We start from the raw sequence: 72,089 nt of genomic DNA on the forward strand, positions 1-72,089 counted from the left end.
TCTTATCCGATTGGAATGAAATTTTGCACGACGTGTTTTGTTATGATATCCAACATTTGTGCCAAGTATGGTTCAAATCGGTTCATAATCTGATATAGCTGCCATATAAACCGATCTTGGGTCTTGACTTCTTGAGCCTCTAGAGTGCGCAATTCTTATCCGATTGGAATGAAATTTTGCACGACGTGTTTTGTTATGATATCCAACAACTGTGCCAAGTATGGTTCAAATCGGTCCATAACCTGATATAGCTGTCATATAAACCGATCTTGGGTCTTGACTTCTTGAGCCTCTAGAGTGCGCAATTCTTATCCGATTGGAATGAAATTTTGCACGACGTGTTTCGTTATTATATCCAACAACTGTGCCAAGTATGGTTCAAATCGGTTCATAACCTGATATAGCTGTCATATAAACCGATCTTGGGTCTTGACTTCTTGAGCCTCTAGAGTGCGCAATTCTTATCCGATTTGAATGAAATTTTGCACGACGTGTTTTGTTCTGATATCCAACATTTGTGCCAAGTATGGTTCAAATCGGTTCATAATCTGATATAGCTGCCATATAAACCGATCTGGGGTCTTGACTTCCTGAGCCTCTAGAGTGCGCAATTCTTATCCGATTGGAATGAAATTTTGCACTACGTGTTTTGTTATGATATCCAATAACTGTGCCAAGTGTGGTTCAAATCGGTCTATAACCTGATATAGCTGTCATATAAACCGATATTGGGTCTTGACTTCTTGGGCCTCTAGAGAGCGAAATTCTGATGATTTGCCTGAAATTTTCTACGACGGATCCTCTCATGGCCATCAACATGCGTGTTTATTATGGTCTGAATCGGTCTATAGCCCGATACAGCTCCCATATAAATCGATCTCTCTATTTTACTTTTTGAGCCCCCAAAGGGCGCAATTCTTATTCGAATTGGCTGACATTTTACACAGGTCTCCAACATATAATTTAATTGTGGTCTAAACCGGATCATATCTTGATATCGCTCTAATAGCAGGTTTTTTCTTTCTTTCTTTTCTTATATAATTTTTTGCCTAAGAAGAGATGCCGGGAAAGGAACTGACAAATGCGCTCCATGGTGGAGGGTATATAAGATTCGGCCCGGCCGAACTTAGCACGCTTTTACTTGTTTTTTTTCGAGACGAGCTCAATAACCGGAGATGGAAATGGAAAACACACACCAACCGCTATGGGACGCGTTTCGTCTTTTGTTAGAAGACTTTTCAACCATATAAGGTGTGATGGCTTCAAGGGCCGTGCGCTGTTATGTTGTATTTGAATCGTATTAATAGCGGTATTGTAAATGGGCCATATCGGTCCATGTTTTGATATAGCTGCCATAAAAACCGACGTAGGGTCTCGACTTCTTGAGCCTCTAGAGTGCGCAATTCCTATCCAATTGGAATGAAATTTCGCACGACGTGTTTTTTTATGATATCCAACAACTGTGCCAAGTATGCTTCAAATCGGTTCATAACCTGATATGGCTGCCATGTAAACCGATCTTGGGTCTTGACTTCTTGAGCCTCTAGAGTGCACAATTCTTATCCGATTGGAATGCAATTTTGTGCGACGTGTTTTTTTATGATATCCAACAACTGTGCAAAGTATGGTTCAAATCGGTTCATAACCTGATATAGCTGCCATATAAACCGATCTTGGGTCTTGACTTCTTGAGCCTTTAGAGGGCGCAATTCTTATCCGATTTGAATGAATTTTGGCACGACGTGTTTTGTTATGATATCCAACAACTGTGCCTAGTATGGTTCAAATCGGTTCATAACCTGATAAAGCTGTCACATAAACCGATCTGGGATCTTGACTTCTTGAGCCTGTAGAGGTCGCAATTATTATCCGATTTGCCTGAAATTTTGTACGACGGATTCTCTCATGACTATCATCATACGTGTTTATTATGGTCTGAATCGGTCTATAGCCCGATACAGTTCCCATATAAATCGATCTTTCTATTGTTCTTCTTGAGCCCCCAAAGGGCGCAATTCTTATTCGAATTGGCTGACATTTTACACAGGTCTCCAACATATAATTTAATTGTGGTCCAAACCGGACCATATCTTGATATCGCTCTAATAGCAGAGCAAATCTTTTCTTATATCCTTTTTTTGCCTAAGAATAGATGACGGGAAAAGAACTCGACAAATGCGATCCATGGTGGAGGGTATATAAGATTCGGCCCGGCCGAACTTAGCACGCTTTTACTTGTTAAAGTTGCTTTAAAGATTTTGGAGCGCGAAACCAGCCGATTACTGGCTTAGGTGTAAGTCCATAGTGGCAATTGGCGGATTAATATCTCCCAGCACCCTCTCTTTTTAACCTAACCTAAATCTATATGTATATGGGGGCAACATCAAGATATAGTCCCATATTGCCCGTCTTCGAACTTAACCTGCCTTTGGACAAAAAAAGAATCTCTGCAAAGTTTCAGTTCATTATCTTTAATTTTAAGGCTGCAACGTGATATCAACGGATAGAGAGACGGGCAGACAAGAATATATGGATATTTCGATGTGTTGCAAACGGAATGACAAAACGAATATCGTTTGATGGTGGTTATAAAAATCCAAAAAAGAATAACAACATAATTCTCACAATTATTCTCAGCCAAGAAATCATGTCGAAGAGATAAGCATTTGCAAAGCATTTACACGCTTCGAGTAGGTGGCATGAAATACAAAATTTTCATTTGTATACATAACCCAGCGAAGATTTCCTCAAAAGAAAGCATGTAAATCAGCAGAGAAACCTCTAAAAATGCAGAAACACTATGAAGACAAAAGGATATTTGAAAGCTGATTCCATCTTTTAAAACTCCAGCAGCCACGAGTTACAAGTTGACCTACTGAATCGGAAAATTAAACAACTTGGCAAATTTAAACACCTTATCTTCAGTTGTCTTCTAGATAATGTTTTTCTTCTCTCTTTCTTTGGCTTCAAATTGCATCTCCACAAAGTCCAATAAAAAGTCCAAACATTTGGCTGGGAAATCATCACACGCTTGTGTCTCGGTGCTGAGAATTGTTAAACATCTTAAATGTATTGCATGAAATATGATGCTAAACCAAACCCCTGCGAAAAAATACTCAAAACACACTCTAAAGACTCATGATTGTGCACTACACAAACGTATACACACACACACACACTACTGATACTGAAGTCATACATAACAGAACATAGTGGGTTGTGGATATACCAAAACAATCCCACAAGGACTACTAATACAACTACCAATGGCACCCCATCATCGTTGTCAGTGTAGGTGGCACTACACTATAAATGCCACCACTAGTCGAAACAAATGCGGACAATTGAACTTCTTCTAATGGGTTTCTTGTCTACAGACCATGAAGGAACAATAACAACGACTAACCAAAAGGGAGAAAGAGATAGTCGACTTTCAGGCGGAAAGCCAACAACAAGGACACCGAATTTTCGAAGCAAAAGCGCTTTTCGCCAATGTTTGCAAATAAAAATGATTTATGTTGAAAGAAAACCGCACACACACCAGCACCCATTGACTCCCACACCTACACCCAACACAACGCTCTGTATAAAAGGCAGCAGCATAAGTACTCGACTCATCTTTCCCTCAGCTGAAGGTTAAGACTGATGAAAATATCCAAACCATGGCAATTGCCATAAAATACGGCGCTGAATGGCAAAAAGAAGAAAAATATGGAGAAAAAAAAAAACAGAAAATGGAAAATTATGAAAATTTCATAAAGCATAATTTTCACTTTCTTCTCTGTGATTTGGTTTTCTTGATGGCTTTAAGCGAAGCCATAACACCGAGAAGCTGTTGTAGGGGTAAGTACGATATAAAGGTGCTAAAATATCAATTCCACCGAAATAAAAAAGACGGGCTTTTACACTTGCAAAGCCGAAAAAAGCCTTGCCAGAAGTCTAGTGAATTTTTTATTGCCAGATTACGAAGCCTGTGATGGGCGTTACAAAAACAAATAAATTGCAAAGAATTTCAGATAGCTTTGAAAGTTTCTCACCTGCCTGTTTCCAAATGAAGGGCAAATTTAAGGTTGTATGTGGAATTTAAAAAATTATGAAATGAATGCGCCTATTATGGGCCCAAGACCTTAAGTCATGCGATGAGTATATATGGCAGCTATATCCAAATTGTGACCGATATAAGCCAAATTAAAAAAAGATGCCGAGGGGCCCAACACAACTCGCTACAAATTTCTGCGAAATTGGACTATAACTTGACGATAAAGAAAGGTCGATCTATATCACAGCTATATATACATCTGGGCCGACCTAGGTCAAACTTAACAAGGATGTGGAGGGACCTTACACAACTCACTGTCCCATATTTCATCGAAATCGGACAATAAATGCACCTTTTATTTTAACAAGACTATAATTGGGAGACGAGTTATATGGCAGCTGTATCTAAATCTGAACCGATCTAGACCGAATTGAACAATGATGTAGAGGCCTAATAGAACTCTGTGTTTCAAATTTCAGCGAAATCGGATAATAAATGTGGCTTTAATGGGCCTCAGTCTTTTAATTGGCAGATTGGTCTATATGAAGATATAATGCGATATAGCCCATCGTCGAACTTAACTTGTCTACGAACTAGAAAAGAATGTGCCAACAGACAGACGGACGGACGGACATGGCTAGATCGTCTAAGATTTTTATGACGATCATTATTATATAAACATTGTAGGGTCGCAAACGGATGTTTTGACACGTACTGTGTTGTTGAATATACCCCCATCCTTCAGTGGTGGGTATTAAACCGTAACTGAAAGTAAAATACCGGACTTTTTTGCTCAGTACAATCCCAAAAATCAGAAACACAAAGCAACCATTAAGATTTTTTCCTTGCATGCTAATCGCCTTACCCTAAGATTAGGTTAGGTTAGGTCAAATGGGTTGCCCACCAAAGGTGAGTTCACTCGGAGGGCAGTTTGGCCCATTGTGGTACCCTACAGAAAGAAAGGGAAATGAAAGAAAATGTGAGACCTCGTACTAGAGGTTATACACTATTAAAAGAAAAAGACAGGAGGAGTGGAGAACCCGTGCGAGGGGTGAAGAAACTGCCCGTCCCTACGCCAGCACGGATCTACCTACGCCGGAGCTTCTGGCACCCTCCGTCGGAACCATCCTGTTCCCTCAAAAAAAATCAGAGATATACCAGAGGTACGTTTCAAAGTTCACCCATATCACAGAAGAAACGGCTCTCCAGAAAGGAGAGTTTCTGCAGACCCGGACAAGAACACAGCAAGTGCTCAATGATCTCCTCCTCATCCTCATCGAGGCAACTCCTGCAAAAGTCATTGTGCGGTATACCAATGTGCGCCGCCATGCGGCCTATGGCACAATATCCGGTTATGACCTCTATTAAAGTACAAATCGACCTCTTATCGAACGCCAGCAACTCATTCATCCTCTTCCGGTCGATGAGCGGCCATAGCGTCTTCGCAGTACGGCAATCATCTACCGAGTCACATCTCTCCACCGACGCCGTCCTGGCCATCCCATCTACTGTGTTCAGTAGCTCGACAAATGGCACGTTGGCACGACCGATGGCTGGTCCGCCCGGCACAGGAGAACCCCTCCTGGCGCACTCGTCCGCTCTCTCATATCCTGCAATCCCCTCATGCCCAGGAACCCATGTCAGCGTCGCATAGTGGGCCCGGAGCCTATCCAGGGATTACCAGCAATCTGCCATGCAACTCGACCTCACCATCCTCGACTCCAAGGCCTTGGGCGCCGCCATACTATGCACATAAATTCTGAGTTTCGAGGGTGGTGAGCTCCTTACCAGAATTTCTCTTGCGGCCACTGCAATGGCACAGACCTTTGCCTGAAAGACCGTACACTCGTCAGCGTAGATCCGTAATACAGTCCCTAACTCCATCTTGGAGCCATTTGTGTAGATCGAGGTCTCATCCTCCATAAGTAAACCATCCGCCCTCCATTCGTCCTTCTTAGTAAAACGGATCGCGAATGCCCTCACTCCAGTTGGCACTGGTGCCAGGTAGTCGGAGATCCTCCTCAGTCTACCCCCCGTATCCATAACACCCAGAATCGAACTGTGGAACTCTCTCAGCCCAAGCGCGAACCTGCGGGGCAGTTCCAAATATAGGCCCCAATGGGCTCTATATCCGGCATCGCCTTCAGGCCTGACTGCGGCGCTGATCTCAATGCCCCTGTGATCCCGACGCAGGCTAGTCTCTAGGCCTTCTAGAACTCCCTCACACGCGTCCTCTTCCCTACGCCATTTCACCATGCCAGTGCTCCATAGACCAGTACTGGTCTCACGATTGCTGTATACATCCAATATATCATCCTGGGAGTCACCCCCCACTTCCTACCGAACATCACCCTGCAGGAGTTAAAAGCGCACAGTGCCTTACGAATTATTTTCTCGGTATTCCTCTTCCAGGACAGTTTCGAATCGAGGACTATGCCTAGGTACTTTGCTTCCTTTGACAGCAGAAGGGTGGCCCCGTCTTAGGACGCCTTACCCTTAATGAGAAAATGTCAATGAAATAAATCAACTGAAAATAAGAAAAAGCGTGCTAAGTTCGGCCGGGCCGAATCTTATATACCCTCCACCATAGATCGCATTTGTCGAGTTCTTTTCCCGATATCTCTTTTTAGGCAAACAAAGGATAAAAGAAACGAATTGCTATAATGTTGGAGCTATATCAAGTTATGGTCCGATTCAGACCATAACTGAATTGAATGCTGGAGACCAATAGGGAAGTCATTGTGTAAAATTTCTGACAATATGAGTAAAAATTGCGCCCTTTAGGGGCTCAAAAAGTGAAATAGGGAGATCGATTTATATGGGAGCTGTATCAGGCTATAGACCGATTCGGACCGTAATTGACACGTTTGTTGAAGCTCAAGGGAGAAGCCGTCGTACAAAATTTCAGCCAAATAGGACAATAGTTACGCCCTCTGTGAAAAAGTCAAAATCCCAGATCGGTTTAAATGGCAGCTATAGCAGGTTATCGATCGATTTGAACCATATTTGGCACAGCTACTAGAAGTCATAACCAAACACGTCATGCGAAATTTCAGCCAAATCGGATAAGAATTATACCCTCTTGTGGCTCAAGAAGTCAAGATTCAAGATCGGTTTATATGACAGCTATATCTAAACATGGACCGATGTAGCCCATTTACAATTCCAACTGTCCGTCCGTCCGTCCGTCTGTCGAAAGCACGCTAACTTTCGAAGGAGTAAAGCTAGCCGCTTGAAATTTTGCACAATTACTTCTTATTAGTGTAGATCGGTTTGTATTGTAAATGGGTCAAATCGGTCCATGTTTTGATATAGCTACCATGTAAATCGATCTGGGGTCTTGACTTCTTTTTGGAAAAATCGGATAATAAATGCACATTTTATGGGCCCAAAATCTTTAATCAAGAGTCTGTCCATATGGCAGCTATATCCAAATCTGAACCGATCTGGGACAAATTGACGAAAGATGTCGAAGGGCCTAACTTAACTCGCTGTCCCAAATTTTGGCAAAATCGGTTAATAAATGTGGCTTTTATGGGACTAGGACCCAAAATCGGCGGATCCGTCTATATGGCAGCTATATCTAAATCTGAACCGATCTGGGCCAAATTGACGAAGGATGTCGAAGGGCCTAACATAACTCACTGAGCCAAATTTCAGCAAAATCGAATAATAAATGTGACTTTTTTGGGCCTAAGACCCTAAATCGGCCGATCGGTCTATATGGCTGCTATATCTAAATCTGGACCGATCTGGGCCAAATTGACGAAGGATGTCGAAGGGCCTAACACAACTCACTGAGCCAAATTTCAGCAAAATCGAATAATAAATGTGACTTTTTTGGGCCTAAGACCCTAAATCGGCCGATCGGTCTATATGGCTGCTATATCCAAATCTGGACCGATCTGGGCCAAATTTAACAAAGATGTCGAAGCGCCTAACACAACTCACTAGCCCAAATTTCAGCAAAATCGGATAATAAATGTGACTTTTTTGGGCCTTTGACCCTAAATCGGCCGATCGGTCTAAATGGGGGCTATATGAAGATATAGTCCGAAATAATCCATCTTCTAACTTAATTTGCTTATGGACAAAAAAAGAATCTATGCAAAGTTCCAGCTCAATATATCTATTTTTAAAGACTGTAGCGTGATTTCACAGACAGACGGCCGGACATGGCTAGATCGTCTTACTTTATAGGGTCGGAAATGGATATTTCGATGTCTTGCATACGGAATGGCAACATGAATATACCCCCATCCTTCGGTGGTGGGTATGAAAATAGTACAATTATACCCAAAATATTTACACATGCAATGTTTTTATTATAAATGTTACAGAAAATAAAATTATTTGATTGCCAGTACCACAGCAACTTTGTATGATATGCGAAAACTGCCATCCTCCTCGTCGCGGCAGCCTAAAGAAGCGGCTGCTTCAACTAAATCATGACCAAATTGTTCTTGCAATTCCAAAGGAACATTGGTAATGAATGGACTTATGGCCACCATATTGTCTGTAAAAGCAATTCAGAAATAATTCATTATTAAAATTCTTCCCTAAGTTTATTCCTCACCTCTAAATATCTCCTCACTGTCATAATGGACAATTCTATCTTTTATTTCAATGTCGTATTTGGAAAAGCCTAAATCATTTAAAATGTCCATTAAATCTTGTCTAGGATCTTTTGAGTAATGTAGAGGAGCTGTCAGCCGTTCCAAGTTGTTTATGTATTGAGACCATTTAACGGAATTTCTAAGAATGTCATAAAAACCATAGACTTTACTCCAATTGATTAAGAAAAGGAGTAGACAATCACCATTCTCGTTGCGCAGTAATTCGTAGATATTCCGAAAAGCTTTCCTGAGCATGTGAAAACATTAACTTTTAATTGATTTTTTTCACCGTTTTACCTACCTTAGATCTTTTGTCCAGTGTAGTGCATAAAACGATGTGACATGATCAAATCGTCCCTTAAACTGCTCACCCACTCCCTCTTGGCATTCAATATTCAAAGTCCTAAACTCGGTTTTGGCATATGTGCCATAGATTTCTTTGGCATATTTCACCATTTTGGGATTCACATCCGTGCAAACAACGCGAGTAAAATTTTTAGGCATTATTGGATAGATAAAATCGAAGAGAATATCACCAGAGCTGGAGCCCACATCGATTAATGTGTCGTGACCATCGAAACGCCATTTGAGTTTTGGCAAACATTCCTCAATCAATTGTGAAGCATCTTCACGCTGTGCCTGATGGGCTTTGCGATATTCTAGCGGAGAATGCATTGCTGTAATGAACGTTTATTGTAGACTGAGGCATTATGTGTTAGCGCCGGTGACAAGACACTACACTTGCATTTTATTCTTATCTCTGTCACATTAGCAATTATTTTCATTCGAGCTGAGTCATATTTGGCACGTGTTTGCTATTTTTACACTTTATATGACATTTTATATGTTTTGGGTTCACTGATCGCTGCTGCATCTGTTATCAGTAAAACGATTTATGTTTCATACAACCTCCCCCCCTCCCTCATTGAGGGAGGCTCAACATTGAGGCATTTGTCTTATTTCCAATCAAAATGAATATTGAAACCTGTTTTAGTGGGCCAATCACTTAAATTGGATTGATAACCTTATGTTGGATAGATTGCATTTTACTAGCGTTTTTGGTGAACGTTTGCTCTGAGGAGTGAAAATCGGTTCGGCGCTCTAGCTATCCACCACTATCCCCCTACATAAGCTCTTGATTCATTACCTACACAGTTTTGATGAAATTTGGTACGGTGTTGTTGTTGTTGAACTCGTCGAACTAACTCGACCGTGCCGAGTATAGTCAAAATCGTTCCATATTTGAGTGTAGCTGCAATACAAAACCATCTCCCGTTTGAGGGTCTAGGCCCCAGCAAAATAAACATTTCTTACTCGATTTTGCTGAAATTAGGTACTGTAAAAGTTAAAGGTCACCGTAGAGCAGAGGTAAGAATGTCGGGCCGAACTTTGGATACCCACCACCTCGGATATATATTGAAACCATCGTTCGCCATGAACCGGTGAAAAATACATAATTTATGCCCCCATATCAGCTTTATCGAAATATGGTCCGATTTGGACCAAATTCGACACGGATATTGAGTGGTCTAGTAAGTACATTGTACTTACTAGAACAAAATATTGCACTTTTTGGTAGCTATATCCAAATATACACCGATTTGAACCATATATCACATGGAAGTCAAAAAGCCTAACATAAGTCACTGTGTCAAATTTCTGCCAAGACATTAAATCGACAGATCGGTCTATGTGGCAAAATGCAAATTTTGCTCATGAACATTCCACTAAGAAACAGGGGCAAACTTCTCACATATCTATGAGTGCAGTCCGATTCAAATTTGAGCTCAATGATAAGGGGCCTCCTCTTTATTGCCGAGTCCGAAAGGAGTTTTGCAGTGCGACACCTCTTTGGAGAGAAGTTTTACATGACATAGTACCTCACAAATGTTGCCAGCATTAGGAGGGGAAAATCACCGCTGAAATTTTTTCTGATGGTATCGCCAGGATTCAAACCCAATCGTTCAGCGTTATAGGCGGACGTGCTAACCTCTGCCATACGGTGGCCTCATATGTCTATGTGGCAGCTATATCTAAATCTAAACCGATCTGTGACATATTGCAGAAAGATTCTAAGAGCCGAACGCAACTCACTGTCCCAAATTTCGGTGAAATCGGAAAATAAATGCGCCTTTTATGGGCCCAAAACTTAAAATCGAGATATCGGTCTATATGGCAGCTATATCCAAATCAGGACCGACTTGTGCGATATTTCAGAAGTATGTCAAGGGGCTTAACTTAGCTCACTGTCCCAAATTTCGACGACATCGTACAATAAATGCGCCTTTTATGGGCCTAAGACCCTAAATCGAGAGATCGGTCTATATAGCAGCTGTATCCAAATCTGAACCGATCTGGGCCAAATTGAAGAAGGATGTCGAGCGGCCTAACACAACTCACTATCTCAAATTTCAGCGACATCGGACAATAAATTAATTATTGCCCCAAAACCTAAAACCGAGATATCGGTTTATATGGCAGCTATATCCAAATCTGGACCGATCTGTGCGATATAGCAGAAGTATGTCAAAGGGCTAAACTTAACTCACTGTAACAAATTTCGGCGAAATCGGACAATAAATGCGACTTTTATGGACCCAAAACCATATATCGAGACACCGGTCTATATGGCAGCTATATCCAAATCTGAACCGATCTGGGCCAAATTAAAGAAGGATGTCGAGTGGCCTAACACAACTCACTATCTCAAATTTCAGCAAAATCGGATAATAAATGTGGCTTTTATGGCCCTAAGACCCTAAATCGGAGGATCGGTCTATATGGCAGCTATATCCAAATCTGGACCGATGTGGGCCAAATTAACGAAGGACGTTGGAGGGTCTAACATAACTCACTGTCCCAAATTTCAGCAAAATCGGGTAACAAATGTGGCTTTTATGGGCCTAAGACCCTAAATCGGAGGATCGGTCTATATGGCAGCTATATCCAAATCTGGACCGATGTGGGCCAAATAAACGAAGAAAGTGGAAAGGCCTAACACAACTCACTGTCCCAAATTTCTGCAAAATCGGATAATAAATGTGGCTTTTATGGGCCTAAGACCCTAAATCGGAGGATCGGTCTATATGGCAGCTATATCCAAATCTGGACCGATTTGGGTCAAATTGACGAATGATGTCGTAGGGCCAAACACAACTCGCTGTCCCAAATTTTATCAAAATCGGATAATAAATGTCTCTTTTAGGGCCTAAGACCCTTAATCGGAGGATCGGTCTATATGGCAGCTATATCCTAATCTGGACCGATCTGAACCAAATTAACGAAGAAAGTCGAAGGGCCTAACATTACTCACTGTCCCAAATCTCAGCAAAATCGGATAATAAATGTGGCCTTTATATGCCTAAGACCCTAAATCGGAGGATCGGTCTATATGTCAGCTATATCCAAATCTGAACCGACCTGAGCCGAATTGACGAAAGATGTCGAAAGGCCTAACACAACTCACTGTCCCAAATTTCTGCAAAATCGGTTAATAAATGTGGCTTTTATGGGCCTAAGACCCTAAATCGATGGATCGGTCTACATGGGGGCCATATCAAGATATAGTCCGATACAGCCCATCTTCGAATTTACGCTGCTTATGCACAAAAAAGAATCGGTGCAAAGTTTCAGCTCAATATTCCCTATTTTTAAAGACTGTAGCGTGATTTCAACAGACAGACGGACGGACATGTCTAGATCGTCTTAGATTTTTACGCTGATCGAGAATATATATTCTTTATGGGATCGGAAATGGATATTTCGATGTGTTGCAAACGGAATGACAAAATGAATATACCCCCATCCTTCGATGGTGGCTATAATAAACATATGTACTTTATGGGCTAGCAGATCAATATTAGGAGCTGTTACAAACATAATGACCAGATTCGTACCCCTTCATCGTATTGGGGGTGCTGGTTAAAACCAAAAATTTTATAAAAAGCAACGATTGTTGAAAAAAAATTTCCAGAATCCTTTGATGCTGTTACTATCAACAAACTCCCCATTTCATATATTGAAATAACCTACTAAGAGAAAACTTTCTCTTCAAGATTTCTAATTAAATTGTCTTAGATCTGCGCAACTTTCACTGCAATAATTCCTTAACATACATCCTTTACATTCTCTCCACACCAACAGCAAGTAATGACCTTGGTTTCACAATAATGGAATCATGAAACTTTTCTAATTATACCCAACATAAAATTTGTTCTCTTTCTCACACTTCAAGCATTTTATCCGGTTACTACCAAGAATTGTCAATACTTCTAAAAAATAATTGTCAATTTTACTAGTATGTGTTTATGGACACAGGACCCAAAAACATTTGTCCCCACAAACTAAGAATTAAAAAGTTTTGCTTTTTGTTTGCCATGCCATCAGTGGGAGGATTAAAAGAAGGGCTTTATTGCTTGAATCTTAGTCATTGCTTTGAGTCGTTGAGTATAAGTTGTGTTGATTTGGCATAAACTAATTTGCAAATAAATAACCAAAGTTTTCTCGTTTTTTTTTTATTTTGTCTTTTTCTCTCTACACACAAATCAGTCTGATTGTCTATGTTCAAATGTTGGACATAAGTCGAAAAGCAAAATATTTTAATGCAGCAAAGTTTTCTTTTGTTGAATATGTTGGCGTCCTGTTAACATGGAAGTCTTTATTATTATGTGTATGAACTGAATTTTTGTGAATTTGGAAAAATCATCTACCAGCAGATATGGAATGGTTTGTGAAAGCAATGTCATTATCATTACAAATTGTGTTTACAGGTAAACCTCATGAAATGGGGTAATGCATTGAGTCCAATGCCAGTTTTCTGTCAAACTTTCTTAAACAACTTTTGCCTATGGGATACGATAGGAGAGAAAGTTCTAAGGCTTTGATGGGAATTGAACCCACAATCTCTGCACTGCGAATCCAGGCTTGCCACAAGCCCTGCTGGCGGGGTAATTACTTTTCGATATTGATTTCAATGACATTCGAAGCTAGCGCCCCTAAAAGCATGCTGCATAAAGTTCATAAAGGTATAGTGTTTAATGAATATTAGACCACAAACATCCCAATAGGAAATTACCGTAATAATTTTCTCATAGCAAAGTGTGCATAAGGTTTGCCAAAAATCCTTAATAATGATTGGCTCCGGCCATCTTCTTTTAACTTAAATGCGTTATTTGAGTTTTACCATTACTCCAATGCAGTCTTGGTAGTGTTTTGCAACAACATAAGCATTATACACTATCAAGGGCCTTGCCTTGCATTTTCTGTGCTGCAATCTTGTGTTTTCCTTTTCATAAGCGTTATACACTATCAAGGGCCTTGCCTTGCATTTTCTGTGCTGCAATCTTGTGTTTTCCTTTTCGACAGAAATTTTTACAAATTCAACTTTAATGTAAATTTAATGAGTATTTGACTTCTTCAAAATCCATTTACAAAATACAAACAAATGCTAGTAATGGCATCTATGTGTATATGATTATGTATTGAATGTGGTCATCAATATTCCATTATTGTCAATGATAGTCAACAAAATTTGAAAATATATTTCTTATTTGCTTGTGATTGGAAAGAGAAAATTTATGAACAAAATCATTTGTAAAATCATATTAATTTGATTTAACTTTGTATTTAGGAAAAAATTCAAAGGGTTTTTCAAGAGGGACTTGACAACTTTGAATTTATCATCGAACTGTCTGGTGAAAATCCACAAGTGCTCCACGAATCAATACATCATCCACAAAAAATAACTCTTAGGTTCGGTTTGCATGCCGGCGACGTCATTGGGTCATACTTTTTTGTCGACGATGCCAATCGTCACATTACCTTGAATGGACAACGCTACCGCACCATGCTCACTGATTATTTTTGGCCTGAAGCGGAAGATATGGACCTGGATGACATATGGTTTCAACAGGATGGTGACACAAGCCACACAACACAGGTTACAATCGATTTATTAAAGAGTAAGTTTGATGAGCTTGTTGTACCAAGAAATGGCCCAGTCGATTGGCTGCCTCGTTTGTGCGATTTGAGAATTCTAGACTATTTACCTTGGGGCTACGTCAAGTCATTGGTCTATACCAACCAGTCGACTTCGATGGAAGAGCTCAAAGCCAACATTTAACGGCAAATAGCGACCATTTCGGCTGTAATATGCGGCCGAGTCATCGGAAATTGGGTAAAAACGCTGGACTAAATATACCCGAGGTGGCCATATGAACGAAGTCAAGTTTCATTGACAAGTGTTTGGATTTAACAAAGTTTTTGAAATATCTCAAGTGGTTTGTGTTACATTTAAAAACAATTAAAAAGGAATTGAGTTCGGCCGGGTCGAAATTTGGATACCCACCACCTAGGGTGTATATGTAAACGCCCTTTCGCCACAATCTGCTGAAAATTGGATAACCTATGCCAAATGCGGCACGGACATTGAGTGGTCTAATAAATGTAAGTTATTGTTGAATTTTGTATTGAAAATTTAAGCAAAATCGGATAAAAAATAAAGCTTTTATGGGCTTTAGACCCCTCATCGGCAGACCGCTCTGTATGGAAGCTATATCTAAATATTGTCCGATACAAACCATATTTGGGACGGACGTCGGGAGATCTAAAACTACCCACTGTTTAAAAATTTAACGAAATTGGGTAATAAATAAAGCTTTTATGGGCTCCAGACTCTTTATTGGGAGATCGGTCTATATGGCAGCTATATATAAATATAGTCCAATCTGATCCATATTTAGGTCAGTTGTCGGGAAGCCTTAAAATACTCACCGTTTCAAATTTCAGCAAAATCGGATGAAAAATACAGCTTTTATGGGCATTAGACCCTTTATCGGAAAATCGGTCTATATGGTAGCTATATCTAACTATAGTCTGATCTGTACCACATTTGAGTCTTATGTTAAGAGGGTTAAAACTGCGCATAATTCCAAATTCCAGCGAAATCGGGTAATAAATAAAGCTTTTATGGCCTTCAGACTCTTTATAGGGAGATCGGTCAATATGGTAGCTATATCCGAATATAGTCCGATCTGTACCATATTTAGGTCAGTTGTCGGGAAACCTTAAACTACTCACTGCTTCAAATTTCATCAAAATCGGATGAAAAGTAAAGCTTTTATGGGCATTAGACCCTTTATCGGAAAATCGGTCTATATAGCAGCTATATCCAAATATGGTCCGATTTTGCCCGTTCAAAAACTTAAACCAGCGTGCATCAAAAAGACGTATCTGTGCCAAATTTCAGCTCAATATCTAATTTTTGAATGCTCTAGAGTGATTACAACAGACGGACAGACAGACAGACAAATACGCGGACAACATTAAATCGTCTTAGAATTTTACGACGATCCGAAATATATATACTTACGTAGAATCGGAAATTGATATTTCGATGTGTTGCAAACGGAATGACTAAATGAAAATACCCCCTATCCTACGGTGGTGGGTATAAAAAGTTGTCAAGTCCTTATTGAAAAAACCGATACAAATTTGAGGGAAGAAGGCGAACTGTCTTCAGCCATTAACACTGTCGCAACTCTATCTGGCAAAAAGTGGTGCAAAAATGATCGCATACGCTAATGACGTGGCTTTTGCGGTAAGGAGAAAGTTTCCCGTCTCTCTAATAAACATCCTTAGAGGAAGATCTACTCTCGACGCACAGTGGGCGAAACGAAAAAATTGGAATAAGTCTACAACCTTTAATTCTTGGTTAACCGTTGAGTGGAGCGGATGTTTTGTTATTTTGCTACGCAAGAATTTTTCTGTAACTCCTAATAGGTCATTATTTTTGGAAGAAAAATTTATGCCACTCAAGGTTAGCTGCGATAGTGGTATCCTTTAGGCAGTTGATGATCTGCGTCTGTTTCCAGTGAAGCGGTAGATCTAGAGCCCGAAAAAAGGTTTAGAATGGACTCCAAAGACCCAACAGTTGGATTGGTGGTATCAGGCCGTAACATCTTGTCTGCTACTAAAAACTTTGACTGGTGAAGTGGCTACTACAGGCTCCACTAGCCGACAGACGACTGTTCAGCAGGGGCTTTTGACGAAGACACCTGCTTCGAGACTTAAGGACAAGGTCGAACCTATTCTATCTTTCCATTTCTACAATTTTCCTAGACCATTGGCCTTCCCCAGCATTCCAACACGCTCTTTAAGAGATTGGCAAAATATAAGAGACGTCGCTCTCAGGTATATTGAGAGGCTTGGTGCGAATGATCCTAAGATTCTCACTAACAGTGAGAGAGAGACTTACTAAATTGGGCTCGGGGATTCGCTGCACAGGCTATCCCAAAGACTACACGTCTAGATTCGGGAACTGTACTGCAGTCAGCTAAAAGACTGCGGTAACACTGGTCTAAGGACCTTTGCCAATGTCGCTAGGGACAGTTTGGTAATGGCAGTTGTCGACAAGGAAGTAGAGCAGGAATAATTGCAGTGGGATAGTCAATGGACTGTCATCAGTATAATCCGATTTCCTTGCGAAATTTCCTGGGTCTCCTCCAGTTTGTGACAATGAAGGCTGGTATCGGAGCCAATACAGACTAATTGCCTTAGGGGATCAACGCCCAATTGAAATGTATCGTTGTGCGCTAAAAAAAAGATTGGTGAGATCTGGCCAGGAGTGCTGCACTGATTTTGTCAACAAGGAAGATATTCTTTCTCGACCAGTGGCTCATGCTCCCATCCTGAATCGATACTTGGAAGACTAAGGCAATGTTATCTCAATGTTTCAACAACCGACTGGAAGATTGGTAGATTGGATGAGAATAATGGTGACCGGAGACATGCATTCTCCGTCCTAAACATTAGCTATCTCGCAGATCTCAACAAGTCTGAAGGAGTTGTATCCTACGAATTTAACAAGTTGAAACTGAAGGTCTATGGATGCGGTGGGGCTGGGGAATCAGGACCCAGCAGTTGTTGCTGAGCACTTGCCTGAGTTACTATCGACCACATCGCTAAATTTCAGCAGTTGTTGCTGAACTCTTGCCTGAGTTACTATCGACCACATCCCTAAATTTCGGCGGATTGGAATAGAGATATTGAGCTGAAACTTTGCACAGATTCTTTTTTTGTTCATAAGCAGGTTAAGTTCGAAGATGGGCTATATCTTGATTTAGCCCCCATATAGACCGATCCACCGATTTAGGGTCTCAGGCCCATAATAGCCGCATTTATAATCCAATTCTGTGAAATTTGTGACAGTGAGCATCATTAGGCCACTCGACATCCGTCTTCAATTTAGCCCCTTTCGGTCCAGATTTGGATATAGCTGCCATATAAACCGATCTCCCGATGTCGTCGAAATTTGGGACAGCGAGTTAAGTTAAGCCCTCGAAATTTTTCTGCAATATGGCACAGATCGGTCCAGATTTGGATATAGCTGCCATATCTCTTGATTTTAAGATCTTTGGCCCATAAACATCACATTTATTGCCTGATGGCGCCGAATTGGGACAGTGGGTTGAGTTATGCCCTCCAAAATTATTCCTCAATTTGGCTCAGATCGGTCCAGATTTAGATATAGCTGCCATAGAGACCGATCTCTCGATATAAGGTTTTGGGCCCATAAAAGGAGCATTTATTGTCCGATGTCGTCGAAATTTGGGACAGCGAGTTAAGTTAGGCCCTCCAAATTTTTCAGCAATATGGCACAGATCGGTCCAGATTTGGATATAGCTGCCATATCTCTCGATTTAAGGTCTTGGGCCCATAAAAATCACATTTTTTTCCGATTTCGCCGAAAATTGGGACAGTGGGTTTAGTTAGGCCCTCCAACTTTATTCCTCAATTTTGCTTAGATCGGTCCAGATTTGGATATAGCTTATCTCTCTATATTCGGTTTTGGGCCCATAAATAGCGCATTTATTGTCCGATTTCGCTGAAATTTGGGACAGTGAGTTGTGTTATGCTCTTTGACAAGTATATGCATTTTGGCCCAGATAAGTCCAGATTTGGATATAGCTGCCATATCTCTCGATCTCTCGATTTAAGGTATTGAGCCCATAAAAATCACATTTATTGTCCGATTTCCCCGAAATTTGGGACAGTGGGTTGAGTTAGGTCCTCAAAAATTATTCCTCAATTTTGCTCAGATCGGTCCAGATTTCGATATAGCTTCCATATAGACCGATCTCTCGATATAAGGTTTTAGGTTGATAGAAAGCGCATTTATTGTCCGACTTCGCCGAAATTTGGGACAGTGAGTTGTATTAGGCTCTTCGACAACTTTCTACATTGTAGCCCAGATCCGTCAAGATTTGGATATAGCTGCCATATAGACCGATCTCTCGATTTAAGGTTTTGGCCCCATAAAATGCACATTTATTGTCCAATTTCGCCGAAATTTGAGACAGTGAGTTATGTTAGGCTCTTTTACATCTTTCTGCAATTTGGCCCAGATCGGTTTAGAATTGGATATAGCTGCTATATAGACCGATCTCTCGATTTAAGGTCTTGGCACCACAAAAGGTACATTTATAATCCAATTTGGCTCAAATTTGAGACAGTGACTTATGTTAGGCTTTCGTGTCGTATATGTTTCGGATCGGCCTATATTTGGATATAGCTACCAAAAAGACCAATATTTTGTTCTGCAAATATTATAAATGTGGTATTTTTGTATGACTTCAAACAGCCATGAAAAGTGAGGCCATATCGGGCGATAACTCGATTTAGCATCTTTATATTTGAAAAACTCATTCAAAGAACTAGTCAGTTGCGATTCATGGCGGAGGGTATAAAACGTTCGGCCCGGCCGAATTTAAAGCGCTTTTACTTGTTAGAAAGTCATCTACTTTGAAAATTTTAATTTGTTTACATTAACGCCCTAGCCAACACCCAGCGTGATGTGGAGGATGTCCTCGCAACATTTATCCTAGAAAACCCACAATAAATTTTATAAATTCGTTGAGTTGAGGTTGTTTTTTGTTTTTTTGCTGTTGTCTTATGGCATACAAACTGCACTAAATTACAACTTAAGGTCAACACAGCCATTAGAATAACAATATCGCATAAATAGTAGAGAAAAACATGCGGAGATTTAACATTTTAATGCATATTTTATCTTTGTTTTTGTGTTGTCAACAGAGAAAAAAATGGTTGCACTATTCGCTCCCATTTCATGGCATCCAATGTCTGATGTCCTTTGTTTTGGTGTGTGTGTGTGCGTGTGGGCTGACATTGTGTATGGCATACAAAAACTGAAGTTTGTCATGCAAGTTTTTGACATTTATGATGATACGGTTTTGAATGCTGATGATATTGTTGATGACACAGATTACAAGGGTGGATGCTGGGCTTGGAGACGGAATCATCAACCACTTTAGCATCCACGTTGTCCATGGTTGTCTTGAAAATGAAGATAGTCATGTCATCCTGATCATCTGTGAATGAAGACAAACTTAAACTCTGCCTTATTTAAATTTCAATGTTCAAATTTATTAAGTTCGGCCTTTTATGCATCTTAGACTTTTAATTAGAAAGCAATGGACATGGCATAAGCGTTGGTATTACAAGTTCCATCGCCAGGCCCATCGCCAGGCCAATCTTGGATACGAAGGATCGAGGTAAGGCCACTATATGTAAAAGGATGATTATGTTTACTCAGATAAATGTTCATCATTCACCAATTTATCCTCCTCTTAAATGGGAACAATATAGAAACAATATAAGTTCATCCCTGGTTCCGCATTGATTAAAGAACCAGGGATGAACAGAGTAAAAAAATAATGGGACTTGTTGATGTTAGTTACAGTTTGATTCTTAAACAATTAAAAACGCATTAAGTTCGGCCTAGCTGAACTTTGGATACCCACAACCTTGGGTATATATGTAAACCCCATTTCGTCTCAATCCGGTGAAAATTGGATAACTTAAGCAACCAAATTCGGCACAGACATTGAGTGGTCTAATATATATGTCACAATTCAATTTTGTAGAACAAAAAATTTGGTTTTTTTTGGCAGATATATCCAATTATAAACCGATCTGAACCATATTAAAGATGGATTTTTGGAGGTCTTAACTTACTCACTGTTTCAAATTTCATCGAAATCGGGTAATAAATAAAGCTTTTATGGGTTTCAGTCCCCTTATCGGCTGATCGGTCTATATGGCAGCTATATCTAAAAATAGTCCGATCTGAACCATATTCAGGTAGGGTATCAGGAGTGTGAATATTTCTAACTGTTTCAAATTTTAACGAAATCGGTTAAAAAATAAAGCTTGTATGGGCTTCAGACCCTTTATTTGCAGATCGGTATATATAACAGCTATATCTTAATATAGTGCGATCTGTACCATATTTGGGTCGGATGTTGGGAGGTTTAAAACTACGCACTATTCCAAATTTCAGCGAAGTCGTATGAAAAATAAAGCTTTTATGGCCTTCAGACCCTTTATCGGGAGATCGGTCTATATGACAGCTATATCTAAATATAGTCCCATCTGAACCATATTTGGGTCAGATATCGGGAGGCTTAAAATAACCCACTCTTTAAAATTTCAACAAAATTGGGTAATAAATAAAGCTATTATGGCCTTCAGACCCTTTATCCGGAGATCGGTCTATATGGCAGCTATATTTAAATATAATCCGATCTGAACCATACTTAGGTCAGATATCGGGAGGTTTAAAATAACCCACTCTTTCAAATTTTAACGAAATCAGTTAAGAAATAAAGCTATTATGATCTTCAGACCCTTTATCGGGAGATCGGTCTATATGGCAGCTTTATCTAAATAAAGTCCGATCTGAACCATACTTAGGTCAGATGCCGGGAGGCTTAAAATAACCCACTGTTTTAAATTTCAGCGAAATCGATTAATAAATAAAGCTTTTATGGCCTTCAGATCCTTTATCAGGAGATGGTCTACATGGTAGCTATATCTAAATAAAGTCCGATCTAAACCATATTTAAGTCAGATGTTGGTAGGCTTAAAATAACCCACTATTTCAAATTTCAGCGAAATCGGTTAAGAAAGAAAGCTATTATGGCCTTAGGGCCCTTTATCGGGAGATCGGTCTATATGGGAGCTATATCTAAATACAGTCCGATCTGAACCATATTTGGGTCAGATGTCGGGTAGCCTTAAACTACTCACTGCTTCAAATTTCAACAAAATTGGATGAAAAATAAAGTTGTTATGGGCATTAGACCCTTTGTCGGAAAATAGGTCAATATAGCAGCTATATCCAAATAAGGTCCGATTTGGCCCATTCAAGAACATAACCAGCGCACATCAATAAGACGTATCTGTGCCAAATTTCAGCTCAATATCTCAAGTTTTGAAGGCTCTAGAGTGGTTACAACAGACGGACGGACAGACACACGGACATCGTTAAATCGTCTTAGAATTTTACTACGATCCGAAATAAAGGGTGATTTTTTTGAGGTTAGGATTTTCATGCATTAGTATTTGACAGATCACGTGGGATTTCAGACATGGTGTCAAAGAGAAAGATGCTCAGTATGCTTTGACATTTCATCATGAATAGACTTACTAACGAGCAACGCTTGCAAATCATTGAATTTTATTACTAAAATCAGTGTTCGGTTCGAAATGTGTTCAAATTTTGACAAATTTTGTTCAGCGATGAGGCTCATTTCTGGTTGAATGGCTACGTAAATAAGCAAAATTGCCGCATTTGGAGTGAAGAGCAACCAGAAGCCGTTCAAGAACTGCCCATGCATCCCGAAAAATGCACTGTTTGGTGTGGTTTGTACGCTGGTGGAATCATTGGACCGTATTTTTTCAAAGATGCTGTTGGACGCAACGTTACGGTGAATGAACACATTTCGAACCGAACACTGATTTTGGTAATAAAATTCAATGATTTGCAAGCGTTGCTCGTTAGTAAGTCTATTCATGATGAAATGTCAAAGCATACTGAGCATCTTTCTCTTTGACACCATGTCTGAAATCCCACGTGATCTGTCAAATACTAATGCATGAAAATCCTAACCTCAAAAAAATCACCCTTTATATATACTTTGTGGGGTCGGAAATTGATATTTCGATGTGTTGCAAACAAAATGACTAAATGAATATACCCCCTATTCTACGGTGGTGGGTATAAAAATCTAAGCTTCCAAGTAAAACTGTAGAAGAAATCGTTGAGCTGAGTCCAGCGAGCTTTTTCGTGCACAAAAATTGTCCGCTTCTGGATTGTACGCGGCATAAAGAGAGATGATGGAATTCGGTGCAAAAATTGTCGGTGAAGGAGGGCCCCAAACAAGGGCCATAGCGGATATCAAGACGTTCATTTTGGTATCATCCTCTTCTAATCTAAGCTAACCTAGGACTTTTAATCGGGAACTCGGTCTATAGGAAATTTATTGGGCAGGGGTGTTGAGGACTCCAATACCCGCACTCACTATTAAGGGGTCCCATATAACTCAGGGCTCCAATAAATTTAACCTACAGACTTAAAGTGACTTAAACCTACAGTCTAAAGCCTCAGATGTTGGCACAACCCTATTTAGTGTATATGAAATTTAAGTTAACCCCAAACACTGAAAAACCAACCACAGCAACCATACCAAAGCTTGTTGTTATAATTCTTGTTTTTTTTTTCAATAAATCGCCTCTTAGCCCCCAAATAAGTTTCAAAGCTAAATCCCAACAAACTTTTAACAGATCATTTATTATGATATTTGCATTATAAATACCAATATGAATTGATAATTTCAGTCCATTTCAGCATGTACTAATGCAACTCATTTAAATATTTAATTTGCCATTATCAAATTTACAACTATTAACAATTTATAAATATATAATCTGTATAAATGAGTTTATTGAAATTACTTCGCCAATATTGTGACTGACATATTAATATTAAGACTAATATCGACAGTATCATTTAAGGACCCCAAGGATAGTTGAGTGCCATAATGATGACATCTTAAGTTAATGGCCATGTATTGTCATGACATTTTCAAAATGATAACGGAATACATATTAAATTAAATTGAATACTTAAATAAGGCACATCACACACAATGGCATAGAAATGAAATGCACTTAAGATTTCATCAACTGGCCAAGAGTGAGACCTGGCCAAGTCATTTACCACTCCAACCACATGTTGTGGTAATTCGAGAACAATCCAAATGCCTCACTTCCGTCTAGTGGTCTCGGGGGTGAGGCACAACCTAAAACAATAGGAAGCGCATCGGCAGAAGTTATTCTGTTTTCCATCTACGGTAGGATGACTCCAAGTTATTACCCTGTAGCTGAGGTACTTGAGTATGGGCATCTGTTTGAGAGTGTGGAGTGTGCATCTGCTTTAGTATTATCCTGCTGTTATTGATGTCGATGAGCAGGGATGTTAGTAGACTATGTGCTGGTCCATTACAAGTACAAATCGCTTTGTACTCACCTTATGCATGAACACGCACACGGTCACATGCCAACACGTTTAATCATATACAGAGTTGCCATATTGGTTGATTTAGAAGAATATGGGTCTAGAAGATTGCAGCATCTTATAGACCCATTGACAAGCATACCGATCGACTCAGAATCACATTCTAATTCGATTTAGCTACGTCCGTCTGTCTGTTTGTCTGTCCGTCCGTCTGTCCATGTTAATTTGTGTACAAAGTACAGGTCGCAGTTTTCATCCGATCGTCTTAAAATTTGGTACAGGCATGTTTTTCGTCCTAGAGACGAAACCTATTGAAATTGGAAAAAATCGGTTCAGATCTGGATATAGCTCCCATATATATGTTCGTCCGATTTTCAGTAATAATGCAATAAAATGGTCATTTGTAAACCGATTCTCTCGGAATTTGGCAGGAAGGATTTTTTACGACTCTCAACATTACTGGTGAGTTTCATGGAAATCGGTTCTTATTTAGATATAGCTCTCATCTTCTTATATATAAAAATCAATTTGTATTTGTTTGTAGGTTTGTTTGTTTGTATGTTTGTGTGTTCCTTATAGACTCAGAAATGGCTGAACCGATTTTCTTGTTATTTGAAGGGGGCGGACCCTACCCCTTACCATAATTTTCGGAAACGCCATATCTTGGAGATGGGTGGTGCGATTTAAGCGAAATTTTGTGTGCTCTCATATAGGGTACTATATGAGAGTACCCTATATGGTATCCAAAATTTCGGATAGGGTACCTAGGGGGACCGCCCCACCCTAAAACCTACCAAACATATATTTTGGCCAATCACGACAATATGGAACTCAAATTAAAGGTACTTAGGGTAAGAAAACGTATCTGATATCCAATTGTCGGACCAAGTGCTAGGGCGACAACCCTAAGCCTCAAAACACCCCCAAATCGGACATATTTACCGACCATGGCAATATGGGACTCAAATGAAAGGTATTTGCGAGTGGAATACGAATCTGATATTCAAATGTGGGACCACGTTTCTGGGGGTCAACCCCTTCCCCAAAACACCCCCCAAACAGGACTTATTTACTGACCATGGGAATATGGGACTTAAATAAAAGGTATTTGAATGTAGAATACGAATCTGATATCCAAATATGGGACCAAGTGTTTAGGGGGCCGCCTGTCCTCAAAAACATCCCCCAAAGGAGACACATTCATTGGGAGTAAAGCACAAATCTGATATCAATATTCGGAAAAAGTGCCTATGGGGCTACCCCACCGCCACAAGACCACCCAACCCACAAAGCATCACTAAATCGGACATATTTACCGATCATGGCAATATAGGACTCAAATGCAAGGTATTTGTGAGTAGAATACGAATATGATATCCAAATGTAGGATCACGTTTCTGGGGGGGTGGACCCCTTCCCCAAAACACCCCACAAACAGGACTTATTTACTGACCATGGGAATATGGGTCTTAAATAAAAGGTATTTGAGTGTAGAATTAGAAACTGATATCCAAATATGGGACCAAGTGTTTGGGAAGCCGCCTCTCCCCAAAAACATCCCCCAAAGGGAACAAATTTACGACCATAGCAATATGGGGCTCAAATGATAGGTCTTTGGGAGTAAAGCACGAATCTGATATCAATGTTTGGGAAAAGTGTCTATGGGGCCACACCACCCCCACAACACCACCCAAGTAGGAAGTATTTGCTGACTTTTGCAATATGAGGCTCAAATATGAGGGTTTTTAAAGTGGAACACAAATCCGATATATATTTTCAAGGCCAACTCACTGAGTGGCCGCCCATTCCCCAAAACACCCCCCAAGCAGGTCATGTTTGCCGACTATTGAAATATGGGGCTCAAATTAAAGGTATGTGGGAGTAGCCCACGTATCTGATATCAACATTAGGGGTCAACAGTCTAGCGGACGTCCCACCACCATAAACACCCCCAAATAGGACATATTTGCTCACCAAGATAATCTGGGTCTTAAAGAGAGTGGAATTTAATATACATTGCTTTTAGGGCCAATACCCCAAACCGGACATATTTGCTGACTTTTGCAATAAGGAGTTTAAATGAGATTAGAAAACGAATTTGATATCCAATTTTGAGGCCAATGGCAATATGGGGTTCAAATAAATGATATATAGATATATGGGAATAGAGCACGTTGCTGATATATTTTCCGGGCTTAGTGTTTGGGGGACCACCCCAATCCCCAAAACACCCCTAAATCGGGCATATTTACCGACCATGTCATTGTGGAGCTAAAAAGAAAAGAATTGTAGGGTAGAGCAAGAATTGATATCCACTTTCGGGACCAATTTTCTGGGGGTCTACCCCTTTCCCAAAATTACGCCACAAACAGCAATTTTTTACTGACCATCGCAATATGTGCCTCAAATAAAGGTATTTGGGAGTAGAAAACGTATTTGATAACCTATTTTGGGGCCATGTGTTTGGGGGACGCCTCATCCTGTAAACTCCTCTTCAGCCAATGGCAATTTGGGTTTTAAATAAATGGTATTTAAGACAAGATCACGATGCTGATATTTTTTCAGGACTGGGGGACTACCTCTCCCCCGAAAACACCACTAATTCAGACATCAACCTTACATCTAAACTTAAATTCGTAGACTAGACTAGAGATCATATGGGATTCACATGAAGGCGCTTATATTGTTAAACTGTTAGTCAAGCGATATACTATTTTCGTAGCATGGTATTTCACTAAAAGATCTTTAATTGTCGAAAATAAATATTCCAAGGAAACTTTTGTTCAAATTTTTTTCACAGCTTGTGACTCTGTAATTGCATTCTTTCTTCTGTCAGTTATCAGCTGTTACTTTTAGCTTGCTTTAGAAAAAAAAGTGTAAAAAAGGTATATTTGATTAAAAATTATTCTAAGTTTTATTAAATATGCATTTACTTTCTTTCAAAAAATCCGCAATTACTTTTTGGGCAACCCAATATATTGTAATGAAAATGACATTGTTGCGCTTTTTTATACCCAGCACCGAAGGATGGAGTATTTTCATTTTGTCATTCCGTTTGCAACACATCGAAATATCCATTTCCGACCCTATAAAGTAAGATGATCTAGCCATGTCCGTCCGTCTGTCTGTGGAAATCACGCTACAGTCTTCAAAAATAGAGATATTGAGCTGAAACTTTGCACAGATTCCTTTTTTGTCCATAAGCAGGTTAAATTCGAAGATGGGCTAAATCAGACTATATCTTGATATAGCCCCCATATAGACCGATCCGCCGATTTAGGGTCTTAGGCCCATAAAAGTCACATTTATTATCCGATTTTGTTGAAATTTGGGACAGTGAGTTGTGTTAGACCCATCGACATTCTTCGTCAATTTGGCCCAGATCGGTGCAGATTTGGATAAAGCTGCCATATAGACCGATCCTCCGATTTAGGGTCTTAGGACCATAAAGGCCACATTTATTATTCGATTTTGCTGAAATATGTGACAGTGAGTTGTGTTAGGCCTTTCGATATCCTTCGTCAATTTGGCTCAGATCGGTCCAGATTTGGATATAGCTGCCATATAGACCGATCCTCCGATTTAGGGTCTTAGGCCCAAAAGAGCCACATTTAGTATCCGATTTTGATGAAATTTGGGACTATGAGTTGTGTCAAGCCCTTCGACTTCCTTCGTAAATTTGGTCCAGATCGGTCGAAATTCTTAATGAAAGGTGGTTAACATATATACCCGAGGTGGTGGGTATCCAAAATTCGGCCCGGCCGAACTTAACACCTTTTTACTTGTTTTTGTTTGTTTGTGTGTCTTCCTTCTCCTATTTCTATGGTGTCACAATGGACGATAATGTCTAAGTGAGTCTGATGGCAAACTGCCTCTTAAACATAACCAAACTATAACTTCCCTGATATCCCTGGCAAATATGATTAATACCGGAATATATTTGAATTATGCCATACCATATGGCCACACTACTCACATCAACAACACTCTGTGTGACACTCTGCTGCATTTCTGCAATAAATTTCTGCATTGCAAAATGTTCAAAATAATTTTCTATTCGTGCTGCTTGCCCGAATCTAATGCAAGAAAATGCTCTCTGGAAATGATTATAATCATAAATAACTTAAAAGTCATTTTCCAATGCAATTACTATTGTTCACCTGCCGATCTGAGTGTGATTGTGCGTATGTGTTTGTTTTTTGTGTGTGTTTGAGTATGTGCCTGCATGAGCATGAGGTTATGCCGCAGAAGATAAATGGTAAGGAGTGGGATGCGTTGTGATTATGGTACGTTACAGCCATGCATTATTATCTCCATCATAGCTATCAGCAGCAGCATCAAAGCGGCTGCCTTTATGATATTTCAACAAACATTTATTATGCCCGTCATGTGTGCAGAGCGGGTGTGGATTCTTTATTGGTAAGCAATAATTCAAATGGGAGGTACTTTCTTTAGAATCTGTAGGGGGTAACTTGGTTTAAGTGATGACAATATAACGGACTTAAGTCTGTATGGAATCATTCCTCCCAATTGTTCCAATGGATGTAGTTAAAACCGGGTGAAAATGCATTATTCAAAAACCCAGAAAACGAAAAGTCGAATTGAATATGGGAGCCTTATGTAAATCTCAACCAATTGTTATGAAATTTTCGCACGTTTAGGGATGAAAAATAAAACATCTCATGCAGAATTTTGTGAAGATCGGACCAAAATTACGGCTACTACAACATACGGGACCCAAATCTGATCCGACTTTAATGAAATTTCGCACACATATTAGGAAGTCAAAAAAAAAAAAAAAAATCCCATGTAGAATTTTGTAAAGATCGTGTCAAAATTGAGACTACTAAGCTTTAAAAGTCCATATCGCAAAGATATATATGGGAGTTATATCTAAATCTGGACCGATTTTTATGAAATTTTGCACACGTATTGGGGCGTCAAATAAAACATCTCGTGCAAATTTTTTTAAAGATCGAACCAAAATTTTTGCTTCTACAGCATTAAATACCATATCGGTTACATCTAAATCTGAACCGATTTTAATGAAATTGCGCACACGTATTTGAGCATAAAATGAAACATCTCATGCTAAGTTTTGCTAAAATCCTACCAAAATTGTGACAACAATGGCCTTCAAAGTTTATATTGGATAAAAGATGTATATCGGAGTTATAGCTAAATTTTATCCGATTTTCAAAATCAATGGCGTTCGAAAAAGTGACTTGTCCAAAATTTCATGACAATCCGACAAAAAATACGCTCTGTACCTTGATCACAATAATACATGGACAGACAGACGGACACAGCTAAATCGAATCAGGAAGCCTCTATGGCGGACGAATGCATATTATGTCCAGAAATGCCTCCAATGAAACTTCCTCAAACGGAAAACTCATCTCTAGTTGATGCACGACACTACGAATCGCAGAGTCGTCCTATCTGCACATGTAATATGCGTATTTGGGCTTGGAAAAGAAAAATTCCCCCAGTTTCCCCCTAATATTAAAGTTCAGAATCATCTCCAATGTTTAAGCAAGTAGGTTGGGTTAGGTAGAAAAGAGGGTGCGGATATTAATCCGCACCATGCAACTATGTCCATACACCTAAGCCAGTAATCGGCTTGTTGTGCGCTCTAAATACTAAAAAAGTAACATAGAAAAAAAAAACTAAATTCCGTGCTACTAACAAAATCCTTAATTGTTTTCCATGCCACGCCCATAAATTGGTTCATGACTGGTATGGTGTGTATGGTGCGAAAGCTGGGAAATAATATAGGAAACGCTCCCAGGTCTCATCATCGTTCCCGCATACCCTATACATGCTATCACTTGCCGCAACGATTTTCCATAAATGATCCCGAAGTCCTATGTGTCCCACTATGATTCCGAAAACTTACTCTGACCTCCTTCTTACTTCCTTTCAGTAATAGACTTGTCTTCTCACGTTCCCGATCTCCCCATTGGATTTTCGCCGTCCTACCGACCGTTTCGCTGTTCCACAGGGTTACATGTACATTACTCGACCACGCCCTTAACTCTGACTGCGCCAGCCCGAAAGGTTTCGGGTTAACCAAGTTTATTGACGGCAATTCTCTGACCTTCACTGCCAAATCATCTACTTTCTCATTGCCAGTTAGTCCACTATGGCCCGGCACCCGAACCATGCGGATCGTTTCATTTTCTGAGAAGCCGTTAATATCCTTCTTATATTACAAGACTGTTCGTGATCTTACCGTCCTGGTTGTTATGGTTCCTTTTGGCCTGTTTACTGTCCGTAAAGATGTTCATACTCGACGTCCTTGCCACACCACACCACTTCACGCATTCCTTGATCGGCGGATCTCCGCCTACAGGACCGTATTATAGTCAAGCAGTCTATAATAGATCTCGGTCCCTGGTTTCTCAATGTAGACACCCAAGCCCACTTTGTCCTCTAGCTTTGAGCGATCTGTGTACAATGATCTTCCAGATGGCGATACTAGGATTCCGTCAGTCCAAGACCTTGCCGTTGGCATCAGTGCGTTACGCTCGACCTCAAGTGTCATCTCAGATATCCGATCGGAAACCTCGTCCATTACTTCTAGGTTTTGTATCATCAATTCATTCCCCCATCGGCTTAAGTCTCATAACCGCAGTGACGGCCTCGCACTTAATATGTATGTCTATGGGTCGGATATCTACAGTAGTCTCCAGTGCCCTAGTGGGCGTGGTTCTCATCGCTCCGCCTATGCCAAGACAACATGTTCTCTGAACCTGTTGTGTGGTCCTTACGTTGCACTTTTTCTCTATCGCAGTCCACCAAACTAGTTAGGCTTAAATTAGTATTGGTCTTATCACGCTCCTGTAGAGTTAGTGGAATATCCTCAGATTCAGGCCCCATTTCGAGCCTACGGCCCGTCTACATAGTGCCCAAAATCTGCGAGCCTTCTCAGTACGCTCCTGAATGTGACACTTCAAATTCAGTTTCCTGCCCAAGATCACTCCTAAGTATTTGACGTTATCAGATACCGAAATTGTTCTACTATGGAATAGTGGTGCGTCAAATTGGTCCACTTTCGTCTTCCTAGTAAACATGCAGATTCCAGTCTTCTCTGGGTTAACATTGAGACCCCTAGCTCTAGCCCAGTCGTGTGCCATCTGCAAGACCTTTTCGGTCCTTCTGCAAAGCTAGTTCGTGTTCTTGCTTAAAAGTATTATAACATATACTGCGTAGCAGACGGGTTCAAATCCCTCCACAGTCAGCATCCGTAAAGTGTCATTTATGGTGGTCACCCATAAGAGTGGCGATAAAATGTCCCCTGTGTCATGCCCTGTGCCACCTTCTCCCTTATATTTGCATCGTGGGACACACAATTTATCCACCATATGCTAAGGTTTATCCAGTTTCTAAGGACCGGATCCATCAAATGCTGGCTTAAGGACTGCATTATTGTGTCATTCCGCCAATGTCACGTTTTGGCAACGAAGGATTCTTCTATTTTATGCACAACCTCGTGCCGGGCAGTCTCCACCGACCTTCCCTTGACATAGGCATGCTGTTTGTTTTGAAGCTTCCCAAGGAAACCTTCACCATAAATTCTGTAATGAGAAGCCTTCGATCAATCTCATTTTTCCCAGATACCGGTGTCTCCGTAAGTCCCATCGTATTCTGTGGAAAATGGGTTTTCGTCAAAAGCCTCAGCATGTCCTACTTGTCTCTGCTCTCACTCCCATTAAGGTAATATGCACTTGCTGATTTTCTCCATCAGAGCATGTGTAGCTGTCTCGCTCCGTCGGATTTGGATGACCTAAATCATTGGTCCTCCATTAAATGGGGTTCTTGGAAGTGGGTGATAATCTCATCATTCACTCCCTGTTCTTTAGGTTGTATTGACTTTCCTGAAACTGCCCTGTCTGAAGTTTCAGTATTAGGTCCTTTGCCTATACTAGTCTTCCAAAATCGTGAGAAAGTCGGTAATGGTTGCATCATAGGGTCCTTGTGATTTAGGCTGTATTGGGTTTCCTGTGCATGCATTGCCTGATGTTGCAATATTTGGATCTTTGTCTATCATAGTAGTGAAAATCTTAAGTAAGTGGACTTCTTGAGAGTAGGCGATGTCCTCATCGACCGCTCCCTGTTCTTGATCAATACCAACCATAAGGAGTTCCTTCCTCCTTCTTTTCCTTATAGAAGACCTACCTCTTCTCTACGATCGAACCTTAGTTTAGCTTGCCCAAGAATCCCAACATGCGTTCCGTCGCACATTTACTGCCCCATCCCTTGATGAAGACCATCGCCTTTGTGAACTTGGGGACGTCCATCTTTCTCACCAGGTCGAGCTTTGCACCCTCCCAGGGAGCGTGGATATCTCCAACGAGCTTTTTGACGGTATCAATACATGCCGCCAACGCAAAACTCAGCGTAAAGATGTCCCCTCTATACTTGTAGCTCATTTGTCTGGGTGGACCCTTTACAGAGATCCACACATGTTTGAAAATCCGCTCGTTAACCAGATCCTCAACTTGGGAACAAAAATCTGGTGGAATCCTACCGAATGCACTGACGATATTGATACCTGCATAAGTCAGCTCATCTCTGTTGTGCTTCCTACTCACTCTTGCGTAAGAAGGCGGCACTTTACCATTCTTGAAAGTCACAGTCCTCCAAGAAGACGCAGGGGCCATGCGCTCTTCCTTCGTTTCTGTTCTTTAAACTAAATTTTAACTTTTTTTTAACCTGAACAACAAATCCTTTAGAATTGAGACTGGTATTTTTACCATAGACAATAGACAAATCTGCATTCAATTCTTCTATATTGTGAAAAGTTTTCCGTTAAGATATTGCCACTCATTGTTTCAAGCTTTTCTTATGTTTCCCTCCTGGCTGCCAATGTTGGTAAGCCAAAATTTGATTTGCCTTGCATTGTGGGTCTTGCATCAGACTCTCTTAAGGATTTTTCCATTCTCGAAACTCCAATTGAGAACTTTGCATGGGAAAACTTTCTCTGTGTGAAAAGACGTTAGAGTATCTATAGCAACTATGCTGTTGTATGCGTAACTTTTGCAAGTGTTGATATCATAATTGCTTTACAAATTGGTTCTTTTCATTTTTGGCCTGATTTTTTGTGTTTTTTTTTTCTTTTCCTCGGAAATTGTGCTACACAAGTTAAAAGTTTTTGGCAACATATTGCCAAAATTGTAGGCTTACCATAAACTAATTGGCCTTATGCTTTTGTTGAATTGCTGTTGTTGTTAATGTAACAATTGCCCATAGCCTGCGCTGGTCTGGTCTGCTTGGCCTGTTTGCAAATTTTCTCAAATGTGAAAGTTTCCATTGTCTTCGATGGCACAAGAAAAGGCGATAATTTAATAGATTTTTGAATTTTTTTTTGTATTGCACTTGTGGTTGTGCAAAATCTTCTTTGCAACAATATTTGTAATATTATTTGAGTATCTTATATTGAAATTGGTTTAAAATTCTCTTTGATCATTGTTAACGTTATTGTTGCCATAACTTTCAATTAAAATAACTTTTTTAAATAAAAATTTAAAAATATGTAACAATAAATGTCAGAAAGTAATGTCAAGGGATTTACTTTGGCAATTGGTAACAAAGGCCTAACTCCCAGGCAGACAGAGAGATACACTGCCTGACAAACAGATAGTCGTGCAGATAGGTTTAGGTCTTAGCATTTTCCAAACGCAACCACAAAATGTCTATTTCCCCAATCCTGCTTTATGAAACATCGAACAATAGCTTCATCAGAATAGGAACAGAAATGAACATCACCTGGCTAAGATTTCATGTTATCAGACAGACGGACAAACAGACGGACAAGCAGACGGACAAGCAGACGGACAAGCAGACGGACGGACAGACGGATAGACAGACAGACGGACAGACAGACAGACGGACAGACAGATGGGCAGACAGACGGATAGACAGACGGACAGACAGACGGACGGACTGACAGACAGAAGGTTAGACGGACAGACAGACAGACAGACGGACAATCGGACAGATAGACAGATAGACGGACAGACAGACGGACGGACAGACAGACGGACAGACAGACAGACGGACAGACAGACAGACGGACAGACAGACAGACAGACAGACAGACGGACAGACAGACAGACGGACAGACAGACAGACAGACATACAGACGGACAGACATACAGACGGACAGGCAGAAGGACAAATGGACAGACAGACAGACGGACAGACCGACGGATAGACAGATGGACAGACAGACGGACGGACAGACAGACAGAAGGGTAGAGGGACAGACGGACAAACAGATGAACAGACAGACGGATAGACTGACGGACAATCGGACAGACAGACAGATAGACGGCCAGACAGACGGACAGACAGATAGATAGAAGGGTAGACGGACAGACGGACAGACAGACAGACAGACAAACAGATGAACAGACAGACGGACAAACAGACAGATAGACGGCCAGACAGACAGATAGATGGACAGACAGACGGACAGACAGGCGGACAGACAGACAGACGGACAGACAGACAGACGGACGGACAGACTGATAGACAGACAGACGGACAGATTGACAGACAGACGGACAGATTGACAGACAGATGGACAGACGGACGGACAGACAGACAGACAGACAGACAGACAGACGGACAGACATATGGACAAACAGACGGGCAGACAGATGGACAGACGGACGGACAGACAGACAGACAGACAGACGGACGGACAGACAGACAGACAGACAGACAGACAGACAGACGGACAGACGGACAGACAGACAGACAGACAGACAGACAGACGGACAGACAGACAGACGGACGGACGGACGGACAGACAGACAGATAGACATATAGACAGACAGACGGACATAGCTAAATCGAATTACAACGTGATTCTGAGCCGATCGGTATTCTTATCAATGGGTCCATCTCTAAGCCTACAGACTGTTACAAAGATATTGTACTATATAAGTTACTAGCTGGACAGGGTCCGCTCCGCTGCGCCTTCTTTAACTCTCTAATATCCACTTACGGTGGGGACACTTCGCCCTGAATGTGGATATCGTCCTAATGTAGCCTATGTCCGCGTGCGGCCTGCCTGAATGCCTGCGTTTGAATCCTGGCGAAACAATTGCGAGGTACCATACCATACATGGTCATGTAAAAAATTCTCCCCAAAGAGGTGTCGCACTGCCGTACACCGCACGGACTCGGCTATAAAAAAGGGTCCCTTATCGTTGAGAAACTCAACTTGAATCGGAGAGCACTCATTGATGTATGAAAAATTTGCCCCTGCTCGGTTCCTGGGAAAATTTTGACTTTACTCCCAAATGCTTTTATTTTGAGCCCCATACTACTGTATTGGTAATAATTTCGGGTTTATGGGGTATTTCGGGGGTGGGGTGGGGCGGCTCCCCAAACACATGGCTCTATATTGTCGTGATTGGTCTATATATGAAGTGCTTTTTAGGGGAGACATTTCGACCCAAATATGGATACCAAATTCGTGTCCACTCCCAAATCCCTTTACTTTGAACCCCATATTGTTTTGGTCGGTAATAATGATCCGTTTGGAGGGTGTTTTGGGGCTGGGGCGGCCACCGGCACTTTGTCCTGAAAATAGATATCAAATTCGTTTTCTACTCTCAAATACCTTTCATTGGAATCCCATATTGCCATAATGGGTCAATTAACCTATTCGACGTATTTTTAGATGGAAAAGCGCCACCTAGACTTGAACGCAAATTTTAATGTCATATTTTGAATCTACTCCCAAATATCTTTCATATGAATCCTATGTTCGGCTGATATGCCCATTTGGGGGTAATTGGGGGCGGGGCGACCTTCCATTACTTGGACGTAATTTTTTATGACATATTTGTAATCTACTGCCGGATACTATTCATTTGAGTCCCATATTGAAAAGAACGTCGAATATATATATTAAGAGGAGTTTTTGGTGGGGTTACCACCTACACTTCGTTCTGATTTTGTATGACAGAATCGTAATCTACTCCCAAATACCCTACATTAAAGCCCTATATTGGTATGAACGACCAATTTGTCTGTTTTTAGAAATTTTGGGGTAGGGTGACTTTCTGGTTACTTGGACTCAATTTTTAGTACCATATTCATATTCTACTCTTCAATACCTTTAATTTGATATCCATATTGTCTTTATCGGTCCACTTTTGATTTTGGGTGGTGTTTTTGGGGTAACGGGGGAGGGTCCGCCCCCTTCCGAAATCAACAAATTATAAAGCCTTTTTCTCCTTCCTGTCCACATTCTCAATCTACTCCCGAACACCTTTCATTTGAGTCCCATATTGTCATGATCGTCCAAAAAAAGTATTTTAGGGGGTTTTTGAGTTGGGGCGGACCCCAAGTTGGACTCAATTTTTGATATGAAATTCGTACTCTACTCCTCAATACCTTTCATTTGAGCCCCATATTGCCCAGATCGGTCCATTTTCATTTTTGGGTAGTACTTTTTGGGTAAGGGGTAGGGTCCGCCGCCCTCACAATATCAAACAAGTAAAAAGGCGTTAATTTCGGCCGGGCCGAACTTTGGATACCCACCACCTCGGATATATATGTAAACCACCTTTCATCAAAATTCGGTAAAAATTTCATACCTTATACTCATATACCTCATACCGATCTGAACTATATACGACACGGATGTCGAAAAGCCGAACATAAGACACCGTGTCAAATTTCAGTGCAATCGGATTATAAATCCGCCTTTTATGGGGCCAAGACTTTAAATCGAGTTATCGGTCTACATGGCAGCTATATCCAAATCTGGACTGATTTGGGCCAAGTTGCATAAACATGTCGAAGAGCCTAACACAAAGCAATGTCCCAAATTTCGGCGAAATCGGACAATAAATGCCTCTTTTATGGGCCCTAAACCTTAAATCCAGAGATCGGTCTATATGGCAGCTATATTCAAATCTGGACCGATCTGGACAAAATTTAAGAAGGACGTCGAAGAGCCTAACCAAACTCACTGTCTCAAATTTCAGCGACATCGGACAATAAATGCGTCTTTTATGGCCCCAAAACCTAAAACCTAGATATCGGTCTATATGGCAGCTATATCCAAATCTGGACCGATCTGTGCGATATTGCAGAAGTATGTCAAGGGGCTTAACTTAACTCACTGTTCCAAATTTCGGGGACATCGGGCAATAAATGAGCATTTTATGGGCCCAAACCCATAAATCAAGAAATCGGTCTATATGGCAGCTATATCCAAATTTGAACCGATCTGGACCAAATTGAAGAAATATGTCAAAGGACCTAACACATCTCACTGCCCCGAATTTCATCAAAATCGGAAAATAAATGTGGCTTTTGTGGGCCTAAGACCCTAAACCGGAGGATCGGTCTATATGGCAGCTATATTCAAATCTGAACCGATCTGGACCAAATTAAAGAAACATATCAAAGGGGCTAAGACAACTCACTGTCCCAAATTTCAGCGAAATCGGACCATAAATGTGGCTTTTATGGGCCTTAGACCCTAAATCGGAGGATCGGTCTATATGGCAGCTATATCCAAATCTGGACCGATCTGAGCCAAATTAAAAAAACATGTCGAAGAGCCTAACACAACTCACTGTCCCAAATTTCAACAAAATCGGATAATAAATGTGGCTTTTATGGGCCTAAGACCCTAAATCGGCGGATCGGTCTATATGGGGGCTATATCAAGATTTAGTCCGATATAGCCCATCTTCGAACTTAACTTATGGACAAAAAAAGAATCTGTGCAAAATTTTAGCTCAATATCTCTATTTTTAAAGACTGTAGCGTGATTTCAACAGACAGACGGACAGACGGACAGACGGACGGACATGGCTAGATCGTCTTAGATTTATACGCTGATCAAGAATATATATACTTTATAGGGTCGGAATTGGATATTTCGATGTGTTGCAAACGGAATGACAAAATGAATATACCCCCATCCTTCGGTGGTGGGTATAAAAATTATATAGCCTATGTTTCCTTCCAGACCAACCTACACAATCTGTGAAAATTTCAAGTTAATAAGTTCAGCCGTTTTTGAGTCTATACGGAACAAACACAAATTCAATTTTATATGTAAGAAGATATCAGGTTATAGACCGATTCGGACCGTACTTGACACAGTTGTTGGAAGTCATAACGGAACTCCACATGCTAAATTTCAGCTAAATCGGACAAAAATTGCTGCTTGTAAGAGGTCAAGAAGCCAAATCGGGAGATCGGTTTATATGGGATCTATATCAGGTTATAGACCGATTTGGACCGTACTTTGCACAGTTGGGACACCAAATATTTTAGGACACTTGATGGTCGGAACAATGCCTCTAGCGTCTTTGCTACTGGTGAGAGAAGGGAAATCGGTCGGGACAATTCCCCCAAGCTCGAGTGCTTTCCAGCCTTTAGTAGCAGGATCACTGCCCACTTTCCAGACATCGGGAACTATAAGAGTTTTCAAAGGCAAGTTGAGGACAGTAGTAAGGTACTCAACTTCAAATAAATCCAGATTCTTCAGCATCAGTGTACAGATTTTGTCGGGGCCCAACGCCTTGGATTATTTAGCGCCAGGAATGACATTCGACCCTCGCCTACGGTAAATTGTGATGGCTGTCTATCGGCTTGAAGACCACAGATACGGCGAATGGATCTCCTCCTTGCCCTGTCACTTTCGGGATGCACAATAAATTGACGATTGTACAACCTGGCGCATCTCTTCGGATCAGTCACGGTTACGTCGCCAATAGTGACTGAGTTCCTGCCATCCCGTCTACCGGGGTTCGAGAGTCACTTAACAGTAGACCACAGCCTACCTAAACCGGTGTCTAGGTTACATTGCTCCAAGTGTTTCAGCCACAAATTCCGCTTATGTTTGTTGACTACCCTGTTTATTTCCAGGTTCAGTTCGCTGATTCTGGGGTTAGTGGGGTCGGTTCAACGAATCCCATCATGCTCGTCTGCGAGTACCACTGCCAGCGCCGGGAAATTGGACCGCACTTGGGATATTCGACCGGCTGGTATAAAGCGAGCGGCTGCTGCGTTAATGAGTTCTCGGAATTCTCTCGGCAACTAGAACATCTGAGGGAGATTTCAGTTCACTGAAGCGGCTATTGGTGTACTCTCTGAAGCCAGTCCGATCGGACTTCTTTTGATTGATAAACGTCCGGCGCTCAGAGGTTATGAAGTCGGCTGGTCAGTCGATGGTGAGAATTATGGGGAGGTGGTCTGACCCCAAAGAGATGACGGCTTGCCAGGATACGTCACTCATGAGATCAGGGGATGCAATGGAAATGTCTGGCGAGCTGCTACTCCTTTCGAGCTGCTACTCCTTTCACTTGACAGTCGTTCTTGTTTCAAATATTTTTGATTTTTGTTATTTTAATGTCAATCAATTGATGTTCATATTTCCAGTTTCTTGGCCGAGAATTAATATTTTCACTTCAAAATGTCTGAAATCAAAACCACACGCATAAAAATCACTTTCGATAAAGAGGAGTTAAAGAATCGCGTTAACAAATTCACTTATAGAGAAGCTCGTCGTCATGCTGGAGATATCTACAAAGCTCTAGAGCAAGAATTACTAGAAGATGGTTGCGTTATATCGGCAAAATATTTTGATAGACTGGCTGCCAAGGAAAATGATTATTTCAAAAATAATGTTATAAGGGAGCGAGTAAAAGACTGTCCAGACCTATTGATGTGCCTCTACGATAATTGTAAAATGGCTGAACAAAAAGCTATGCTGCAACAAAGCGAGGGTATGGCGGTAACATTCTCTCTGCTCTTACAAATTGTATGCCTAATGGATCAGCCTCAACATGCCTCAAAATTCAATTGGCTGCGACAGGATATTTACGAAATAGTCACCAAAATTTGTGACAAGCTAGGAGAAGGCAAGAGTAACGTTGACAAGTGCATAGCTCAAATATATTTCAAATACGCAAATCTATTGAGCAGTGAAAGTTTGTATTGAATTGACATTCAAATTTGGCTTATATTGGTTTATTTTACTACATTTTTTTTTTTCTCATCCATATCTCTTTTGACAGCCCAAACCATGCCTGAATCCTTTCAGTATTATGAAAAGGCATTTGCCATGGCTCTACCCAATAAATGGCTCATTGACACCATGAGTCCGGATACTGGCAATTCATTGAACCTCTTGCACACCCTTATAGCCGACCATTATGTGAGTGCTCTTTTGAATTTTGGCAAAACTATTGCCACCAACAATTATTTACAGGCCGTTGCATTAGGCCATAAAGCTGTGTGCGTTTTAACTCGAGGTAAGCACTGCTAGGGGAGCACAGGTAATTGAATTTGTCTACCAAGCCTCATAATCATTTGGAAAATGTTTTGCAGTTGGGCGCAATGTTAGAAATTTGCATCAATTTGTCGATGCTCAGTTGCACATGGCCGAATTCTATGCTAAAGGGAAGGATTACAATATGGTTTTTAGCCTGTTGGCCAATATCGATGGGGATATGGTAAAAGTCGATAAGCAACATTATGGCAAATTGGCGTTGCGTTTATGCCTGAATAAGGGAATATGCTGTAGCAAGTAAGTGAAAAAAAACAAGAACAAGTAAAAAGGCGTTAAGTTCGGCCGGGCCGAACTTTGGATACCCACAACCTCGGGTATATATGTAAACCACCTTTCATCAAAATTCGGTGAAAATTTCATACATTATGTCCTATAGCAGTTATATCAAAATATGATCCGATTTGGACCAAATATTTATAAGCATAGTAGCTATATCTAAAAATAAACCGATCTGAACCATATACGACACGGATGTCAAAAAGCCTAACATAAGTCACTGCGTCAAATTTCAGTGAAATTGGATTATAAATGCACCTTTTATGCGGCCAAGATTTAAATCGACATATCGGTCTACATGGCAGCTATATACAAATATGGACCGATTTGGGCCAAGTTGCTGAAAAATATCGAAGAGCCTAATACAAAGCACTGTCCCAAATTTCGGCGACATTGGAGAGATCGGTCCATATGGCAGCTATATCCAAATCTTTACCGATCAAGGCCAAATTGACGAAGGATATCAAAGGGCCTCACATAACTCACTGTCCCAAATTTCAGGAAAATCGGATAATAAATGTGGCTTTAATAGGCCTAAGACCTTAAATCGGCGGATCGGTCTATATGGCAGCTATATCCAAATCTTTTCCGATCTAGGCCAAATTGACGGAGGAAGTCAAGGGGCTTTACATAACTCACTGTCCCAAATTTCAGGGAAATCGGATAATAAATGAGGCTTTTATGGGCCTAAGACTCTAAATCGGAGGATCGGTCTATATGGCAGCTATATCCAAATCTGGACCGATCTGGGCCAAACTAACGGATGATGTAGAGGGGCTTAATACAACTCAATGTCCCAAAATTCAGCGAAATCGGATAATGAATGTGGCTTTTACGAACCTAAGATCCTAAATCGGAGGATCGGTCTATATGGCAGCTATATCCAAATCTAGACCGATCTGGGCCAAATTAACGAAGGATGTCGAAGGGCCTAACATAACCCCCTGTTCAAATTTTCAGCAAAATCGGATAATAAATGTGGCTTTTATGGGCCTAAGACCTTAAATCGGCGGATCGGTCTATATAACACCTATATCCAAATCTTTACCGACCTGGGCAATATTGAAGAATGATGTCGAAGGGCCTCACATAACTCACTGTCCCAAATGTCAGGGAAATCGGACAATAAATGTGGCTTTTATGGGCCTAAGACCCTAAATCCGATCCTCCTCCGATCGGTCCAGATCTGGCAGCTTTATCCAAATCTGGACCGATCTGGGCCAAACTAACGGAGGATATAGAGGGGTCTAACACAACTCAATGTCCCAAAATTCAGCGAAATCGGATAATAAATGTAGCTTTTATGGACCTAAGACCCTAAATCGGCCGATCGGTCAATATAGGGGCTATATAAAGATATAGTCCGATATAGCCCATCTTCGAGCTTAACGTGCTTATGGACAATAACAGAATCTGTGCAAAGTTTTAGCTCAAAATCTTTTTTAGGATGGGGGTATATTCATTTTGTCATTCCGTTTGCAACACATCGAAATATCCATTTCCGACCCTATAAAGTATATATATTCTTGATCAGCGTGAAATCTTAGACGATGTAGACATGTCCGTCCGTCTGTCCGTCTGTCTGTTGAAATCACGCTACAGTCTTTAAAAATAGAGATATTGCAGATTCTTTTTTTGTCCATAAGCAGGTTAAGTTCGATGATGGGCTATATCGGACTATATCTTGATATAGCCCCCATATAGACCGATCCGCCGATTTGGGGTCTTAGGCCCATAAAAGCCACATTTATTATCCGATTTTGTTGAAATTTGGGGCAGTGAATTGTGTTAGGACCTTCGACATCCTTCGCCAATTTGGCTCAGATCGGTCCAGATTTGGATATAGCTGCCATATAGACCGATCCTCAGATTTAGGGTCTTAGACCCATAAAAGCCACATTTATTATCCGGTTTCGCTGAAATTGGGGACAGTGAGTTGTCTTAGGCCCTTCGACTTCCTTCGTTAAATTGGCCCAGATCGGTTCAGATTTGGATATAGCTGCCATATAGACCGATCCTCCGGTTAAGGGTCTTAGGCCCACAAAAGCCACATTTATTATCCGATTTTGATAAAATTCGGGACAGTGAGTTGTGTTAGGCCCATCGACATCCTTCGTTAATTTGGCTCAAATCGGTCCAGATTTGGATATAGCTGCCATATAGATCGATCCTCCGATTTATGGTGTAAGGCCCATAAAAGCCACATTTATTATCCGATTTTGCTGAAATTTGGGATAGTGAGTTGTGTTAGGCCCTTTGACATATTTCTTCAATTTGGTCCAGATCGGTTCAGATTTAGATATAGCTGCCATATAGACCGATTTCTTGATATATGGTTTTGGGCTCATTTATTATCTGATGTCGCCGAAATTTGGAACAGTAAGTTTAGTTAAGCCCCTTGACATACTTCTGCAATATCGCATAGATCGGTCCAGATTTGGATATAGCTGCCATATAGACCGATATCTAGGGACAGTGCTTTGTGTTAGGCTTTTCAATATGTTAATGCAACTTGGCCCAAATCGGTCCAGATTTGGATATAGCTGCCATGTAGACCGATATCTCGATTTAAAGACTTGGCCCCATAAAAGGCGCATTTATAATGCGATTTCACTGAAATTTGACACAGTGACTTATGTTCGGCTTTTCGACATCGTGTGTATATAGTTCAGATCGGTATGAGGTATATAAGTATAAGGTATGAAATTTTCACCGAATTTTGATGAAAGGTGGTTTATATATATACCCGAGGTGGTGGGTATCCAAAGTTCGGCCCGGCCGAACTTAACGCCTTTTTACTTGTTTTTAAAGACTGTAGCGTGATATCAACAGACAGACTGACGGACATGTCTAGATCGTCTTAGATTTTTACGCTGATCGGGAATATATATACTTTATAGGGTCGCAATTTGATTTTTCGATGTGTTGCAAACGAAATGACAAAATGAATATACCCCTATCCTTCGGTGGTGGGTATAAAAATTAAATTCGGCCAGGCCAAACTTGCAAATTGCAAATTTACCCATGAACATTTCATTGAGGAGCAAGGGCAAAGGACTATGGGTACCGATTCAAGATTAAAGGGGGCCTACTTTTCGTAGCCGAATCCGAAGGGGCGTCTTGTAGTGTGACAACTCTTTGGGAAGAAGGTTTTAGATGGCAAAATACCTCACAATTTATGCCAGCATCAGGAGAGAATAACCACCACCTATGAATTTTTATACCCTCCACCATAGGATGGGGGTATACTAATTTCGTCATTCTGTTTGTAACTCCTCGAAATATTCGTCTAGACCCCATAAAGTATATATATTTTTGATCGTCATGACATTTTAAGTCGAACTAGACATGTCCGTCCTTCTGTCCGTCCATCCGTGCATCCATCCGTCGGTCCATCCGTCTGTCTATCGAAAACACGCAATTCTTTTCTTTTATCCTTTGTTTGCCTAAAAAGAGATACCGTGGCAAGAACTAGACAAATGCGATCCATGGTGGAGGGTATAGAAGATTCGGCCCGACCGATCTTAGCACGCTTTTACTTGTTTCTGATGTTCTCCCCAAGTTTCAAACCCAGTCATAAACGGACATGCTAATCTCTGCGCTACGGTGGCCTCCAAACTTTAGAAATTCATTATCACGAAAATCCATAAACATCAGTTGTTAAAAGCCCTTTTTAGTAACCCAAGAAGGTTTGTGATTTTTGGAAACTAGTCTAACACATGATTATAGTGCGATTTCGACCATACTCGTTAAGGATTTTGAGAGGTGCAATACGCGCTTAAGACCTTCGAATGTTTTCTATGGCAGCGATATCCACATATAGTTCGAACTAAAGCACAAGGGATTCGCAGGGCCATATACAACCCACTGTTTCAGATTTTGATATAAATGGCCCGGTGGGTTATCTTCCAACTTCTATTTCCTGCTGTAGGTATAGAATGTATATCGCCTATTCAGAATAAGGTCAGATTAGCACAGCTGGAACCGAGGGGTTACCATTGGAATCTGGCTAGTAGAATGCATGCTTCATAATTCGAACCTCATAATACCTTATCCCTATATCACCTTCTTTAATTATTTTTCAGTCTTGGGCTTAGAAGCAACGCTCTGACAAATTTCAAGCAGGCAGTTAATCTCTCTCAACAGTTAAACTTAAAAACGCACGAAGCAAATGCACACATGAACATTGGCCAATGGTATTTGCAAGAAGGTGGCAAAGAACGAATTCTAGCTAAAGCTGCTTTTGTGAAATCCATGCAGTTGTACGAAAGCCTTGGTGATGCAAAGAACCGGCAGAAATGTAAATTTTTCTTAGCTCAAGCCACGAGTGCCAGTGTGTTTCCTCTGTTCATGGATATGATAAAGACTAGCGAAAGTGAGGGGAATTTCTTCAAATTACGTCGATGGAATGATCAGCTGAAACCCTTTTGGCTACAAGAACCTGTAGAGGAAAAGCAAAAGAATGATATAGAAAACCTATTAGAGGAATATTCCAATAAGCCGGAAAACAAAGATTTATTACGAATTTTGCAAAATTAAGGTTATTAATTATATTTTATAGAATTAGTTATAAATGTATAATAAAAAATAATAAAATTTTCAAAATTCCAAGGAAATTATTAATATTTTAATGGGGTCCCATTTCTCCCTAGGACGAAGTGAAATTTCGATTTTTATTGGAATTTTGATGGTGTCACTGATTAAGGTCCATTTCCCTCTACGACGCATAGTTTAGGAGATACAGCCATTTTAAATTTTCCAACTGAAATTTCGATTTTTAATGGATTTTTGATGGTGTCACCATTTAACGCCACGAAACATAATTTAGGAGATACAGTCATTTTAAGTTTTACAAGTGAAATTTCGATTTTTATTGGATTTTTTTATGGAGTCACGGATTAAGGTCCATTTCCCTCTACGACGCATAGTTTAGGAGATACAGCCATTTTAAGTTTTCCAAGTGAAATTTCGATTTTTATTGGAATTTTGATGGAGTCACGGATTAAGGCCCATTTCCCTCTACGATGCATAGTTTAGGAGATACAGCCATTTTAAGTTTTCCAAGTGAAATCTCGATTTTTAATGGATTTTTGATGGAGTCACGGATTAAGGCCCATTTCCCTCTGCGACGCATAGTTTAGGAGATACAGCCATTTTAAGTTTTGTAAGTGAAATTTCGATTTTTATTGGATTTTTGATGGAGTCACGGATTAAAGCCCATTTCCTTTTACAATTCATAGTTTAGGAGATACAGCCATTTTAAGTTTTCCAAGTGAAATTTCGATTTTTAATGGATTTTTGATGGAGTCACGGATTAAGGCCCATTTCCCTCTACGACGCATAGTTTAGGAGATACAGCCATTTTAAGTTTTCCAAGTGAACTTTCCATTTTTAATAGATTTTTGATGGAGTCACGGAATAAGGCCCATTTCCCTCTACGACGCATAGTTTAGGAGATACAGCCATTTTAAGTTTTCCAAGTGAAATTTCGATTTTTAATGGATTTTTGATGGAGTCACGGAATAAGGCCCATTTCCCTCTACGACGCTTAGTAAAGGAGATACAGCCATTTTAAGTTTTCCAAGTGAAATTTTGATTTTTAATGGATTTTTCGAGGAGTCACAAATTAAGGCTCATTTCGCTCTACGACGCATAGTTTAGGAGATACAGCCATTTTAAGTTTTCCAAGTGAAATTTCGATTTTTAATGGATTTTTGATGGAGTCACGGATTAAGGCCCATTTCCCTCTACGACGCATAGTTTGGGAGATATAGCCATTTTAAGTTTTCCAAGTGAAATTTCGATTAATGGATTTTTGATGGAGTCACGGAATAAGGCCCATTTCCCTCTACGACGCTTAGTTTAGGAGATACAGGCATTTAAGTTTTCCAAATGAAATTTCGATTTTGATGGATTTTTGATGGAGTCACGGATTAAGGCCCATTTCCCTCTACGACGCATAGTTTAGGAGATATAGCCATTTTAAGTTTTCCAAGTGAAATTTCGATTTTTAATGGATTTTTGATGGAGTCACGGAATAAGGCCCATTTCCCTCTACGACGCTTAGTTAAGGAGATACAGCCATTTTAAGTTTTCCAAGTGAAATTTTGATTTTTAATGGATTTTTCGAGGAGTCACAAATTAAGGCTCATTTCGCTCTACGACGCATAGTTTAGGAGATACAGCCATTTTAAGTTTTCCAAGTGAAATTTCGATTTAATTCGAGTCACGGATTAAGGCCCATTTCCCTCTACGACGCATAGTTTAGGAGATACAGCCATTTTAAGTTTTCCAAGTGAAATTTCGATTTTTATTGGATTTTTGATGGAGTCACGAATTAGAGCCCATTTCCCTCTAGGACGCTTAGTTTAGGAGATACAGCCATTTTGAGTTTTCCAAGTGAAATTTCGATTTTAAATGGATTTTTGATAGAGTCGCGGATTAAGGTCAATTTCCCTCTACGACGCATAGTTTAGGAGATACAGCCATTTTAAGTTTTCCAAGTGAAATTTCGATTTTTAGTGGATTTTTGATGGAGTCACGTATTAAGGCCCATTTCCCTCTACGACGCATAGTTTAGGAGATACAGCCATTTTAAGTTTTCCAAGTGAAATATCGATTCTTATTGGATTTTTGATGGAGTCACGTATTAAAGCCAATTTCCCTCTACGACGCATAGTTTAGGAGATACAGCCATTTTAAGTTTTCCAAGGGAAATTTCGATTTTTAATGGATTTTTGATGGAGTCACGGATTAAGGTCCATTGCCCTCTACGACGCATAGTTTAGGAGATACAGCCATTTTAAGTTTTCCAAGTGAAATTTCGATTTTTAATGGATTTTTGATGGAGTCACGGATTAAGGCCCATTTCCCTCTGCGACGCATAGTTTAGGAGATACAGCCATTTTAAGTTTTGTAAGTGAAATTTCGATTTTTAATGGATTTTTGATGGAGTCACGTATTAAGGCCCATTTCCCTCTACGACGCATAGTTTAGGAGATACAGCCATTTTAAGTTTTCCAAGTGAAATTTCGATTTTTATTGGATTTTCGATGGAGTCACGGATTAAAGCCTATTTCCTTCTACGACGCATAGTTTAGGAGATACAGCCATTTTAAGTTTTCCAAGTGAAATTTCGATTTTTAATGGATTTTTGATGGAGTCACGCATTAAAGCCCATTTCCCTCTACGACGCATAGTTTAGGAGATACAGCCATTTTAAGTTTTCCAAGTGAAATTTCGATTTTTATTGGATTTTTGATGGAGTCACGGATTAAGGCTCATTTCCCTCTACGACGCATAGTTTAGGAGATACAGCCATTTTAAGTTTTCCAAGTGAAATTTCGATTTTTAATGGATTTTTGATGGAGTCACGGATTAAAGCCCATTTCCCTCTACGACGCATAGTTTAGGAGATACAGCCATTTTAAGTTTTCCAAGTGAAATTTCCATTTTTAATGGATTTTTGATGGAGTCACGGATTAAGGCCCATTTCCCCCTACGACGCATAGTTTAGGAGATACAGCCATTTTAAGTTTTCCAAGTGAAATTTCTATTTTTAATGGATTTTTGATGGAGTCACGGGTTAAAGCCCATTTCCTTCTACGACGCATAGTTTAGGAGATACAGCCATTTTAAGTTTTCCAAGTTAAATTTCGATTTTTAATGGATTTTTGATGGAGTCACGGATTAAGGCCCATTTCCCTCTACGACGCATAGTTTAGGAGATACAGCCATTTTAAGTTTTCCAAGTGAAATTTCGATTTTTAATGGATTTTTGATGGAGTCACGGATTAAAGCCCATTTCCCTCTACGACGCATAGTTTAGGAGATACAGCCATTTTAAGTTTTCCAAGTGAAATTTCGATTTTTATTGGATTTTTGATGGAGTCACGGATTAAGGCCCATTTCCCTCTACGACGCATAGTTTAGGAGATACAGCCATTTTAAGTTTTCCAAGTGAAATTTCGATTTTTAATGGATTTTTGATGGAGTCACGGATTAAGGCCCATTTCCCTCTTCGATTTTTAATGGATTTTTGATGGAGTCACGGATTAAGGTCCATTTCCCTCTACGACGCATAGTTTAGGAGATACAGCCATTTTAAGTTTTCCAAGTGAAATTTCGATTTTTAATGGATTTTTGATGGAGTCACAGATTAAGGCCCATTTCCCTCTACGACGCATAGTTTAGGAAATACAGCTATTTTAAGTTTTCCAAGTGAAATTTCGATTTTTATTGCATTTTCGATGGAGTCACGGATTAAAGCCCATTTCCTTCTACAATGCATAGTTTAGGAGATACAGCCATTTTAAGTTTTCCAAGTGAAATTTCGATTTTTATTGGATTTTTGATGGAGTCACGGATTAAGGTCCATTTCCCTCTACGACGCATAGTTTAGGAGATACAGCCATTTTAAGTTTTCCAAGTGAAATTTCGATTTTTAATGGATTTTGGATGGAGTCACGGATTAAGGTCCATTTCCCTCTACGACGCATAGTTTAGGAGATACAGCCATTTTAAGTTTTCCAAGTGAAATTTCGATTTTTAATGGATTTTTGATGGAGTCACAGATTAAGGCCCATTTCCCTCTACGACGCATAGTTTAGGAGATACAGCCATTTTAAGTTTTCCAAGTGAAATTTCGATTTTTATTGGATTTTCGATGGAGTCACGGATTAAGGCTCATTTCCCTCTACGACGCATAGTTTAGGAGATACAGCCATTTTAAGTTTTCCAAGTGAAATTTCGATTTTTAATGGATTTTTGATGGAGTCACGGATTAAAGCCCATTTCCCTCTACGACGCATAGTTAAGAAGATACAGCCATTTTAAGTTTTCCAAGTGAAATTTCGATTTTTATTGGATTTTCGATGCAGTCACGGATTAAAGCCTATTTCCTTCTACGACGCATAGTTTAGGAGATACAGCCATTTTAAGTTTTCCAAGTGAAATTTCCATTTTTAATGGATTTTTGATGGAGTCACGGAATAAGGCCCATTTCCCCCTACGACGCATAGTTTAGGAGATACAGCCATTTTAATTTTTAATGGATTTCGATTTTTAATGGATTTTTGATGGAGTCACGGATTAAAGCCCATTTCCCTCTACGACGCATAGTTTAGGAGATACAGCCATTTTAAGTTTTCCAAGTGAAATTTCGATTTTTAATGGATTTTTGATGGAGTCAGGGATTAAGGCCCATTTCCCTCTACGACGCATAGTTTAGGAGATACACCCATTTTAAGTTTTCCAAGTGAAATTTCGATTTTTAATGGATTTTTGATGGAGTCACAGATTAAGGCCCGTTTCCCTCTACGACGCATAGTTTAGGAGATACAGCCATTTTAAGTTTTCCAAGTGAAATTTCGATTTTTATTGGATTTTTGATGGAGTCACGGATTAAGGTCCATTTCCCTCTACGACGCATAGTTTAGGAGATACAGCCATTTTAAGTTTTCCAAGTGAAATTTCGATTTTTATTGGATTTTTGATGGAGTCACGGATTAAGGTCCATTTCCCTCTACGACGCATAGTTTAGGAGATACAGCCATTTTAAGTTTTCCAAGTGAAATTTCGATTTTTAATGGATTTTTGATGGAGTCACGGATTAAAGCCCATTTCCCTCTACGACGCATAGTATAGGAGATACAGCCATTTTAAGTTTTCCAAGTGAAATTTCGATTTTTAATGGATTTTTGATGGAGTCACGTATTAAGGCCCATTTCCCTCTACGACGCATAGTTTAGGAGATACAGCCATTTTAAGTTTTCCAAGTGAAATTTCGATTCTTATTGTTTAGTTTAGGAGATACAGCCATTTTAAGTTTTCCAAGTGAAATTTCGATTTTTAATGGATTTTTGATGGAGTCACAGATTAAGGCCCATTTCCCTCTACGACGCATAGTTTAGGAGATACAGCCATTTTAAGTTTTCCAAGTGAAATTTTGATTTTTATTGGATTTTCGATGGAGTCACGGATTAAAGCCCATTTCCTTCTACAACGCATAGTTTAGGAGATACAGCCATTTTAAGTTTTCCAAGTGAAATTTCGATTTTTATTGGATTTTTGATGGAGTCACGGATTAAGGCTCATTTCCCTCTACGACGCATAGTTTAGGAGATACAGCCATTTTAAGTTTTCCAAGTGAAATTTCGATTTTTAATGGATTTTTGATGGAGTCACGGATTAAGGCCCATTTCCCTCCTCGACGCATAGTTTAAGAGATACAGCCATTTTAAGTTTTCCGAGTGAAATTTCGATTTTTATTGGATTTTCGATGGAGTCACGGATTAAAGCCTATTTCCTTCTACGACGCATAGTTTAGGAGATACAGCCATTTTAAGTTTTCCAAGTGAAATTTCGATTTTTATTGGATTTTTGATGGAGTCACGGATTAAGGCTCATTTCCCTCTACGACGCATAGTTTAGGAGATACAGCCATTTTAAGTTTTCCAAGTGAAATTTCGATTTTTGATGGAGTCACGGATTAAGGCCCATTTCCCTCTACGACGCATAGTTTAGGAGATACAGCCATTTTAAGTTTTCCAAGTGAAATTTCCATTTTTAAAGGATTTTTGATGGAGTCACGGATTAAAGCCCATTTCCCTATACAACGCATAGTTTAGGAGATACAGCCATTTTAAGTTTTCCAAGTGAAATTTCAATTTTTCCGTCTACGACGAATGGTTAAGGAGATACAGCCATTTTAAGTTTTCCAAGGGAAATTTCGATTTTTAATGGATTTTTGATGGAGTCACGGATTAAGGTTCATTTCCCTCTACGACGCATAGTTTAGGATATACAGCCATTTTAAGTTTTCCAAGTGAAATTTCGATTTTTAATGGATTTTTCGAGGAGTCATGGATTAAGGCTTATTTCCCTCTACGACGCATAGTTTAGGAGATACAGCCATTTTAAGTTTTCCAAGTCAAATTTAGATTTTTAATGGATTTTTCGAGGAGTCACGTATTAAGGTCCATTTCCCTCTAGGACGCTTAGTTAAGGAGATTCAGCCATTTTAAGTTTTCCAACTGAAATTTGATTCTTAATGGATTTTTCGAGGAGTCACGAATTAAGGCTCATTTCCCTCTACGACGCATAGTTTAGGAGATACAGCCATTTTATGTTTTCCAAGTGAAATTTCGATTTTTAATGGATTTTTGATGGAGTCACGGATTAAGGCCCATTTCCCTCTACGACGCATAGTTTAGGAGATACAGCCATTTTAAGTTTTCCAAGTGAAATTTCGATTTTTAATGTATTTTTGATGGAGTCACGGATTAAGGTCCATTTCCCTCTACGACGCATAGTTTAGGAGATACAGCCATTTTAAGTTTTCCAAGTGAAATTTCGATTTTTAATGGATTTTTGATGGAGTCACGGATTAAGGCCCATTTCCCTCTACGACGCATAGTTTAGGAGATACAGCCATTTTAAGTTTTCCAAGTGAAATATCGATTTTTAATGGATTTTTGATGGAGTCACGGATTAAGGTCCATTTCCCTCTACGACGCATAGTTTAGGAGATACAGCCATTTTAAGTTTTCCAAGTGAAATATCGATTTTTAATGGATTTTTGATGGAGTCACGGATTAAGGCCCATTTCCCTCTACGACGCACAGTTTAGGAGATACAGCCATTTTAAGTTTTCCAAGTGAAATTTCGATTTTTAATGGATTTTTGATGGAGTCACGGATTAAGGTCCATTTCCCTCTACGACGCATAGTTTAGGAGATACAGCCATTTTAAGTTTTCCAAGTGAAATTTCGATTTTTAATGGATTTTTGATGGAGTCACGGATTAAGGCCCATTTCCCTCTACGACGCATAGTTTAGGAGATACAGCCATTTTAAGTTTTCCAAGTGAAATTTCGATTTTTAATGGACTTTTCGAGGAGTCACGAATTAAGGCTCATTTCCCTCTACGACGCATAGTTTAGGAGTTACAGCCATTTTAAGTTTTCCAACTGATATTTCGATTTTTAATGGATTTTTCGAGGAGTTTTCCAAGTGAAATTTCGATTTTTAATGGATTTTGGATGGAGTCACGGATTAAGGTCCATTTCCCTCTACAACGCTTAGTTAAGGAGATACAGCCATTTGAAGTTTTCCAAGTGAAATATCGATTTTAAATGGATTTTTGATGGAGTCACGGATTAAGGCCCATTTCCCTCTACCACGCTTAGTTTAGGAGATACAGCCATTTTAAGTTTTCCAAGTGAAATTTCCATTTTTAATGGATTTTTGATGGAGTCACGGAATAAGGCCCACTTCCCTCTACGACGCATAGTTTAGGAGATACAGCCATTTTAAGTTTTTTTGAAATTTCGATTTTTAATGGATTTTTGATGGAGTCACGGATTAAGGTCCATTTCCCTCTACGACGCATAGTTTAGGAGATACAGCCATTTTAAGTTTTCCAACTGAAATTTCGATTTTTAATGGATTTTTCGAGGAGTCACGAATTAAGGCCCATTTCCCTCTACGACGCACAGTTTAGGAGATACAGTCATTTTAAGTTTTCCAACTGAAATTTAGATTTTTAATGGATTTTTGATGGAGTCACGGATTAAGGCCCATTTCCCTCTACGACGCATAGTTTAGGAGATACAGCCATTTTAAGTTTTCCAAGTGAAATTTCCATTTTTAAAGGATTTTTGATGGAGTCACGGATTAAAGCAAATTTCCCTATACAACGCATAGTTTAGGAGATACAGCCATTTTAAGTTTTCCAAGTGAAATTTCAATTTTTCCGTCTACGACGAATGGTTAAGGAGATACAGCCATTTTAAGTTTTCCAAGGGAAATTTCGATTTTTAATGGATTTTTGATGGAGTCACGGATTAAGGTTCATTTCCCTCTACGACGCATAGTTTAGGATATACAGCCATTTTAAGTTTTCCAAGTGAAATTTCGATTTTTAATGGATTTTTCGAGGAGTCATGGATTAAGGTCCATTTCCCTCTACGACGCATAGTTTAGGAGATACAGCCATTTTAAGTTTTCCAAGTCAAATTTAGATTTTTAATGGATTTTTCGAGGAGTCACGTATTAAGGTCCATTTCCCTCTAGGACGCTTAGTTAAGGAGATTCAGCCATTTTAAGTTTTCCAACTGAAATTTGATTCTTAATGGATTTTTCGAGGAGTCACGAATTAAGGCTCATTTCCCTCTACGACGCATAGTTTAGGAGATACAGCCATTTTATGTTTTCCAAGTGAAATTTCGATTTTTAATGGATTTTTGATGGAGTCACGGATTAAGGCCCATTTCCCTCTACGACGCATAGTTTAGGAGATACAGCCATTTTAAGTTTTCCAACTGAAATTTCGATTTTTAATGGATTTTTGATGGAGTCACGGATTAAGGCCCATTTCCCTCTACGACGCATAGTTTAGGAGATACAGCCATTTTAAGTTTTCCAAGTGAAATTTCGATTTTTAATGTATTTTTGATGGAGTCACGGATTAAGGTCCATTTCCCTCTACGACGCATAGTTTAGGAGATACAGCCATTTTAAGTTTTCCAAGTGAAATTTCGATTTTTAATGGATTTTTGATGGAGTCACGGATTAAGGCCCATTTCCCTCTACGACGCATAGTTTAGGAGATACAGCCATTTTAAGTTTTCCAAGTGAAATATCGATTTTTAATGGATTTTTGATGGAGTCACGGATTAAGGTCCATTTCCCTCTACGACGCATAGTTTACGAGATACAGCCATTTTAAGTTTTCCAACTGAAATTTGATTCTTAATGGATTTTTCGAGGAGTCACGAATTAAGGCTCATTTCCCTCTACGACGCATAGTTTAGGAGATACAGCCATTTTAAGTTTTCCAACTGAAATTTCGATTTTTATTGGATTTTCGATGGAGTCACGGATTAAAGCCCATTTCCCTCTACGACGCATAGTTTAGGAGATACAGCCATTTTAAGTTTTCCAAGTGAAATTTCGATTTTTGTTGGAGTCACGGATTAAGGCCCATTTCCCTCTACGACGCATAGTTTAGGAGATACAGCCATTTTAAGTTTTCCAAGTGAAATATCGATTTTTAATGGATTTTTGATGGAGTCACGGATTAAGGTCCATTTCCCTCTACGACGCATAGTTTAGGAGATACAGCCATTTTAAGTTTTCCAAGTGAAATTTCGATTTTTAATGGATTTTTGATGAAGTCACGGATTAAGGCCCATTTCCCTCTACGACGCATAGTTTAGGAGATACAGCCATTTTAATCCATGTTTTAATGGATTTTTGATGGAGTCACGGATTAAAGACCATTTCCCTATACAACGCATAGTTTAGGAGATACAGCCATTTTAAGTTTTCCAAGTGAAATTTTAATTTTTCCGTTTACGACGAATAGTTAAGGAGATACAGCCATTTTAAGTTTTCCAAGGGAAATTTCGATTTTTAATGGATTTTTGATGGAGTCACGGATTAAGGTCCATTTCCCTCTACGACGCATAGTTTAGGAGATACAGCCATTTTAAGTTTTCCAAGTGAAATTTCGATTTTTAATGGATTTTTCGAGGAGTCATGGATTAAGGTCCATTTCCCTCTAGGACACTTAGTTAAGGAGATACAGCCATTTTAAGTTTTCCAACTGAAATTTTGATTCTTAATGGATTTTTCGAGGAGTCACGAATTAAGGCTCATTTCCCTCTACGACGCATAGTTTAGGAGATACAGCCATTTTATGTTTTCCAAGTGAAATTTCGATTTTTAATGGATTTTTGATGGAGTCACGGATTAAGGTCCATTTCCCTCTACGACGCATAGTTTAGGAGATAAAGCCATTTTAAGTTTTCCAAGTGAAATTTCGATTTTTAATGGATTTTGATGGAGGCACGGATTAAAGCCCATTTCCCTCTACGACGCATAGTTTAGGAGATACAGCCATTGTAAGTTTTCCAAGTGAAATTTCGATTTTTAATGGATTTTTGATGGAGTCACGGATTAAAGCCCATTTCCCTCTACGACGCATAGTTTAGGAGATACAGCCATTTTAATTTTTCCAAGTGAAATTTCGATTTTTAATGGATTTTGATGGCGTTACGAATTAAGGCTCATTTCCATCTACGACGCATAGTTTAGGAGATACAGCAATTTTAAGTTTTCCAAGCGAAATTTCGATTTTTAATGGATTTTTGATGGAGTCACGGATTAAGGCCCATTTGCTTCTACGACGCATAGTTTAGGAGATACAGCCAATTTGAGTTTTCCAAGTGAAATTTCGATTTTTAATGGATTTTTGATGGAGTCTCGGATTAAAGCCCATTTCCTTCTACGACGCATAGCTTAGGAGATACAGCGATTTTAAGTTTTCCAAGTGAAATTTCGATTTTTAATGGATTTTTGATGGAGTCACGGATTAAAGCCCATTTCCCTTTACGACGCATAGTTTAGGAGATACAGCCATTTTAAGTTTTCCAAGTGAAATTTTCATATTTAATGGGTTTTTGATGGAGTCACGAATTAAGGCCCATTTCCCTCTACGACGCATAGTTTAGGAGATGCAGCCATTTTAATTTTTCCAAGTGAAATTTCGATTTTTAATGGATTTGTGATGGAGTCACGGATTAAAGCCCATTTCCCTCTACGACGCATAGTTTAGGAGATACAGCCATTTTAAGTTTTCCAAGTGAAATTTCGATTTTTAATGGATTTTTGATGGAGTCACGGATTAAGGCCCATTTCCTTCTACGACGCATAGTTTAGGAGATACAGCCATTTTAAGTTTTCTAAGTGAAATTTCGATTTTAATGGATTTTTCGAGGAGTCACGAATTAAGGCTTATTTCCCTCTACGACGCATAGTTTAGGAGATACAGCCATTTTAAGTTTTCCAAGTGAAATTTCGATTTTTAATGGATTTTTGATGGAGTCACGGATTAAGGCCCATTTCCCTCTACGACGCATAGTTTAGGAGATACAGCCATTTTAAGTTTTCCAAGTGAAATTTCGATTTTGAATGGATTTTTGATGGAGTCACGGATTAAGGCCCATTTCCTTCTACGACGCATAGTTTAGGAGATACAGTCATTTTAAGTTTTCCAAGTGAAATATCGATTTTTAAAGGATTTTTGATGGAGTCACGGATTAAGGTCCATTTCCCTCTACGACGCATAGTTTAGGAGATACAGCCATTTTAAATTTTCCAAGTGAAATTTCGATTTTTAATGGATTTTGATGGAGTCACGAATTAAGGTCCATTTCCCTCTACGACGCATAGTTTAGGAGATACAGCCATTTTAAGTTTCCCAAGGGAAATTTCGATTTTTAATGGATTTTTGATGGAGTCACGGATTAAGGTCCATTTCCCTCTACGACGCATAGTTTAGGAGATACAGCCATTTTAAATTTTCCAAGTGAAATTTCGATTTTTAATGGATTTTTGATGGAGTCACGGATTAAGGCCCATTTCCCTCTACGACGCATAGTTTAGGAGATACAGCCATTTTAAGTTTTCCAAGTGAAATTTCGATTTTTAATGGATTTTTCGGGGAGTCACGAATTAAGGTCCATTTCCCTCTACGACGCATAGTTTAGGAGATACAGCCATTTTAAGTTTTCCAAGTGAAATTTAGATTTTTAATGGATTTTTGATGGAGTCACGGATTAAGGTCCATTTCCCTCTACGACGCATAGTTTAGGAGATACAGCCATTTTAAGTTTTCCAAGTGAAATTTCGATTTTTAATGGATTTTTGATGGAGTCACGGATTAAGGCCCATTTCCCTCTACGACGCATAGTTTAGGAGATACAGCCATTTTAAGTTTTCCGAGTGAAATATCGATTTTTAAAGGATTTTTGATGGAGTCACGGATTAAGGCCCATTTCCCTCTACGACGCATAGTTTAGGAGATACAGTCATTTTAAGTTTTCCAAGTGAAATTTCGATTTTTAATGGATTTTTGATGGAGTCACGGATTAAGGTCCATTTCCCTTTAGGACGCATAGTTAAGGAGATACAGCCATTTTAAGTTTTCCAACTGAAATTTCGATTTTTAATGGATTTTTGATGGAGTCACGGATTAAGGTCCATTTCCCTCTACGACGCATAGTTTAGGAGATACAGCCATTTTAAGTTTTCCAAGTGAAATTTCGATTTTTATTGGATTTTTGATGGAGTCACGGATTAAGGCCCATTTCCCTCTACGACGCATAGTTTAGGAGATACAGCCATTTTAAGTTTCTCAAGGGAAAATTCGATTTTAATGGATTTTTCGAGTAGTCACGAATTAAGGCTTATTTCCCTCTACGACGCATAGTTTAGGAGATACAGCCATTTTAAGTTTTCCAAGTCAAATTTAGATTTTTAATGGATTTTTGATGGAGTCACGGATTAAGGCCCATTTCCCTCTACGACGCATAGTTTAGGAGATACAGCCATTTTAAGTTTCCCAAGGGAAATTTCGATTTTTAATGGATTTTTCGAGGAGTCACGAATTTAGGCTCATTTCCCTCTACGATGCATAGTTTAGGAGATACAGCCATTTTAAGTTTTCCAAGTGAAATTTAGATTTTTAATGGATTTTTGATGGAGTCACGAATTAAGGCTTATTTCCCTCTACGACGCATAGTTTAGGAGATACAGCCATTTTAAGTTTTCCAAGTGAAATTTAGATTTTTAATGGATTTTTGATGGAGTCACGGATTAAGGCCCATTTCCCTCTACGACGCATAGTTTAGGAGATACAGCCATTTTAAGTTTTCCAAGTGAAATTTCGATTTTTAATGGATTTTTGATGGAGTCACGGATTAAGGTCCATTTCCCTCTACGACGCATAGATTAGGAGATACAGCCATTTTAAGTTTTCCAACTGAAATTTCGATTTTTAATGGATTTTTCGAGGAGTCACGAATTAAGGTCCATTTCCCTCTACGATGCATAGTTTAGGAGATACAGTCATTTTAAGTTTTCCAAGTGAAATTTTGATTTTTAATGGATTTTTGATGGAGTCACGGATTAAGGCTCATTTCCCTCTACGACGCATAGTTTAGGAGATACAGCCATTTTAAGTTTTCCAAGGGAAATTTCGATTTTTAATGGATTTTTGATGGAGTCACGGATTAAGGCCCATTTCCCTCTACGACGCATAGTTTAGGAGATACAGCCATTTTAAGTTTTCCAAGTGAAATTCGATTTTTAATGGATTTTTGATGGAGTCACGGATTAAGGCCCATTTCCCTCTACGACGCATAGTTTAGGAGATACAGCCATTTTAAGTTTTCCAAGTGAAATTTAGATTTTTTTGGATTTTTAATGGAGTCACGGATTAAGGTCCATTTCCCTCTACGACGCATAGTTTAGGAGATACAGCCATTTTAAGTTTTCCAAGTGAAATTCGATTTTTAATGGATTTTTGATGGAGTCACGGATTAAGGCCCATTTCCCTCTACGACGCATAGTTTAGGAGATACAGCCATTTTAAGTTTTCCAAGTGAAATTTAGATTTTTTTGGATTTTTAATGGAGTCACGGATTAAGGTCCATTTCCCTCTACGACGCATAGTTTAGGAGATACAGCCATTTTAAGTTTTCCAAGTGAAATATCGATTTTTAAAGGATTTTTGATGGAGTCACGGATTAAGGTCCATTTCCCTCTACGACGCATAGTTTAGGAGATACAGCCATTTTAAGTTTTCTAAGTGAAATTTCGATTTTTAATGGATTTTTCGAGGAGTCACGAATTAAGGCTTATTTCCCTCTACGACGCATAGTTTAGGAGATACAGCCATTTTAAGTTTTCCAAGTGAAATTTCGATTTTTAATGAATTTTTGATGGAGTCACGGATTAAGGCCCATTTCCCTCTACGACGCATAGTTTAGGAGATACAGCCATTTTAAGTTTTCCAAGGGAAATTTAGATTTTTTTGGATTTTTAATGGAGTCACGGATTAAGGTCCATTTCCCTCTACGACGCATAGTTTAGGAGATACAGCCATTTTAAGTTTTCCAAGTGAAATTTCGATTTTAAATGGATTTTTCGAGGAGTCACGAATTAAGGTCCATTTCCCTCTACGACGCATAGTTTAGGAGATACAGCCATTTTAAATTTTCCAAGTGAAATTTCGATTTTTAATGGATTTTTGATGGAGTCACGGATTAAGGCCCATTTCCCTCTACGACGCATAGTTTAGGAGATACAGCCATTTTAAGTTTCTCAAGGGAAAATTCGATTTTAATGGATTTTTCGAGTAGTCACGAATTAAGGCTTATTTCCCTCTACGACGCATAGTTTAGGAGATACAGCCATTTTAAGTTTTCCAAGTGAAATTTAGATTTTTAATGGATTTTTGATGGAGTCACGGATTAAGGCCCATTTCCCTCTACGACGCATAGTTTAGGAGATACAGCCATTTTAAGTTTCCCAAGGGAAATTTCGATTTTTAATGGATTTTTCGAGGAGTCACGAATTTAGGCTCATTTCCCTCTACGATGCATAGTTTAGGAGATACAGCCATTTTAAGTTTTCCAAGTGAAATTTAGATTTTTAATGGATTTTTGATGGAGTCACGAATTAAGGCTTATTTCCCTCTACGACGCATAGTTTAGGAGATACAGCCATTTTAAGTTTTCCAAGTGAAATTTCGATTTTTAATGGATTTTTCGAGGAGTCACGGATTAAGGCCCATTTCCCTCTACGACGCATAGTTTAGGAGATACAGCCATTTTAAGTTTTCCAAGTGAAATTTCGATTTTTAATGAATTTTTGATGGAGTCACGGATTAAGGCCCATTTCCCTCTACGACGCATAGTTTAGGAGATACAGCCATTTTAAGTTTTCCAAGGGAAATTTAGATTTTTTTGGATTTTTAATGGAGTCACGGATTAAGGTCCATTTCCCTCTACGACGCATAGTTTAGGAGATACAGCCATTTTAAGTTTTCCAAGTGAAATTTCGATTTTTAATGGATTTTTGATGGAGTCACGGATTAAGGTCCATTTCCCTCTACGACGCATACTTTAGGAGATACAGCCATTTTAAATTTTCCAAGTGAAATTTCGATTTTTAATGGATTTTTGATGGAGTCACGAATTAAGGTCCATTTCCCTCTACGACGCATAGTTTAGGAGATACAGCCATTTTAAGTTTTCCAAGTGAAATTTAGATTTTTTTGGATTTTTAATGGAGTCACGGATTAAGGTCCATTTCCCTCTACGACGCATAGTTTAGGAGATACAGCCATTTTAAGTTTTCCAAGTGAAATTTCGATTTTTAATGGATTTTTGATGGAGTCACGGATTAAGGCCCATTTCCCTCTACGACGCATAGTTTAGGAGATACAGCCATTTTAAGTTTTCCAAGTGAAATTTCGATTTTTAATGGATTTTTGATGGAGTCACGGATTAAGGCCCATTTCTCTCTACGACGCATAGTTTAGGAGATACAGCCATTTTAAGTTTTCCAAGTGAAATTTCGATTTTTAATGGATTTTTGATGGAGTCACGGATTAAGGTCCATTTCCCTCTACGACGCATAGTTTACTAGATACAGCCATTTTAAGTTTTCCAAGTGAAATTTAGATTTTTAATGGATTTTTGATGGAGTCACGGATTAAGGCCCATTTCCCTCTACGACGCATAGTTTAGGAGATACAGCCATTTTAAGTTTCCCAAGGGAAAATTCGATTTTAATGGATTTTTCGAGGAGTCACGAATTAAGGCTTATTTCCCTCTACGACGCATAGTTTAGGAGATACAGCCATTTTAAGTTTTCCAAGAGAAATTTCGATTTTTAATGGATTTTTGATGGAGTCACGGATTAAGGCCCATTTCCCTCTACGACGCATAGTTTAGGAGATACAGCTATTTTAAGTTTTCCAAGAGAAATTTCGATTTTTAATGGATTTTTGATGGAGTCACGGATTAAGGTCCATTTCCCTTTAGGACGCTTAGTTAAGGAGATACAGCCATTTTAAGTTTTCCAACTGAAATTTCGATTTTTAATGGATTTTTGATGGAGTCACGGATTAAGGTCCATTTCCCTCTACGACGCATAGTTTAGGAGATACAGCCATTTTAAGTTTTCCAAGTGAAATTTCGATTTTTAATGGATTTTTGATGGAGTCACGGATTAAGGTCCATTTCCCTCTACGACGCATAGTTTAGGAGATACAGCCATTTTAAGTTTTCCAAGTGAAATTTCGATTTTTAATGGATTTTTGATGGAGTCACGGATTAAGGCCCATTTCCCTCTACGACGCATAGTTTAGGAGATACAGCCATTTTAAGTTTCCCAAGGGAAAATTCGATTTTAAATGGATTTTTCGAGGAGTCACGAATTAAGGTCCATTTCCCTCTACGACGCATAGTTTAGGAGATAAAGCCATTTTAAGTTTTCCAAGAGAAATTTCGATTTTTAAAGGATTTTTGATGGAGTCACGGATTAAGACCCATTTCCCTCTACGACGCATAGTTTAGGAGATACAGCCATTTTAAGTTTTCCAAGAGAAATTTCGATTTTTAATGGATTTTTGATGGAGTCACGGATTAAGGTCCATTTCCCTTTAGGACGCTTAGTTTAGGAGATACAGCCATTTTAAGTTTTCTAAGTGAAATTTCGATTTTAATGGATTTTTCGAGGAGTCACGAATTAAGGCTTATTTCCCTCTACGACGCATAGTTTAGGAGATACAGCCATTTTAAGTTTTCCAAGTGAAATTTCGATTTTTAATGAATTTTTGATGGAGTCACGGATTAAGGCCCATTTCCCTCTACGACGCATAGTTTAGGAGATACAGCCATTTTAAGATTTCCAACTGAAATTTAGATTTTTTTGGATTTTTAATGGAGTCACGGATTAAGGTCCATTTCCCTCTACGACGCATAGTTTAGGAGATACAGCCATTTTAAGTTTTCCAAGTGAAATTTCGATTTTAAATGGATTTTTCGAGGAGTCACGAATTAAGGTCCATTTCCCTCTACGACGCATAGTTTAGGAGATACAGCCATTTTAAGTTTTCCAAGTGAAATTTCGATTTTTAATGGATTTTTGATAGAGTCACGGATTAAGGTCCATTTCCCTCTACGACGCATAGTTTAGGAGATACAGCCATTTTAAGTTTTCCAAGTGAAATTTCGATTTTTAATGGATTTTTGATGGAGTCACGGATTAAGGCCCATTTCCCTCTACGACGCATAGTTTAGGAGATATAGCCATTTTAAGTTTCCCAAGGGAAAATTCGATTTTAATGGATTTTTCGAGGAGTCACGAATTAAGGCTTATTTCCCTCTACGACGCATAGTTTAGGAGATACAGCCATTTTAAGTTTTCCAAGTGAAATTTCGATTTTTAATGGATTTTTGATGGAGTCACGGATTAAGGCCCATTTCTCTCTACGACGCATAGTTTAGGAGATACAGCCATTTTAAGTTTTCCAAGTGAAATTTCGATTTTTAATGGATTTTTGATGGAGTCACGGATTAAGGCCCATTTCCCTCTACGACGCATAGTTTAGGAGATACAGCCATTTTAAGTTTTCCAAGTGAAATTTAGATTTTTTTTGGATTTTTAATGGAGTCACGGATTAAGGTCCATTTCCCTCTACGACGCATAGTTTAGGAGATACAGCCATTTTAAGTTTTCCAACTGAAATTTCGATTTTTAATGGATTTTTGATGGAGTCACGGATTAAGGCCCATTTCCCTCTACGACGCATAGTTTAGGAGATACAGCCATTTTAAGTTTCCCAAGGGAAAATTCGATTTTAAATGGATTTTTCGAGGAGTCACGAATTAAGGTCCATTTCCCTCTACGACGCATAGTTTAGGAGATACAGCCATTTTAAGTTTTCCAAGAGAAATTTCGATTTTTAATGGATTTTTGATGGAGTCACGGATTAAGGTCCATTTCCCTCTACGACGCATAGTTTAGGAGATACAGCCATTTTAAGTTTTCCAAGAGAAATTTCGATTTTTAATGGATTTTTGATGGAGTCACGGATTAAGGCCCATTTCCCTCTACGACGCATAGTTTAGGAGATACAGCCATTTTAAGTTTCCCAAGGGAAAATTCGATTTTAAATGGATTTTTCGAGGAGTCACGAATTAAGGTCCATTTCCCTCTACGACGCATAGTTTAGGAGATACAGCCATTTTAAGTTTTCCAAGTGAAATTTCGATTTTTAATGGATTTTTGATGGAGTCACGGATTAAGGTCCATTTCCCTCTACGACGCATAGTTTAGGAGATACAGCCATTTTAAGTTTTCCAAGTGAAATTTCGATTTTTAATGGATTTTTGATGGAGTCACGGATTAAGGCCCATTTCTTTCTACGACGCATAGTTTAGGAGATACAGCCATTTTAAGTTTCCCAAGGGAAAATTCGATTTTAATGGATTTTTCGAGGAGTCACGAATTAAGGCTTATTTCCCTCTACGACGCATAGTTTAGGAAATACAGCCGTTTTAAGTTTCCCAAGTGAAATTTCGATTTTTAATGGATTTTTGATGGAGTCACGGATTAAGGTCCATTTCCCTTTAGGACGCTTAGTTAAGGAGATACAGCCATTTTAAGTTTTCCAACTGAAATTTCGATTTTTAATGGATTTTTGATGGAGTCACGGATTAAGGCCCATTTCCCTCTACGACGCATAGTTTAGGAGATACAGCCATTTTAAGTTTTCCAAGTGAAATTTCGATTTTTAATGGATTTTTGATGGAGTCACGGATTAAGGTCCATTTCCCTCTACGACGCATAGTTTAGGAGATACAGCCATTTTAAGTTTTCCAAGTGAAATTTCGATTTTTAATGGATTTTTGATGGAGTCACGGATTAAGGCCCATTTCCCTCTACGACGCATAGTTTAGGAAATACAGCCATTTTAAGTTTCCCAAGGGAAAATTCGATTTTAAATGGATTTTTCGAGGAGTCACGAATTAAGGTCCATTTCCCTCTACGACGCATAGTTTAGGAGATACAGCCATTTTAAGTTTTCCAAGTGAAATATCGATTTTTAAAGGATTTTTGATGGAGTCACGGATTAAGGCCCATTTCCCTCTACGACGCATAGTTTAGGAGATACAGCCATTTTAAGTTTTCCAAGAGAAATTTCGATTTTTAATGGATTTTTGATGGAGTCACGGATTAAGGTCCATTTCCCTTTAGGACGCTTAGTTAAGGAGATACAGCCATTTTAAGTTTTCCAAGTGAAATTTCGATTTTTAATGGATTCTTGATGGAGTCACGGATTAAGGTCCATTTCCCTCTACGACGCATAGTTTAGGAGATACAGCAATTTTAAGATTTCCAAGTGAAATTTCGATTTTTAATGGATTTTTGATGGAGTCACGGATTAAGGCCCATTTCCCTCTACGACGCATAGTTTAGGAGATACAGCCATTTTAAGTTTGCCAAGGGAAAATTCGATTTTAATGGATTTTTCGAGGAGTCACGGATTAAGGCCCATTTCCCTCTACGACGCATAGTTTAGGATATACAGCCATTTTAAGTTTTCCAAGTGAAATTTCGATTTTTAATGGATTTTTCGAGGAGTCACGAATTTAGGCTCATTTCCCTCTACGACGCATAGTTTAGGAGATACAGCAATTTTAAGTTTTCCAAGTGAAATTTCGATTTTTAATGGATTTTTGATGGAGTCACGGATTAAGGTCCATTTCCCTCTATGACGCATAGTTTAGGAGATACAGCCATTTTAAGTTTCCCAAGGGAAATTTCGATTTTTAATGGATTTTTGATGAAGTCACGGATTAAGGCCCATTTCCCTCTACGACGCATAGTTTAGGAGATACAGCCATTTTAAGTTTTCCAAGTGAAATATCGATTTTTAATGGATTTTTGATGAAGTCACGGATTAAGGCCCATTTCCCTCTACGACGCATAGTTTAGGAGATACAGCCATTTTAAGTTTCTCAAGGGAAATTTCGATTTTTAATGGATTTTTCGAGGAGTCACGAATTTAGGCTCATTTCCCTCTACGACGCATAGTTTAGGAGATACAGCCATTTTAAGTTTTCCAAGTGAAATTTCGATTTTTAATGGATTTTTGATGGAGTCACGGATTAAGGTCCATTTCCCTCTATGACGCATAGTTTAGGAGATACAGCCATTTTAAGTTTTCCAAGTGAAATTTCGATTTTTAATGGATTTTTGATGGAGTCACGGATTAAGGTCCATTTCCCTCTACGACGCATAGTTTAGGAGATACAGCCATTTTAAGTTTTCCAAGTGAAATTTCGATTTTTAATGGATTTTTGATGGAGTCACGGATTAAGGTCCATTTCCCTCTACGACGCATAGTTTAGGAGATACAGCCATTTTAAGTTTTCCAAGTGAAATTTCGATTTTTAATGGATTTTTGATGGAGTCACGGATTAAGGCCCATTTCCCTCTACGACGCATAGTTAAGGAGATACAGCCATTTTAAGTTTTCCAACTGAAACTTCGATTTTTAATGGATTTTTCGAGGAGTCACGAATTAAGGTCCATTTCCCTCTACGACGCATAGTTTAGGAGATACAGTCATTTTAATTTTCCAAGTGAAATTTCGATTTTTAATGGATTTTTGATGGAGTCACGGATTAAGGCCCATTTCCCTCTACGACGCATAGTTTAGGAGATACAGCCATTTTAAGTTTTCCAAGTGAAATTTAGATTTTTTTGGATTTTTAATGGAGTCACGGATTAAGGTCCATTTCCCTCTACGACGCATAGTTTAGGAGATACAGCCATTTTAAGTTTTCCAAGTGAAATTTCGATTTTTAATGGATTTTTGATGGAGTCACGGATTAAAGCCCATTTACCTCTACGACGCATAGTTTAGGAGATACAGCCATTTTAAGTTTTCCAAATGAAATTTCGATTTTAAATGGATTTTTCGAGGAGTCACGAATTAAGGTCCATTTCCCTCTACGACGCATAGTTTAGGAGATACAGCCATTTTAAGTTTTCCAAGTGAAATTTCGATTTTTAATGGATTTTTGATGGAGTCACGGATTAAGGTCCATTTCCCTCTACGACGCATAGTTTAGGAGATACAGCCATTTTAAGTTTTCCAAGTGAAATTTCGATTTTTAATGGATTTTTGATGGAGTCACGGATTAAGGCCCATTTCCCTCTACGACGCATAGTTTAGGAGATACAGCCATTTTAAGTTTTCCAAGTGAAATTTCGATTTTTAATGGATTTTTGATGGAGTCACGGATTAAGGTCCATTTCCCTCTACGACGCATAGTTTAGGAGATACAGCCATTTTAAGTTTTCCAAGTGAAATATCGATTTTTAAAGGATTTTTGATGGAGTCACGGATTAAGGCCCATTTCCCTCTACGACGCATAGTTTAGGAGATACAGCCATTTTAAGTTTTCCAAGAGAAATTTCGATTTTTAATGGATTTTTGATGGAGTCACGGATTAAGGTCCATTTCCCTTTAGGACGCTTAGTTAAGGAGGTACAGCCATTTTAAGTTTTCCAACTGAAATTTCGATTTTTAATGGATTTTTGATGGAGTCACGGATTAAGGTCCATTTCCCTCTACGACGCATAGTTTAGGAGATACAGCCATTTTAAGTTTTCCAAGTGAAATTTCGATTTTTAATGGATTTTTGATGGAGTCACGGATTAAGGTCCATTTCCCTCTACGACGCATAGTTTAGGAGATACAGCCATTTTAAGTTTCCCAAGGGAAAATTCGATTTTAATGGATTTTTCGAGGAGTCACGAATTAAGGCTTATTTCCCTCTACGACGCATAGTTTAGGAGATACAGCCATTTTATGTTTTCCAAGTGAAATTTCGATTTTTAATGGATTTTTCGAGGAGTCACGAATTTAGGCTCATTTCCCTCTACGACGCATAGTTTAGGAGATACAGCCATTTTAAGTTTTCCAAGTGAAATTTCGATTTTTAATGGATTTTTGATGGAGTCACGGATTAAGGTCCATTTCCCTCTACGACGCATAGTTTAGGAGATACAGCCATTTTAAGTTTTCCAAGTGAAATTTCGACTTTTAATGGATTTTTGATGGAGTCACGGATTAAGGTCCATTTCCCTCTACGACGCATAGTTTAGGAGATACAGCCATTTTAAGTTTTCCAAGGGAAATTTCGATTTTTAATGGATTTTTGATGGAGTCACGGATTAAGGCGCATTTCCCTCTACGACGCATAGTTTAGGAGATACAGCCATTTTAAGTTTTTCAACTGAAATTTCGATTTTTACTGGATTTTTCGAGGAGTCACGAATTACGGCTCATTTCCCTCTACGACGCATAGTTTAGGAGATACAGCCATTTTAAGTTTTCCAAGTGAAATTTCGATTTTTAATGGATTTTGATGGAGTCACGGATTAAGGCCCATTTCCCTCTACGACGCATAGTTTAGGAGATACAGCCATTTTAAGTTTTCCAAGAGAAATTTCGATTTTTAATGGATTTTTGATGGAGTCACGGATTAAGGTCCATTTCCCTCTACGACGCATAGTTTAGGAGATACAGCCATTTTAAGTTTTCCAAGTGAAATTTCGATTTTTAGTGGATTTTTGATGGAGTCACGGAATAAGGTCCATTTCCCTCTACGACGCTTAGTTTAGGAGATACAGCCATTTTAAGTTTTCCAAGAGAAATTTCGATTTTTAATGGATTTTTGATGGTGTCCCGGATTAAGCCCCATTTCCCTCTACGACGCATAGTTTAGGAGATACAGCCATTTTAAGTTTCCCAAGGGAAATTTCGATTTTTAATGGATTTTTCGAGGAGTCACGAATTTAGTCTCATTTCCCTCTACGACGCATAGTTTAGGAGATACAGCCATTTTAAGTTTTCCAAGTGAAATTCGATTTTTAATGGATTTTTGATGGAGTCACGGATTAAGGCCCATTTCCCTCTACGACGCATAGTTTAGGAGATACAGCCATTTTAAGTTTCCCAAGTGAAATTTAGATTTTTTTGGATTTTTGATGGAGTCACGGATTAAGGTCCATTTCCCTCTACGACGCATAGTTTAGGAGATACAGCCATTTTAAGTTTTCCAAGTGAAATATCGATTTTTAAAGGATTTTTGATGGAGTCACGGATTAAGGTCCATTTCCCTCTACGACGCATAGTTTAGGAGATACAGCCATTTAAAGTTTTCTAAGTGAAATTTCGATTTTAATGGATTTTTCGAGGAGTCACGAATTAAGGCTTATTTCCCTCTACGACGCATAGTTTAGGAGATACAGCCATTTTAAGTTTTCCAAGTGAAATTTCGATTTTTAATGAATTTTTGATGGAGTCACGGATTAAGGCCCATTTCCCTCTACGACGCATAGTTTAGGAGATACAGCCATTTTAAGTTTTCCAAGTGAAATTTAAATTTTTTTGGATTTTTAATGGAGTCACGGATTAAGGTCCATTTCCCTCTACGACGCATAGTTTAGGAGATACAGCCATTTTAAGTTTTCCAAGTGAAATTTCGATTTTTATTGGATTTTTGATGGAGTCACGGATTAAGGCCCATTTCCCTCTACGACGCATAGTTTAGGAGATACAGCAATTTTAAGTTTTCCAAGTGAAATTTAGATTTTTAATGGATTTTTGATGGAGTCACGGATTAAGGTCCATTTCCCTCTACGACGCATAGTTTAGGAGATACAGCCATTTTAAATTTTCCAAGTGAAATTTCGATTTTTAATGGATTTTTGATGGAGTCACGGATTAAGGCCCATTTCCCTCTACGACGCATAGTTTAGGAGATACAGCCATTTTAAGTTTTCCAAGTGAAATATCGATTTTTAAAGGATTTTTGATGGAGTCACGGATTAAGGCCCATTTCCCTCTACGACGCATAGTTTAGGAGATACAGCCATTTTAAGTTTTCCAAGAGAAAATTCGATTTTTAATGGATTTTTGATGGAGTCACGGATTAAGGTCCATTTCCCTTTAGGACAGCCATTTTAAGTTTTCCAACTGAAATTTCGATTTTTAATGGATTTTTGATGGAGTCACGGATTAAGGTCCATTTCCCTCTACGACGCATAGTTTAGGAGATACAGCCATTTTAAGTTTTCCAAGTGAAATTTCGATTTTTAATGGATTTTTGATGGAGTCACGGATTAAGGCCCATTTCCCTCTACGACGCATAGTTTAGGAGATACAGCCATTTTAAGTTTCCCAAGGGAAAATTCGATTTTTAATGGATTTTTCGAGGAGTCACGAATTAAGGCTTATTTCCCTCTACGACGCATAGTTTAGGAGATACAGCCATTTTAAATTTCCCAAGGGAAAATTCGATTTTAATGGATTTTTCGAGGAGTCACGAATTAAGGCTTATTTCCCTCTACGACGCATAGTTTAGGAGATACAGCCATTTTAAGTTTCCCAAGGGAAAATTCGATTTTAATGGATTTTTGATGGAGTCACGGATTAAGGCCCATTTCCCTCTACGACGCATAGTTTAGGAGATACAGCCATTTGAAGTTTCTCAAGGGATATTTCGCTTTTTAATGGATTTTTCGAGGAGTCACGAATTTAGGCTCATTTCCCTCTACGACGCATAGTTTAGGAGATACAGCCATTTTAAGTTTTCCAAGTGAAATTTCGATTTTTAATGGATTTTTGATGGAGTCACGGATTAAGGTCCATTTCCCTCTACGACGCATAGTTTAGGAGATACAGGCATTTTAAGTTTTCCAAGGGAAATTTCGATTTTTAATGGATTTTTCGAGGAGTCACGGATTAAGGTCCATTTCCCTCTACGACGCATAGTTTAGGAGATACAGCCATTTTAAGTTTTCCAAGTGAAATTTCGATTTTTAATGGATTTTTGATGGAGTCACGAATTAAGGCCCATTTCCCTCTACGACGCATAGTTTAGGAGATACAGCCATTTGAAGTTTCCCAAGGGATATTTCGATTTTTAATGGATTTTTCGAGGAGTCACGAATTTAGGTTCATTTCCCTCTACGACGCATAGTTTAGGAGATACAGCCATTTTAAATTTTCCAAGAGAAATTTCGATTTTTAATGGATTTTTGATGGAGTCACGGATTAAGGTCCATTTCCCTTTAGGACGCTTAGTTAAGGAGATACAGCCATTTTAAGTTTTCCAAGTGAAATTTCGATTTTTAATGGATTTTTTGATGGAGTCACGAATTTAGGCCCATTTCCCTCTATGACGCATAGTTTAGGAGATACAGCCATTTTAAGTTTTCCAACTGAAATTTCGATTTTTAATGGATTTTTGATGGAGTCACGGATTAAGGTCCATTTCCCTCTACGACGCATAGTTTAGGAGATACAGCCATTTTAAGTTTTCCAAGTGAAATTTCGATTTTTAATGGATTTTTCGAGGAGTCACGAATTTAGGCTCATTTCCCTCTACGACGCATAGTTTAGGAGATACAGCCATTTTATGTTTTCCAAGTGAAATTTCGATTTTTAATGGATTTTTCGAGGAGTCACGAATTTAGGCTCATTTCCCTCTACGACGCATAGTTTAGGAGATACAGCCATTTTAAGTTTTCCAAGTGAAATTTCGACTTTTAATGGATTTTTGATGGAGTCACGGATTAAGGTCCATTTCCCTCTACGACGCATAGTTTAGGAGATACAGCCATTTTAAGTTTTCCAAGTGAAATATCGATTTTTAAAGGATTTTTGATGGAGTCACGGATTAAGGCCCATTTCCCTCTACGACGCATAGTTTAGGAGATACAGCCATTTTAAGTTTCCCAAGGGAAATTTCGATTTTTAATGGATTTTTCGAGGAGTCACGAATTTAGTCTCATTTCCCTCTACGACGCATAGTTTAGGAGATACAGCCATTTTAAGTTTTCCAAGTGAAATTTCGATTTTTAATGGATTTTGATGGAGTCACGGATTAAGGCCCATTTCCCTCTACGACGCATAGTTTAGGAGATACAGCCATTTTAAGTTTTCCAAGAGAAATTTCGATTTTTAATGGATTTTTGATGGAGTCACGGATTAAGGTCCATTTCCCTCTACGACGCATAGTTTAGGAGATACAGCCATTTTAAGTTTTCCAAGTGAAATTTCGATTTTTAGTGGATTTTTGATGGAGTCACGGAATAAGGTCCATTTCCCTCTACGACGCTTAGTTTAGGAGATACAGCCATTTTAAGTTTTCCAAGAGAAATTTCGATTTTTAATGGATTTTTGATGGTGTCCCGGATTAAGCCCCATTTCCCTCTACGACGCATAGTTTAGGAGATACAGCCATTTTAAGTTTTCCAAGTGAAATTCGATTTTTAATGGATTTTTGATGGAGTCACGGATTAAGGCCCATTTCCCTCTACGACGCATAGTTTAGGAGATACAGCCATTTTAAGTTTCCCAAGTGAAATTTAGATTTTTTTGGATTTTTAATGGAGTCACGGATTAAGGTCCATTTCCCTCTACGACGCATAGTTTAGGAGATACAGCCATTTTAAGTTTTCCAAGTGAAATATCGATTTTTAAAGGATTTTTGATGGAGTC

At 39.1% G+C, this 72,089-nt stretch overlaps 2 protein-coding genes across 3 annotated transcripts; one reads left to right on the forward strand and one right to left on the reverse strand.

The window, feature by feature from the left end:
- Positions 1-8,343: 8,343 nt before the first annotated feature.
- Positions 8,344-33,514, reverse strand: LOC106089772 (juvenile hormone acid O-methyltransferase-like). 2 transcript variants are annotated; one of them, XM_013255750.2, is made up of 4 exons: positions 33,221-33,514; positions 8,957-9,332; positions 8,616-8,902; positions 8,344-8,555 (listed from the first exon to the last, which is right to left on the reverse strand). In XM_013255750.2, the coding sequence occupies exons 2-4, from the start codon at positions 9,328-9,330 to the stop codon at positions 8,389-8,391; spliced, it is 828 nt and encodes a 275-aa protein (XP_013111204.2). In that variant the 5' UTR covers positions 9,331-9,332; positions 33,221-33,514; the 3' UTR covers positions 8,344-8,388. The 2 variants fall into 2 exon arrangements, with proteins under 2 accessions (XP_013111204.2, XP_013111203.2); XM_013255749.2 differs by lacking the exon at positions 33,221-33,514 and having other exon boundaries at positions 8,957-9,368.
- A 5,938-nt stretch (positions 33,515-39,452) lies between these two features.
- Positions 39,453-45,262, forward strand: LOC106089774 (uncharacterized). The gene is made up of 4 exons (XM_013255751.2): positions 39,453-40,008; positions 40,096-40,332; positions 40,409-40,607; positions 44,732-45,262. Exons 1-4 carry the CDS (start codon positions 39,492-39,494, stop codon positions 45,183-45,185), a joined length of 1,407 nt encoding a protein of 468 aa, XP_013111205.1. The 5' UTR covers positions 39,453-39,491; the 3' UTR covers positions 45,186-45,262.
- Positions 45,263-72,089: the final 26,827 nt, after the last annotated feature.

The sequence above is a fragment of the Stomoxys calcitrans genome, chromosome 4, assembly GCF_963082655.1.
Source record: "Stomoxys calcitrans chromosome 4, idStoCalc2.1, whole genome shotgun sequence".
NCBI lineage: Eukaryota > Metazoa > Arthropoda > Insecta > Diptera > Muscidae > Stomoxys > Stomoxys calcitrans.

Excerpts from the sequence above, each read along its gene's own strand:
- LOC106089774 (XM_013255751.2), top strand. The coding sequence starts at position 39,492 with ATGTCTGAAATCAAAACCACACGCATAAAAATCACTTTCGATAAAGAG. Across the intron at positions 40,009-40,095 it reads AAATCTATTGAGCAGTGAAA|CCCAAACCATGCCTGAATCC; the intron begins GTTTGTATTGAA and ends CTCTTTTGACAG. Across the intron at positions 40,608-44,731 it reads AAGGGAATATGCTGTAGCAA|TCTTGGGCTTAGAAGCAACG; the intron begins GTAAGTGAAAAA and ends ATTATTTTTCAG.
- LOC106089772 (XM_013255750.2), bottom strand. The coding sequence starts at position 9,330 with ATGCATTCTCCGCTAGAATATCGCAAAGCCCATCAGGCACAGCGTGAA. Across the intron at positions 8,903-8,956 it reads CACTGGACAAAAGATCTAAG|GAAAGCTTTTCGGAATATCT; the intron begins GTAGGTAAAACG and ends TCACATGCTCAG. Across the intron at positions 8,556-8,615 it reads CAGTGAGGAGATATTTAGAG|ACAATATGGTGGCCATAAGT; the intron begins GTGAGGAATAAA and ends TTGCTTTTACAG.